This window comes from Centroberyx affinis, unplaced genomic scaffold (genome assembly GCF_046629955.1).
Source record: "Centroberyx affinis isolate AG114_WGS23_722 - 3 ecotype Tasmania unplaced genomic scaffold, CSIRO-AGI_Caff_v1 ptg007379l_1, whole genome shotgun sequence".
NCBI classification, from domain to species: domain Eukaryota; kingdom Metazoa; phylum Chordata; class Actinopteri; order Beryciformes; family Berycidae; genus Centroberyx; species Centroberyx affinis.
The window spans coordinates 302,344-363,291 of record NW_027283722.1 but is presented as its reverse complement, the minus strand read 5'-3'; the positions used below and the strand labels follow the sequence as shown (position 1 = coordinate 363,291).

The following is a 60,948-nucleotide window of genomic DNA, read 5'->3' as shown; positions in this document are numbered from 1 at the left end:
AATAACTAATATTGTACTATCCTTTTTATTCAACATTATGATCCTCGTACATAACACCCAAGTACTGCCTATCATTTTCATTTACTCGTATCAGCACATTTGTGTGTATGTGTGTGTGTGTGTGTGTGTGTGTGTGTGTGTGTGTGTGTGTGTGTGTGTGTGTGTGTGTGTGTGTGTGTGTGTGTGTGTGTGTCTGTTCATCCATCTGTGTATGTCTGGTTATTGTGTACTGTTACAGAGTTTTGGATTTAGAGAGCAGCTCTAAACTTTGGCCCTTTGAGGCCATTTCAGTGACAACCTACACAGTAGCTTCATCCTTAGTATTTGGAAGGGGAATACAGGTGGCGTATGCACTTCATGTCAAGCTATGATTCTCATCAAAAAGTTCAGGCAAGTAAAACAACAAAAACAGAAGAAAAATAAATCAATCCAAAATTCCTATTGGCAAACCACACAATGGAACATCTGGAGAATCTTGAAATCCCTTTTCTTTCCCACTGGTAATCACTCCCACCTTTCAGCTCTGGGATTCCCACAGCCTGCCTCCAAACCTCCAAACCTAGGTTCACACAGCACTAAAAGTGCTCTCCTCTCAGCTCCCACACTAGTTAAAGCAGTGCCAATCTCAACAAATCTGTACCCAAGAAACATCTCTGTTCTTTAACTTTGATTTTGTTCACAAATTCACAATTCTTTATTCTTTTCCTGCTCTTCTCTCCCCTCTATCTGTAAACGGGGAGGCGGATGTGTGCATGCTGGTGGTCTAACAGACGTGGCACAGACACAGTCTCGTAGCCTTTGCCCAGCATCTGCTCCTTGATGCAGGGAGGGTGGATGTCATTGATCAGGTACTCCAGAGACTGCAAGCTGCTGCTCAGCACAGAGGTGTTGCACAAGCTCTTGCTGGGCAGGCTGCAGCACAGGCCTCCGCCGCTGTCTATAGCAGGGTGGTGATGATGGTGGTGGTAATGGTGGTGGTGGTGGGGGTAGCCCATCTCTCTGTGCCCTATGGCCGGCCCTCCTGCGGAGGTCCCCAAAAGCTCCTGGGGGTTGTAGCAGTCACTGTCAGGCGTCACCAGCACACTGTTCCAAGGAGGGGCAAAGTATTGACCGACTGAGAAATTTCCATGCATGCCCACACAGTTCAAAGGGGAAGAGCTAACTTTGTCCATACCACCTCCTCCACTGGCACTTGCTGTCAGGTGGTACGGTCTGGAGGAAGAGGAGGACACTTGGGCAGCCATGATCCCGCCCCCTGGAACACAGGTTTCGGGGGACTTGCTGATCGCCCCTCCTCCTCCACTGCCTCCGCTGTACATGCGGAGCACAGCCTGTTGCTGTTGCTGCTGCTGCTGCTGTTGCTGTTGTTGTTTCTGCCAGAGGATGTAGTCCATGCTGTCTGGGTACACCCCAGTCTTCATTGCCTCTGCACTCTGAACTGGCAGCCCCGCACCTGTATATACCACATTAGCCTGGGGAGCCATCCCTACCACATAGCCTCCACCTGAGGAGCTGGAGGAGACCCCCATGACAGTTGCGCCCTGCTTGGAGGGGCTGGGATTCGACGGTGCAGTGGCAGCCCCTTGGCACACCTGCTGCAGAGCTTGGGCCTGGCAATGCTGGTTGATCTGGTAGATGATGCTCTGGATGGAGGGGAGGTTGGACTGTGCGGGCAGGGGCAGGCCTCGGCCCCCTGTGACGGGAATCACTGAGCCAGCTACAGTGACATTCGGCGGGACCGACAGTCCGGGGCCTTCTGGAGGCTTTGAGGGCCCGGTGTGGTATACCATTTGGCCATGGCCATTGGCTAAAGTGCTACTACTAGGGGGCGGGTACGGGGCTACGGCTATGTGAGCTGGAGAAAGCTTAGTCCGTCTGCCTTCGGAGTTCTTGAGAACACCTTTTGAGGGGATAAAGGATGATGATGACGACGATGAGGAAGAGGCCTTGACAATGGCCAGCAGGCCCTGGTAGCCCCCGGTGTGGAGGTGTGGGTAGGGACTGTAGCGCTGGCCTGTAGTGTCATATCCATTCACAGTCCGGTTAAGGTGCTTGTGCTGTGGAACCCTGATGTTAGTGGGGAAGATCTTGATGGACAAAGGGTTGTTGGCTGTCTTCTGAGCATAAGCATCAAGTTCTGCCACAGTGGGGTAACGGGGGGAATGCATGGGAACCACCAGCTCACCTGCAAGAAAAAAAAGGGAGAGTAGTATGGGTGAGGTGAATAATTCAGATAAAACATAGTTGGCTACATGTGTAGATGAACATACACCAGACCAGAGGGTTTATTACCAGAAATAGCTAAGGGGCTGACAGCACTGGCAGCCACCAAGTCAAATCAATCAATCATAATAACCACTCAATCTGCTGCAACAGTAAACGCTGTTAGCACAACTGTGACTACCTCTAAAGCAGACTGAAACATGTCAGTGTTTTACCTAGATCCTTTAGAATTGAGTATACAACAACTGCATGCGAATAAAACAAGATGTAAACAGCACACACACTGCAGAATGCCATGACCCAAACAGAGGGGCAAATTGTAAATCAGGACTGACATTCATTTATGTTCCCTCGCTCCCCTCCTCCATTTGAGCTTTCTTTCCATCTCATTTTCACACCCTCCTGTGGAAGTTCATCCCTAGACAAATGGATCTTTTTAAAAACTCATTCTGTCAAAGCCTGGTACCTTAGGCGCTGTTAAATCAGTGCGTTGTGAAATTAATTCGGACTCTCTTTAGCATTGAATTGGGTTAGCCTTGGATACCAGGCAAGGAGGGACGAAGGGGAGGGGATAAAAGCTTGTTTAATTGCAGTGGCACATTTGAGATTTATAAGTGGTATCACTTACTGGGTCTTACCCTTGGCCACAGAATTTCCACATTTATTCAATCCAGGAGTGCATGGAGAGACCCTCACAAAAAACCCAATTAACCATCTATAGGGAATTACTAGCCTGGTTAGGGTGAACTATATAGGAACAGAGCCTAGTCAAGAATGCTAGAGTGCTATTATGAACAAACTTGGCCAAAAATATAACTGATAATTGGTTCAGATATGCCACATGCTGCCAAGCACTTGAGCAGACACAAAACATTGCTATCAAGATAGGGCAAATCAACCCCCCCTCTTCTCCCTCCTCGCCCTAAAACATGCCAACCCACAGTAGTACTTCACCCTTGTGTGGCTATAAAACAAATCAATGATGAACATACAAGAAGAATACCAAAAAGGTGGCTTTAATGTGCACAGAGTACATATCACATGTCTTTCTTCAGTACAGAGTTAATGAGCGATTTAGCAACACATGTACAGAATAATACATGATGGCACAAACGAAAGCCAGGTACAGCCCCCCATCACAAACCAGACCTGGCGAAGATGCGGTTTCATATGGAAATGGTTATCTACTGTAAGGAGGCAGGCTCGCAATCTGAAACCACCCCATTCCCAAAATTCAATTCAACAGCGCAAGAGGCAAGTCAGACTAGCAATGGGCCTCGTTCAATGAGCCAAGGCTTGGCCATTGTGAATTGAGGTGGCAAACAGGAAAATGGCAATTTCTAAAAAGCCCACCATGTGTCATTGTTTGGGGGTAGGGCACGGAGGTGAGGGGCCTCAGCGAGATTGGATTTAAACGACATTATTCAGGCAATTTCATGGCTACTTAGCTCAGTGCAACAAAAAGGTGGGGGGTTGGGGAAATAACTCAATTTACAAGCAATATATCAACTGCCACAAATGACTTGCACCCCTTCAAAAATGACATTTTTATGCAAAAGCTAACAAAACGCACAAAAATTAAGTGCCATAACCATGCCGTCAGCAAATGTCCTGGCGACCTAAGGAGTCTGCAGGGTGCAGGCTGTGACTAGGACTCACTCCATTTCCTTTCCGATTGCAAAGTCATTTTAAAGAGACTCCACAGCCAAGCAGTCACAATTCTCATTTCTTTGCTCCCATTACAGATAGCATGGGGAGTTCATTTCTACAATCCTATGGGTCTCCAACTGTGAAAATGATTAAATCTACAAGATCCATATCATAAAAGAAATAAATTGGGAATTTAAAAGCTGAGGGGAGAGACATCGCATCTATGTCTGTGAATTTCCCCGAGTCAAATTTAGTGCAAGACCTTTTCCAAGCACCGTCTATTTGGTTCATCCTGCAGACAACATGCTCTCCAAATCAGAAACACTATATTTCAAATTATAATTAAACTCTGTCAATCCCTTTTATGTAAAAATAGGCTTGCTTTAATGAGTTGGTTTTAATCAGAGTGAATGAACCTGGTGCCATCCTAATGGGCTAGGCTGAGAGTGCCAGGCCGGGCTATCTAAGATCTAACCAACCTTACTGAGGCAAAGCTCTGCTTCCCTGGTGACAGCAGTGCCATTTGCTTTGATGTTCTGACTTGCAGTGGAAAACTGACAGAAGACTTATTTCATTTGCTCAGAAGAGAAAAACATGCTCATTTCAAAGCACATTGCTGGTCCACATGCAAATGGAACGGCAGCATTTTTTCTGATCTCCTTTACATGAGGGCAAAAAAACATCTTTGATCATCACATGGTCTAAATGAGGAAAGATACTTGGCTTTCAGGCATATCAAGGGCCTGTGCCCTGCCACCCCTACAAGCCCCCAGCTGCAATATGCCCATCATTCCACCTAATTACTGCCACATGAGAAAAAAAACTATAAAAACAGCCAGGAAATTCATTAAAGGGTGGCTAATTCTATTCCTTCTCACTGACTGAGTCCATATTTTCCACGCCTGAGCCTGCATTTCTTCTGTAGAGGAGAAAGCCCTCTCCCTCCGTCTTTTCCCAGCTTGGCCCTTGTTTGTCAATAGGCAGAGCCTTTGGCACACCAACCTGGCATCAAAGGGTTTCACACTTCACAGGCCACAGGGATTAGAGGCCTTTCAGGCCTACAAAACCCATCTCAGCTCCACAAAGGCTTCCGGTTATTAGAACCCACAGGCATAAAGGAAGAAGAAGAGGAGGAGGAGGCAAATGAGCATCTGGATGCTTCTGATTCTGGCTTCCTCTTTAAAAAGTTCCACGGTATAAATTTTATAGCAAAGTTGATTACAGTAAGTATGACCACAAACTGGGGCGTAATTTCACTCTCATACACACACTGTAATACAGACTACTGTGTGTTTGATGTGCAGGGTCTCCTCATCTCTCTCCACCAGAGCAGTAAGTCCGTAAGTAAGGACATGGAGGTTAAAGGAGAGAGTCTCTTTTTAGGCTAGCGCTGTGTGACGTATTGGTTCAGGCTGCAGTAGATCACAGCTATGAGCAGCAGCATACAGATGGTGCTTGCTGATAAACACCTCTGAGGCAGCCAGCACTGCCTCCTCTGTGTGATCCTTCACCTCCTCATCAGGTAGGGGGCTTCCTGCACCTATACACACACTCCAACGTGGTCATGCATGCAAACACATACATAACAACAGAAAATGGCACCAGCCTGTGCATGTACACACACACACAGTGACACACACAAAGACCTGCATCTGCAGTTGTGTGTTTCACTTGCCATCAGTGGAGCATGTTGTTATCCTCTGCTCAGTGCTCTCATGAAATGTAGGGCAGGGACAACAACAGGTGCCTGTGCGGGCGACAGCCTGCAATGCCTCCTGGGCTAAATGCTTCACACTCGCTTCATTTCGACATGCGACAGCCTTGTAAGGATTAATTATTTCCCCTGGGGATGGAAGAATATGCTTTTTCCCTTCCTGAGAGCAGGAGGCTATGTGCACTCACGTGCACACATGAAACAGCTTAAATGAACAGGGAAACCTGCTAGTACAGTTGTATAACACCAAGTAAAAAAAACTTAACTTCCACATGAAAGGAATGTAAACAAACCAAGAAAGCATATGATTGAATTGCATAGGAGATGAGATAAAAGCTCAGGCAAACACATGCATTAGTTCTGAGAGATCACGCGCCAGGGAGCGGAGATGGCAGGGAGGCAATTAATGGGCTGACCTTCGTCCTTAATCACCCAGTGCCTGGCACACAATGCCCATGTGTCAGAGCGGCACATCTCTAAATGCCACCCCTCATTAGCACGATGCGCGTTGTGAGAGAGGGTATCTGTGCAGTGTTACACTCTCCAGCGGTCAGAGAGAGATAGTAAGGCTGGGATAGGATAACATGGCAGCACAGAGCTGGACTGAGCTGCAGAGGGCCACGATATGATCTAGAAATCCCATTTCACTTGGAGGATGGGCACTCTCCTTTCTCTCAATTTTTGATTGGCATGAAACTCCCCAAGCGCAACGTCCTTGGTGTACCCTGTGCCGTCATTGTGACCGCGTTGTGTGTGTGTGTGTGTGCGTATGTGTGCATGTGTGTGTATCTGTGTGTGTGTTTGGGGAAGGGGGTACCCAATTCTGAACACTCAATTAACACTCCTTTAATTAGGCAGCAGTACATTTTGAATTCTGATGAACTAATTTTCTTGGTGTGAGGGTGGAAGAGGTGGGGGAGGAGGCCTGGTAAAGATGAGGTCCACTGGGTACAAAACAGCAATAAAGAGGGAACTGGTTAGATTAGACTGTAAAAAATCCATTAAATTCTGTGCACTTCTTCCAAGTGAGAGGTCAAATTGTGTTGATCACAAGAAGCAAAGGCAGACAGAGTGAGTATGAGAGCAGGGAGTTAGGTAGGTGGAAGGAGGGGGGTAGCGAGGGTGTGGAGAAAAAGAGAGAGAGGAGATAGGGAGTCAGAGGCTGTGAGAGCGCAGCACCAAATCCAGAGGACCATGAGAATGCTTTGCATTTTAATTAGAGGTTTAAATGAATAAGCAGAGGAAAAAGTCAGAGAGAACTGCCTGAAATGCCCTTGCTCCCATTTATTAGCACTCCAAGTGTTCTAAAATTATGAGCAGGTTGGAGAATTTTCATCTTATTAGTGAAGCCAGTGCTCCAACACATCAAAAAGCCCTCAGCATTTTCTCACTCACTGCTGCAACCCTGTATCCCTACTTACCACATGCTTTGATCCTCTCGGACCATCTACAGTGGTGAGCAAAGTACTTGTTTAAGAGAGAGAGAGAGAGAGGCCATTTGGTTGAATTGCAATTAAGTTTTCACAGAACAATGAGCGCATAACACACATTAACTTTGGCCAAACAAACAGCGCTGTCTGTGATGAGGTTAGGGCAAACAACAGGAGCAGAGATTACCAAAGAGTTGAAAGAAAACAGGTCAGCTTCAGTGCAACATCGGCCTTGTTCACTGGGAGCCTTTCCCCCAGAGACGGTCCCTGTTAAATGTGCATGAGCTGTCAGCAGTCAACAAGCCCACAGAGGACATTAGCCGCTGCACAGACCCCAGAACCCACCATGTGTCCTTTCAACCTACAGGGTGCTAAGAACACCGGGTTTCTAGGCCAAGCGCTGCTAATCTCTCTATTTTTTCCACAGTCTTGTTGCATATTCACTCTATCCACCACTGATGGACGCTTTGCCCTCTCTGCCTCATTGTTATGAAGTTATTAAAATTAATAATTAATGACTAAAACAGTCTACAAATCCTTCATGTCTGCATGGAAGTTTGACTTGTGTTTGACAGTGTAGAATGGGCAGATTTGAAGGCATTGTTCCATGGAGGAACCCTTGACCTGTGCCTATTGTTTAGCTCTTTGCAGATAGGATCAGGGTCTATGACATCCTCTCCCCACCTCGGTTAGCATGCCGGACAAAAGCGGGGCTGTAAAAGGACGGGCAGGCGGGGGGAAGCCAGAGGCAGCTTCGCGTCCTGAACAATACCTGCCTTGTGCTAATGGAGGTGTCATCTGGCACAGGGCTGATTAGTCAGCGATTACAGCCAGGCCTCAATTGCCGTGACAACTGCTGCAAACACAATGGGCCCTGATAGAGCCAGCTGTTTGGTCCTCTGCAATTAACCCTGCATCCCACTCGTCTCCGGCGGTGCGCTGCCTCTAATTGACTATTGGGCACACAAAGCAGGGGCTGTCGGCCAGACCCCCTGGACATTGCCCCCCGCCCCTCTGCCGAGGTAGAGATGATAATAATAGAGGTGTCCTGTGGACTCGGCCGCCAGTCAATCAAAGCCTCAGCGCCCCACAGGAGCTTCCTGAGGAGAGAGAGAGAGCAGGGAGAGCAGAGGAAGCACATGTATGAGCCAGTGATCAACAGGGTAGAGCAGCCTCACAGGGGGCAGACATGTTGAATATGCCCTCAGCCAGAGTACTAATCAATTCAAGTGCATGTGGGGGGAAAGAGAACCCTGCTGCTTGCTTGATATCAGAAAAGCCATTTTTAGGAACACTCATCTCCCTCAGTTCATCTCAAGGTTGATTTTCTAAGCAACAACACGGAAAAAATGGAGGCAATTATTTGTCAGGCCTATGCTATCTATAATTGCAAAGATAAAAATCAAACTGCAATGATTTCTCAGAGGATACGCCTGTCTGAATTCACTGCTGCTTGTGTCATCATAATCATCAAACAAATGCGTATTTGTAAGACAATGGAAATGTATTCTTCATCTAACCTTTCTCCGTCTCTCCAAAGGCATCTGAATTGTTCACATCTATTATTGAACAGGCTGACTTGTGGACTGAATTTTTTTTTTACTTTTTTAACCCATCATTACTCAAAATACATGTTTGTGTATTTTACACAAACATTCCAACTGTAAACAAACCTCTTACATGCTCATATTTAGCTATCAAATATTGTTAATAGTTGAATCAGCAGGTCAGACACTAAATTTCAGATGAAAAATAAAGCATTTAATCAAATGAATTACTATGCAAATAAAGCCAGTTGTTGGGTGACAGCATTTCGACAGGGGGCGCCATACTGCAATCACATATTGGGCTTTTAAGCCGCCAACATGTTTCGCAAATAGCAAAGAGGATAATGAGAATGTTAAAGCAATCTGCACACTGATCCTTCACAGCCACACAGACATGGCATGATGTCAAAAATGGATTTAGTCATTAAAAGAGATAAAAAAAAAAAAAACTTGGACATGACTCCCAAATCTAATCTTTTATTTCATTAAAGCCAATCTCATCTAAGATTTAATCAATCTATTTCCTGCACAAGCAGATGGAAGAAATACAAAATTGAGAGCCTAATTTGGGCTTCCTCCTCACAGTCTGCAGCATGAGGTCATTTAGCTAACCTGCAGTGTGCGGTTAACACAGTATGTTGAGACATAGATAAGGTCCACAGTTACAGATAAGGATTAAGATGTAGCAGAAAAAACAAGATCAGTTTCCACTGATGTTTGGCTATTAATGGTTTGATTTAATTCTCATGCACTTTCACATATGTGTACCACACAATAGTGGACAATGTATGTGATCAAAAAGGCTAATTAGATTTCTATTATAAAGGTTTCTACCCAAGAAATATGAAATATTATACAACTAGGCTACTGCCGTGTTTACATTTTCTCGTTAGAATTTATCTCTAAAGCCAGATGTTACTGAATCAGCCATGAAAATTAATTAGCTGGTTTGATGTGGCAACCTCATGCTCCTTCCAGAGAGACCTGGCTTTTATGGGATGTAGGGGAAATTACTGAGAATTGATTGATCCTGAAGGACTCCTCTGTACACATGGCCTGGCAGACAGAACACACACAGACACAGACACACATGCAGACACAGACATAGACGCACACACACACACACACAGACACACAGAGATCCTGCTCACAACAGCTGATCCAAACATTCTGCCTTCCAGCTGAATCTGACATCCTTTTTCTTTCGTAGCTACTACATTTTTAACCATTAAAATGTAAATAAGCTTTATATTTATTATTTATTATTATGTTTCACAACTGAATACCAATCATGAGGAAAAACAGTAATAATGAAAACAATTATCTAGTTTCACCTTATATTCTATTTTAGTGATTTTGGATGCCAAGGAAGGTGGTACCTCTGTCCGGTTCAAGCTCTTCATTTCGCGAGATTCCCTTTTCCACCTTCTTGTTTGAATAGATGTGGTATACTATGGAAACCAGGTGGAGTCAAAGGGAGAAATCTCAACCTTTGCAATGATGAGTTCTTCGCCTAATAAAACCGATCCCTCTGTGCAACAACAATGCATTACTACGCACAGTAGCCACATCCTCTGATTCAAAAAGCATTGAAATAACCAACTTGTGAATCTCATATTGATCCTGAGCTGATTTTCTCTTTACGGGTCTCTTGATCTTCTTGCTGCTTTCCCTCTCTTACACCCTCATCTGTCTCTTTACCTCCTTTCTATATTTTCACTTTCTCTGTGCTCTTCTCTTCGCTTCATCCCCCTCTCTGTCTCCTCCGTCTCCCTCTCCGAGTAAGTGAGTTTCATCTGGGGTGCTTGCTGGGCGAAATCACCTCAGGGCGAACACTTTATTATCTGTAGTCAAAGCGTCACCACAAATACCATTCTACACACACAAGTGTCACTTTCCATTTGTCTGCACTCTGGCTGCATTAGCCGAGCCTAGCCAGCCCAGAGCCTCGTCTCAAACACGGCCAGCAGAAGAAAACTAACAGCGTGGGAAAGCACACGTCCTGCATTCCTGCCCCATTAACACCACTGGCACCACCGCAGCCGACCTGCTGCTCCTCTGGGGCATTAAAAGCATTATTATCAGCACTAGCATTAGAATAAGTAGTAGGAATAGCTTTAATAATAGTAAACAAAAAAAACACAACAGCACAGCAACATGTAACAGACATTATTTTTATCAGGCAGCATATAAATAACCATTATACATATCGCGGCATTTGTCATTACACATGTCTTTGTCTTGGTCATTTAACTCAGTGTTATGCTGCAGTGCATAGCATGTGTGGAGGAGAGCCAAACAGAAGAACCCCCATGGATTCAAAGGAGATCAGTGTACATGTTAATTACCGATGATTTAGCTGACCGTCCCTGCTTGGCTAGCTAGAGCACCAGCAGCGGGTAGTTAAGCAGGAGCCTGTTTGAGCCATGAAGGAATGCAGGCCGGCAGCAGCCATGTCAGGCCTTTTGTGGGACACCCGTGCACCAAACAAATACAGAAACTGGGGCAACATGTTTACCCCACACTACACACAACGCTTCACAAACAAAACAGTCAAACAAAAAGAGCTGGCTCCATGTTTGTTCCCATGACAGCCAAAAAATGGTATTTCAATGGAAAAAATAACAACCCTGAAAATTTCACACTGTGAACGGAGCCCATAGCCACGACCTCATTTCAAGCATGAGTTTCACCAGGCTCTTTCCATTTGCAATAATTTATGGGGCTGGATGGGCAACATAATAGATTAGAAATGGAAAAAAATGACTATATTCATCACAAAACTGTTCTCTGTTTAATAATCAAGTCTGGCCAAAGGGCGTTGTGGAAGTACAGAGCGTGGTTCTCTACAGATGGGGGGGGACACGGCCCCCGGCCTGCGGACTGCCTGTGATGAGCCAGCCCTCGGGCCTGCCTGGGCCACCCTCATTGTGCATACAGCATGGTCTAGAAAGCAGAGCTTTATCAGCAAATACCCCAAGTCAGCACAAGCAGCGGGGCGGTTATGCGTTGCGACTGGCACACCAGCCGATATTGTCATGTGCGATTAGGCCTGTGCTCATGAGCCTGTGAACTCATTCCTATGGCATCAAAGTCAACCCCACCCCCTACTCTCCTCCATTTATATCCCTTCCTCTCTCCTGCCCTCTTCCCCTTCTCCACATCACAATATACCCCCATTGGCCGTTGTGAAAAGCTGTGCTCCAGTGCAAAGAGATATAGAGTCAAAACACTGCACTAAGTCAGACTGGTTTGAGTTCCAAAACAAAAAGTCTTTGGAGCCTAATTAGCCTTGTCCTCGTCCAGAAGGGCCATCCACAGGTCAGAGCTCGCCAATACACCAACAAGCAGCGCTGCGCCAGTTGTTTTGTCTCAACACACCTCTCCAGATGACAAGGCTGAAGAGAGGAACAAAGGGAGGCACGCTGAAGAAAGACACACAAACTGTGAGGCCAACTATGGGGAGACTTCAGGAAGAGGAAACCGAGAGATTAAACCATTCAGAGATGAGCGAGAGAGAGAGAGAGAGTGAGAGAAAGAGAGAGAGCAGCACAGAACATAGAGCCAAGAAAACACATGGCAGCAGAAATCCAACAAGCTGAAATCCTGACCTGAAAGATTTATGTCAGGCCTTCTCTGTCCTGACTGTCTTAAGAGAATATGGCACACTGTGACACTATTTCCTCAAAGGGCTACATGTAGAGCCAAGAGCCAGCGGCATTCACATTCAAACAGACACAGTAACAACACACACACACACACACACACACAGGTTTTGAGTAAAGGACCCGAGAGGTAGAGATTGTAGGAGCATACAGAGATAAGAGAGGAACCAGAGCAGTGAGCAGAGGAGAAGGAAAGAGGGAGGGAGGGAGAGAGAGAGGAGGGGAGGCTGGGGGCGCCTGGGCAGGCCTGTCAGACTGGAGGAAGCGCTGGTGCGCAGGCCTGCAGGTAAATGGAAGAAGAAAGGCGCCTGCAGGCTGCCTGAGGCAAGCCTGGGCCCTTCTGTTCTATCATTTAGGAGACAAGTCCTCCACTGATTCCCAATTAATATTTAACACTGCACAGACAACAAGGCACTCCGCTGCAGTACACATGCCGAGGAGAGGAGAGGAGAGGAGAGGAGAGGAGAGGAGAGGAGAGGAGAGGAGAGGAGAGAGTAACACCAACTGATTAGCTGTAAGGAGTCAGATAAAACATGGTTCAATTTTCAATAAGATGAAAAAAAAATTCAAATGATTTAACAACTTGTCAGGTAGGAAACAGCAGCAGCACATGTTTTGCTATAAGAATTGTTTGTTAAGATTTTGGTTTGGGCTTGCAGATAATAGTCTAATTAGTGACAATTTGTATTTTGTATTTTGAAAATCTGTTCAAAGACTTAGACGCCCAGTGGAAATAAGGGTTCACTGAGTTAGACCTGGCAGCTGGGGTCAGCAAAAAACACACCAGCAATGCCACTCATCTGCCATTCTGAAACCTAAGATGGCAATCCATCCAACGCACATGAAGATGGACCTTATCAGAAGAGCCAACCACACTAATTGTAGTTAAACATCCCGCAGGAGCCATGATTTAAACATTGTGCTGTGGTCAGTTTGCACTCACATGCTTTCCCAGTCCAACCTTCTACACTATTAGAATGGATTGAAAAACCACAACCAGGGTTGGGAATCAAGAACCGGTGATGAATTAGGTACCGGTTCCTGATTGGTTAGAACCAAACACCAATAAGCTCCTGGACAAACAAGCTTCTTAAGTATCTAATTTATTTTAATTTGTTCACACATAACTTCTCAGGCAGTTTCCAAGCTTAATGACACTTTCTAGCCCCTAGCAATGACACAGCAATCGACGTTTACCTTCTGTGCATTTCAATCATGGTGGAGAGGTTAAAACGTTCCAAAATGTGGGCCAACTTTACTGAACCAGACAGAAATACAGCTAGATGCAATTTAAAAGATGTTGTGCGTAAAGGAGGCAATACCATCAATCTCATGAAACACTTGCAACTCCAGCATGGTGTTATTTTGAAGCAGTGCAGTATTTTGACTGCTTTAGTAAAGTTTCTGCTGCTGATGTGTTTCCTCGAAATACCGGCTCGGCCGCATCCAGTCAAGGTAACATGCCTCATAAAAATGAACAAGTCCAATAGTGTGAACTTAAACAAATGAAACAGCAAGGCCACTTCTTGCCCAGCGGCAATTTTTAAATCAGTCTCAATTTCCATAGATACTAGTCAAACTGCAGCAGGTTTGCTTGAGTGGTAGTGAGTTGTATCCAACTCCCAATCCCTTCACAAAGTGCAGAGTTTCATTCTAAAACTCTATAAACTATGAGCCTATCCGTTTTGGGAAACAATGTTACCTCATGCTCACTGCTCAATATTTAAAAATACAACTTATTATACCATCAAATATGTTACTTTTTTACTTTTTTTTTTGTTCCGAAGCAGAGTACAGGACGGAAAGTGAGTTCTGAAATCTCAGCACCTGGCCATGTAATGGTTGAGTCATTGCTATTGATCAACAACCCTATCAACCCCAGCAGATATGTCATTTTGTGCTACGGGGCAGTAAAAATCTTACTTATTGCACTGTTAATGTTTTTCTGCTGTAGGGAGATGACCGTGGCCCTCAACTCCAATTACCAACCCTCTTCCAGGGACACATTAGCACACACCCTTATACCTGCTTTGTACGAGGTTGAAAAAAACATCATACCTGAAATCACAAATGTATCAAAGATAGCAATAACTTGTGATGGGGAGGCAAGGATTACACAGGATCACTACCTTACAGTCACACCTAACCCTACAAAATCCCAACAGTACCTGACCTTAACCAACCATAACATGTTTTAAAACCAAGAAAAGTAGTGAAAAAAGCAGTCAAAGTGTACACTGAATGTGATCAAAAATATATCAAGTTCTCTAAATCACCAAACAAGATTGTGGTGTTTTTGCACACCTATAAGACAACAAAAGATTTGGGTTTTTTTTGTTTTGTGGATATACATCTAATCAAATTTAGAATTATTGATTTAAAGAAGTTGAAATGTGTTCTTGCGATAGATGGACTGAACAGCCAGCAATTGTCTAGTTGAAAATTTTATAAGTAAGATATTTAGGTATTTCTTCCTAAATATCCAACATTTGCTGAGTTCAAATGCTGAATCATAACAAGATTTTTATTATATTATTTGTAATGAAGACACCACTCAACTGTAAGGCTAACAATCGTGCCAGGAAGGTGCGGCACCTCCTGAATGCCTCTCACTGTGAGCCCGCTGTGGGCTCAGCTCAGAGATGGCACAGGCATTGTGTCATTTCCTGTGGGACAGCAAGGGACTGTGGACACTCCCTGCCACCCCCTCCACCCCCTCCGCCCCTCCCACCCCACAGCCCACCCCCACTCTCTGGCAGCCTAGGAGCGAGGGTGTTGCTGCCTTGCACCTGGGACGCCCAAATGCCAGCTCAGAGGCTTTGGAAGCAGGAACCTGTATTTCAACCCAAGTCCCACTGTGACCAAAACTAAAGCAGAGCCCCTCTTCCTAGAGCTCACCTCCCAAGGCAATAAGATTGCTGCGCCCCCCGTGTTCAAAGCAGAAGGCACAGGGCAGAGGGAAGGCATGACTCTGTGGGACGCCACCAGCCGGAAATGATCCTCTGTGTGCCAGCGCTGAGACACCAGCATGACAGAATAGGCTGTGACTGGTACGCATGAGGTAAGACTAATAAAACATTATTCCAGGGCTGTCTCTATAAAAAAAAGAAAAGAAAAAAAAGCTGATATTAACAAACTATTAATACACTGTATTTTGCAATACACCGGTGTGACGAAAGTGTGGCTGTACAAAACCTGGGCGATTCTCACACAACTGCGGGTGCATAAGGAGGTGTCCAGGAGGAGGCAGGGCATGGATGGCTGTCAATCACCTTTCACCATAAAAAATATCCCGTGACCTCTGCTTCCCTTCCACAGAGTGTGGAATAATGACAGCCTCAGTGGGCGCTCTGTGGAATTCCAAATGGGAGTTAGAAATGAGGTAGTTCAATCAGTGGGAAAAGGTCAAGTGCATGCAGATCCTTCCCCTCTCTCCCTCTCTCTCCCTCTCCCTCTCTCCCTTCCCTCTCCCTCCATTCCTTTTCCCTCAGTTCCACTTTACCCCCCCACCTCCCTCCAGGGCTCCCAGGCAATCAGGGTAAAGGTTGTTATTTCTGCTGCTACTCGTGACCACATTTAAATATTCTACAGAAAACGCTCCCCTTTTTCTCCACATTACAGCCGTCGGAGCGCTGTGCTGCAATTTGATATGGACGGCTAATTCCATTGTTATGTCTTGCACCGGCTCAGACAACAGCGGAGGAGAAGTAGCTAGAGGTCATTACCTGAGCATATTCCCTCTCACTGGCTGTGCAGCTTAGGAAGAGAAGCTCCTAAAAGCAAAGCAAACTAATGGCTCCGGCAGCTCTGTCTGCAGAGGCACAGGGCTATTAGGAAAACTACAATCCCCAGGTGAACCCCATGTCATGTCCGGAGGCGGTGTGTGACAAGGCCAGGTTGTCTCTGTCGATCAGGCTGGAAGGGGGCAGAACTTAGCCTGACATAGCGTGAACCCGGGATATCAGGCCTTCTGGGACCATCTCATCTACACCTGCCTGATTGGCACCTCAGGCCTGCTGGATGGTGTCGCAGAGGCTTATGGTTGCGTGCGTGCGTGTGTGTGTGTGTTGGAGCCAGGCACAAGGCATGAGGGAACACCCAGATTGGGCCCAAAGTCTGATCCAATCTCATGGCAAATATGGGAGTGGCAGTGAAATGTGTGGTTAACGAGGGCAGACCCTACACTGGATAAAGAACAACACAAATGTGCACACCTGATGTGACACCGCCATTCCCACTCTTAAAGAATATGCCAAATGTAACTGGCGAGTAATGAATAAACAAATGAAATCCTGCTGAAATCTGAAAATATATTATTCTGGAAATAGCCAGACAGAAATAACCCCTCAACCAGTCAGTTGAGCGGCTCTGGACCTGTTATTCTTTAGTTGACATGTGGCAGAGTAATTGCTGTCTGGGCCAGGGAGGAGGTAGTGCAGCAGTGGGGGCTGCTGGGCCTCCTGTCCAGCCGTCTCAGTGTTACTCTTCACTGCTGCACCTCCCTCTCCCCCCCAGAGGAGGAGGGCTGTTACTCTCACCCCTGCTCCCTAGAACTTCAGCCCCTCGCTGGAGGAGGAGATCAAGGGGAGGGATGGGTAGAGAGGGAGGTCGCGGTGGCTGAGGGTGGCCGGGGTCAGTGGCATCCATTCACCCCTGTCCCCCTGCAGGGCCTTTCTCTCTCATCTGTCTGGATGGGTGCCCTCTCTCTGGGGCACTACACGATGAGAGGCCCTGGCTCCGCTGCCGTCTCTGCTTTTCATGTCTCCATCTAGGGCAGCGGTAGAGAGACGTGGAGGGGAGGACGAAGGAGGGGGCAAGCTACAAATGTCACCCATAAGGGGGGATTTAATTAAAAATGACAGGAGCTGGCGCTGGAGAGTGCAGCCACATACGCAGAGAATTTGGGCGCAGTGAAAGCAAGTGCCTATGATTTATAATTCAAGTAATGCTCTGCACTCCTTTTAATTCCACGGCCAAAGAAAAAAATATCAAAAGGCCGCCCCTGTGAGGCTAATCCAATATGATATTTTTAAGGGCAGGCGGTCAATGGCTTTTTGAAAAGCCAGCTTCTCCGTCTCCCTTTCTCCCTCTCTCTCTCTTCTCCACTTGTCTGTCTTTCCCCATCTCCCTCTGCCGCTCCCTCGTTTCTCTTCCCTACACACCCCGCTCTACCTCACCCCGCCCCCCAGCCCAGCCAGAGAGCGGGCTGTGATAATGGAAACATCCCGCTCTCCGCCTCCCGTTTCTCCCGCTAAGCTCTGTGCGCTTGGGGGAAATTGATTGTCTGGCGAGCCGATCTGAACGCTTCCAGCTGATGGTAGAGCCAGTTAAGTCCTTTTTTATTGAGGGTATGAGGGATTTTTAATGGGAGTCGCATCAATGAACTGTGCAGCCTCTCGGCATCTGCATGCAGGGGCTTTTTCTAATACCCTCCTCCCCCTCCTCACCCTCTCATCCCCACCGCTCTGCCACTTCCCAGCCCCCCACCCCCAACTACTTTTGTGCAAAGGACAGCAGATGCAAATGACACAGCTCACCTCTACTGCACTGCCAGGTAATCCCCCTCCCATGCTCTCTCTCTCTCACTCTGTCTCTTTGAGGAGTGTATTCTGGTAGTCAGCCTCCTGTTGAGAACCCAGGTCACCTTACCCACAATCCCCCTTCCATCTTGGCACAAACTGGGCCACGAATGATCAATCATGGGGACCTGCTCAGCATGGTGACCTGAGTTTGCCCACTTCCAGCAGCCAAACCCAATGTCTGCCTTTCCGCACCCCTTCTGGGCCCGGACGAACAATTGCCTTATTGAGGCCAAGAGCGGCACAGTGATGGAAATCCAACACTTGCGCCTCTCCAAGGACAGAAAGGAGGCTATTACGTTCAAACATACTCATTATGAACCGCAAGTCAGTCGCAGTGGTAATCTTTCAATCAAAGGGTTTAACAGGTGGAGAGGGGGAGAGAGAGAGAGAGAGAGAGAGAGAGCGCGAGCGAGAGAGACAGAGCCAGAGAGAGAGAGAGAAAGTGAGAGAGAGACAGAGGGGGTCAGTAAGGGGGAGGGCAAGGGGAGACTGGAGACTGTTCTTTTTCTCTATTGATTTGAGTCCTGACTCCCACTGGCTGCTCCTCAATAAAGGACCCTGAGAGGAAGTGGGCTAATCCTGTAGAAATTGGAAGGAGGGAATCGATTAAGACGGCTATTGAGGACTCCCTCCATTTCTCTCTCCCTCTCCATCTTTACCTTCTGTAATTCTATTTCGCACAGTTCCTCTTCGTCCTCTCTTTCACTTCACCTCTGTCTGAAACCTCATTAGTGAGCCTGGCTGGACCCCACTCAGCTCTAGAGCTGCCCCTTCCAATCTCTCTCTCTCTCTCTCTCTCTCTCTCTCTCTCTCTCACACACAGTTCCATATGAAGCATCCACACAGACTAGCAAAAACAAAAGCAGATCTGGAGACAGAGGTAACCTACTGTAAGTCGTGCCAGGACCCGGTAACCTTGTTCTCTATGTGACTCTCATCTCCTCTGTAGGAGCCTATGGGAGCGTGATGTTGAGCTGAGAAGTAGCTAATTCGCCAGTAAGCTACTGAGAAGAAAGACCACAGTCGGTGCCTCATTTCCTCCCCCAGAGCCAATCAGAGCCTCTTTACTCTAGCCTTTTGCTGTGCTGGTTACAGACCTGATACAATGTCCCACTGATGAAGAAGTACAGAGCCTGCTATTCCCACTAAGCCTGTCTAAGCTGAGGTAGAAACTGCTAGGTTAGTGCTCTCCTGCTCTCCATACGCCATTCCTTTTAATCGGCTTGAGGTAGCTAGTAGGCCTGCCATGTAAACAAAGGCCACTAAAGACTCCAGGAGCGTTCTATAAGGAGAAAAGACCTCTCTCCCCCTCGTGAGAAAACAGACTCTCACTGTTAAAGGCTAATCCAAAAACTTCAAGGAAATTAGGGAGAAATTCACCTTCCAGATGCCTGACTGCTCCAGCTCTCTTTAATCCCAGGCTGGTTAGAACTAGTTTTGCCAGCTCCGTAGCAGTTTTCAACCCTGGCTCATCTCTGTCCCTTTACACCATTTTGTGAGTGGACAGAGGGTTGTGCTCTGGGAGCAAACAGAGCAGCTGTCATGCTTTACAGGCGGCCGGCGTGGCCAGGGCCAGACACTGTAAATGTTTACAGACCCTCAGGGTCACCCAGGGCCAGTGAGGCACGTTAAACACTGTCTGTTCAGCCCTGTTGCCACGACTGCACAATCAGCACAGCTAAACAGCCCCCTTCACAATGAGTAGCCAAACAACATGGCAATCCAAGGTCTAAGTGCAGAGCGAATGAAACTGTTTAGAATTCCTCAGAGTAGCGAGGGAACACAGTGACAAACAACAGAAACCGGAAAGTCCATTTTCCCTCACTTATTCACAGTCAGGGTTAACTATCCGTTTCCATCATTCACCATGACTGATAGATTAAATACAACTGACAAACACAAGCCTCTCTCATTCCTTAACTTTCAGCGAGTCAAACTCCTGACCTCCATCGCTCCCTGTCACTTTGTTAACTCACATTTTCGTCCAAGGGCTTGCGGCGGCTCCAGGGTCTTGCTGGCACACACCGGGTGCTGGGGTGGAGGGTTTTGCCTCCTCTGCAGACAGGCCAGCATGGCGAGGTGGGCACAGTACTACAGCCGGGGGAGCGCTGCGGCCAACCTGCCCGAGAAAAAGAGTAGGAGAGAAGGAAAAGAAAAAGAAAGAACGTGAGTGAGTTAAGCTGGATGATTCGAGGTCAAAGCTCCAAGGCCGTGTCCGGTAAGCCGGCAGGAGCTGGCTCTGGGCTGGATGAGCTAGGTTTCTCACCCAGGATTTAATTGGGGAAGCATGCCTACAGCTGCCTGCCTCCCAGCTCTGTGTGCTGAATGATAAACACACACCTGCACTGGGGCAGCACAGTGGAGACCGGTTCAGAGCACAGTCCAGGCCACTCACTCTGCAGCTTCAAACAGCACATCCACACAGCCATTCAACCCCATCTGCTGTCTATGAGACCGTCTTAAAAACAAACACACACACACGCACACACAGAAACCACCAGCACTCAGGCACATTCCTTCCAGGCTAGTGTGTATGTGGTGATTGATGGCGTTATCTATGGACAGCAAAAAAATGGTAATGCTGAGAAAACAGCAGTCTGTCTGCTACAACTTAACATGCAACAGCTCTGGGGGACTGTCAGGAAGGGCCTGGGGGACCGAGCGGTGTCTGGATATATGTGTAGCTGTGTGCTGTACCGTATGGCACGTGTGTCTGTGTGCGAGTGTGTGTGTGTGTGCATGTGTGCGCACATCGGTGTGTGAGCAAATGCTGATGGGTTGGGAGGGGGAGAGTGCCAACCGTACATCAGGGCTAGTGACGGCACTAATCAATCTCCCTCTAGGCCATAAATCTCCAGCTCTACACCCTCTCCCTTTCCTCCTCTTTTCCCCACAGCCACCTTCACTCAGGAACAGCGATGGAGTTGCTGCCAGTTTCCTCTCAAAAAGCCCATCAGAGCCTGAGTGGAGACACAGGACACAGTTATATTAAAAAAAAAAAAAAAAACTCACTAAGACCCGTGAACATTGTCTTGCAGAAGTCTATCAAGAATCACGCTTTCAAGGCAAAGTCATGTGTCGCAATTCAATTACAGCGGGTATGATGGAAGATATCATTCATCAGCAACATACCAGTGTCACATAGCACAATGATGACTGATTACAAAGTCTTCTGGTTGAATTACCAGCCATGGCAAGATGAGAGCAGCTAAAGCAAACCATTTAGCCACAGAATGTGTTTTTATGCGATAAGGATCGAGATTCACTCTTCTATAGTTCACTCAGCTCACTTAGCAGATACTGTTTGGTTTCCAGGAAAAAAAATGCACTTACTGTACTGTATATAACAGTGCATCAGAAGCCCACTCTCATGTAAAAAGCATTGCTGTCTCTGTATAAAGCATTGCTGCCTTAATCCTAGCTCTGTGTGAGTTTGAGTCTCTTGTCCAGAATGCATCGATATGAAACACTATCATTTCCATCTGGGCCAGTCTCCTCCCATATTAAAACAAAGAACAGAGGCGAATATTTCATCTGTGCTGTCAGCGCCAGCGTCTCCTGCCATGATGCGTGGCAGATTATTGAAAAATGATTTCTCATGCGCCTGTCAGAGGCTTGTCCCCTGTTATTTATTTTCTCGGTGAATCACTAAATGAACATTTAGCCACCTGCCATCAGTCCATTACTTAGTTTTATAGATTATCATTTTAATATGAAAGAAAGCAATTACAATGATTAGGAGTTAAATGAATGGCAGTCCATAAAGCACCAGCTCCTATTCTCACTCATTTAGGATGGAATACAGCAAAGCATAGATTACAAGTGAGAAATAATCAAAATTGTAAACCACTAATAAAAGCATTCAATCAAACCAGCCATTACAAATGTCACAATGTTCCAGCAACACTTTAAACGACCAAGGTGGAAAACATTAAAGGCTTAATAAGGAGATTTAAACATTAAAGCTGCATGGTACATTTTTTTGTTATCTATGCAGTTTTAGGGGAGTAGTGACGTTTTTAACAGGATCAAAGATTTTACCTCCTACAAAAGTAATGTGTTGCAACTACAATAGTTTTGTAAATGTGAATGGTCTCTAATGTTACTCATTCAAGTAGTTAGTCAATTTAGTTCCACAAATCAACTTGAATAACCTGACTTTGAACAACATCTTCTGCAAAAAGAAAAAGAAAACCTTTTCAGCAAAAAAGCGAGATCCTGCTAGGATATGGTGCTTTGTTTTTTTGTTTTTTTTTCACTTTCTTTTGTGTTTGCTTGTTTGGGAAAAAAAGGTTAAATTGTTGATGATGTCCTTGCCATGAGTTTTTATATTCTGCACCTGGCATAGCCCACTAAATGCTTGACTTAAGTAAATAAGTAAATCAGCAAATGATTACACTATAATTTCAATTAAAACAAGTTTCAAGTTTGAATTCTTTTCTATTTGTTTGTCATAAAGTGGATCCCAGTTTTTCAAAAAAACAAAAAGCCTAGAGCGGGCAATATAATATGGTCAAATTTCACTGCCATTCTTTTAGTTGCACTGTATGACTGGTGCAAAATATGACTAAAATACATAGTCCTGTACGGAATGACTGAAATGGAAGAAAGGAAGCTGATAGAAAGGAAGTTGATTGTGCTGCCCATAATAAAGGTTTAATGGCTTTCCTAGATTAAATAGTTCAAAAGTTACTGAAAGATCAAACAAAGGTTTTATGCACCATGCATTACCCCGACTAATAATTTAATCTTTTGTTCATTTAAAATATTTTCATAAAACTGTTTGGCCATAATGTGAAATTTGACTGCAAACCCAAAGGCATGTATCAAACACTTAGCACTCCAAATCAAATATATAATTTTTTTCAGGCTTGTTAGAAGTACCATGAAATAATATTTTTAGGACAAACCTGAGAGTGTGAAAATATTACATTTGCAGCTGTCTAAGAGATTCTCCCTAATAAAAATAGAGTAAATTAAACCTTTCTATTCAGAATTTCTTGTTAATTCCACAATTCTCTCTCTCTCTCTCACACACACACCACAGATGGAAAGAGAGGGGCACTCTATTTCTCGCCAGGTGCTTGAGAAAAAAAGGTCGCTTGCAGTGCCATTTCCTCTCACACACAGGCAGGCCTGGCCCAAACACACTGGCACTTTGAGCTCATTACTGGCTATTCACATAATCCTTTCTCTGTGTCCTCTCTGTGAGGATACTAATTTCACAACAAGCCCTCCCTCACAGCCCATTTGTTAAAAGATAGTGGTTGAGGGAGAGGAAGGGGACACAGGGCGTAGATAGAGACTAAAAACTAGGCTTATGGGGGATGCTTCCACAGTTTTCCCCTCTCTGAAATGAAAGACAATCGTGTAACTACCCTCCATTTTTCTCCATTTGCTGCTCACCAAATGTATTCTGAGGCATTATACTTCACTGAAAGAGACCACTTTTTTCAATTCAATTTCGAGAACCAATTTTCTCCTATTATTGCCTTTAAGAGAGAGGGAGAAGGAGCAAGTCTTTGGCTTGTTTGTCATGTCCCCCACTCCTCTCCTCTCCTCCTGTCGGGTTATTGTGGTCTTTGGCAGATGTCCATCAGTGGCAGGAAATTATCTCCCCGCTAAAACCCTGTGCTCCCTCAGTGACCCATCATCCAGCTGCCCCAAAAACAGCCTGTCTGCTGAGATCATGCCTAGGTCAATCCCCATCAAGGTGCTGGAGAATGCGTGTGAGTGCGTACACACACTCGCCACCCTCCGCGCTGCTCTAAAAACCACCTGCACAGCACTCACTCATCAAATCCACTCACAGGTCTCCTATTACACCAATGCGAGGGATATCTCCAAAGCCAGGATGTCTATCGGCTCTTTCCCGTTCTGCTAACTCTGCTGCAGGGTTTGGAACGGGGGCGGAAGATCAGTCCCAGGAGATGAGGGAATAAGCTGGAATCAAGAGGCGGTGGGCTTGGCAGAGGGGTATTTCTTAGTTAAAAGGTTCTTAAACTGCAGAGGAGATCAGAGGAGATGGCTCCCTGCACCCAAAGCTGTCTGCCCAGATAAGCATCCCGCCAACTGCGGGGCGTAAGGGGGTGGTCATGGGTGAATAAATGGAGAGTGTGTGTGTGTGTGTTTTGCACTGCACATGTTCAGGTGCAGGCATTTGTGCATTTGTGTGCGAAAGGAAAAGAGTGACGCGGCCGATAGTGTCCCTCAGAGGTTTTCATAGTAGCCCCGTCATCAAGCTTCGACTGAGGCTTGACTATCTTGGTTAAAGTGTCTCCAGTGAAACTCCCAGCGCCCCCCCCCCCCACACACACACTGTAGGAACAGCCATGGTCTGGGAGCCTGGCAGACAGCCTGCACAATGAACTGGGGCGGGGCTTCAACCTAATTGAATGGTGACCCTGCCGTCTCACTGTGGGACGCCCCATGCAGCGCTTTTAACAAGCTGCTGTGTCTCCCCTCTTAATAAGCCCAAACAAGTTAATCCAATCGACACACTCAAACCCTTTCTTTTTCTTTAACAAGGCACTGCCTCTACCCCCTTAATCCCCAGCTCCCCCTTCTCCGTCACCATACCGTCACATGAATGGAGGGAGAGTGAAAGGCCCCATTAGGAAGGACTGGCAGTAAACCCCTTCGGCTCGGCACTTTCCACACATCCTCACTAAATAATTTGCACTCATACTGTATATATATATATATATAGTTATACACACACACACACACACACACACACACACGATAGAAAGTGGTGTATGTCGGACAGGGAGCACAATGAGAGGGTTATGTACACAGGCCTTAATCCAGACGCACACAAAAACGACAGAGGCTCCCACAAACACGAACACACAGCAACACACAAACAAAAATTCTGAGGGGACATTTGCTGACAGGCACGCACTCTGGGACATAAAAAAGGCATTGTTAACAAACCCTCCCAGCTCCACAAACAAGAGCCACTGATTCCCTAACAATACAAGCCCCTGGACGCACTCACCCAACAGCTCCACACAACCTCACACCAGCACAATAAATAACCTGCACAACAAAAGGCCATTGTGTGTAAAAGCCCACAGTTTAAGCATTACGGCCATGATATACAGTGTTGAAATAACATATTGGCAGCAGAGTTTTATACCTACTGTGCAGTGTGTCACTGTTATTGGGGCTTATACAGCCTAGCATGTTCACTACACTCGTATTCATAAGAGCTTTCTCCGCAGATGAAGGACATCTTGGCAAAAACACTCAGCTGTTAGGTTTCCATATTCCAGTCAGCTTCAATAGCTTCACCCATGGGATGAAGGGTGAGGAATGTCTGGCAGTCCAATAGCACTGAGTAGTCTGTCATCTCTAATCAAAACACGCCTGCCTAGACTAATGTCAACCCTGTAATAGCAATGAGGACTAATTGACTTCACGGCCAACTGCTGCATCTTCGTGCTAGGCTAGGTTTCATTAATGGTAAATAAAGGGCACAGAAAGCAGTGAACCATTATGGATGTGAAGCAACCACATTCAATATGTAGAAAAAACGCTATCAAGCAACTAAAGTCCAGCAAATGTCATTTAGCTTAAAATAACGTACAACTCAGAATTTGAATCTGCAAAAACAAACTCAATTTTGGTGGATGTATTAGAAATACTGGGACGACGACTATTCAAAGTCCTGAGAATAATTGAGAATATATAACCAAGGAGCACTTACAGTGTGACTGAGCCCCAGCGGTCCTGCTCATGTCCAGTGATGGGCTTTGAGCAATGAGAGCATGAGTTAAGATTGTCAGAGAGACCACAGGGGAAACGCACACTCTTTCTCCTCTTATTGCTGTGGCCTTTGTTGTATTGTTTTGCCAGGTAGTGGCAGCAGTTGTAATCTCACTCTCAGCGGAACGCGGTAATATGTGGCTTTCCTGTGGCACAGAGCATATTTCCTCCTCTTGACATCACAGATGCACTGCAAAAATGTCCATCTGAATAAGTCATTAGTTAGTTTTCTAAAAAACAAAAAAATTATGATCCTAAGACGAGCAACAATATCTTAAAATACTGCAGATCACATTTTGAAGACAATGTCAACTGATTCAGGATAATTCTTGAAACAAATTGGACTGTATTAAAAAACAAGGCAAATTATATCACCCTCAAAGCAGATTCTTTCACATATTTTAAGAAACTAAGATGTCTAGACTGAATAACAATGATCTTAACTGCATGTTAAGATCAGTGTTTTTCATTTTTTGAGGAATTGCTCCATAGACAAACCTTCCAAGTAGGACTTAAGACTTACAAACATAAACACACAACCACCACACCAACTTCAGCCACATCCGTAAAATGAGCTGTGCTTTCTTGGTTTTCCTGAAGGGATTTATATACTCTCAGTAAACCTTATTACACACCGTTTGTAAAGCATTGTCTACATTTTTTGAGAAAGGCGTGATATAGCAAAATTTCTTATCCCAATGTGACGCAATCCTTTATTGTCACAGACAGGTCCATTCATGGCTTACCACAGCAACAATAAAACAAGGGTTCTTTTTACCTCTAACCATCCTATCGTGGCTGACTTGAATATTCAAACAGCGTTCATTGTCTTTTACTGTTTTGTTCATTGTTTGTTTGTGCCGTCATTCCTCAGCTTGGCTCCTGAACTTCAAAGAAAGGCTTATGTCAATTTATGACGAAACAGAGCAAGAGCGAGAGAGAGTGAGAGTAAGGGAGAGCGAGAGAGGCCTTCACGCAAAATGCCTTGGCCTCAAAATGCATGGTTATTAATGGGTGTTCAATAAATCAATGGAATATAATTAAATTCAAACAATGTGATTTCTTCTCCTCACTTGCTGAAGCCCGACTCTAAACATCACTCTCTGCAGGGCCTAAGGTGACCCCAATTCCCATGGTCCAAAGGACAACTCAAGCGTCTTTCACCGGAGGGTGTCACAGATCCAATATTCAGTCATGCATAACATTAGTGTGTTGTGGAGCCCACAAGGCAATCAAACAGTGCACACTCAAAATGTTGACACTGATCTCATTTGATATATTTGAAGTGTGACAAAGCCATTTTTGCTCTGTTGGATATTAAGGACTATAAAAGAGAGGACGACACAACTGCTCGCAGCTAAACAGCACAGGCTAGTTGGGAGGGAAGCAGGCATTTCTCCCCACACATTTTTCTACAGACTGTAGTTTCCGTCAGTGAGACTCAGCAGCCTTCCTTTTACTTCATGATGCCTGCTATCCAGCTGTTGTCATCCTGCTCCTTCTCAAAGCTGGCCCTGACCATGCCAGCAGAGGGAATCCAATTGGACAGAGTGGGAGGTGAGACTCCGGTAGGTAATCACCTGCTGGCGAAAGACACAGATGGCACAAACACCACCAAGCTGTTCGTGCAGCAGCGATCCAAGGAGGTCTTTCTGACAGGCCCGCTGACAAACAGGGAAACCTGAGAAACCCACAGTAAGCTGAGGAATTATTGTATGCAGATGTGATGTAGGAACCTGGCAGACTGAAACGGCAGCGAGTGGCTGCTACTGAACTTGTGAAGTGTGAAGAGTTAATGCATTGATCCCTTATATATCTCCTGTTTTTACAGGCAAGGTCTTGGTGTCACTGCTCAATGATTGGGGAAAGTGAAAAAGTGGCCAGGTTGTAATGATTTAAAACGGTAGGCGCTTTCCATGACAAAAGCAACCTGATAAGGGCTCCTGTTATCAGTGAGTTTGACCAGCCGAGGAGGGAATTGAGAAGGGAGGTCATCACGAAGATAACGGCGTATGTGCAGACTGATTATCTCTTCTTTCTCAAGGATTTTTGATACATTTTGTTCCTCCCTTGATTTATTTGGTCGGACATCAGATTTAGAGAGACATTCCCCTGCTACGTCTGAGCGGCTGCTCTCTCTCAGGTCTTGTTTCGGGTTTCAGAACTACGCTTCAAGGAGAACAAGGATGGCGTACACCTGTTAAGATTTATTCTCGTGTTGCCATGACTCTAAATCTCCTGAGACGCTGGACTGAACGAGCTGGGGGCAGAGTCAAGTTAAGGTTCCACTAGGATTAACAGGAGGCCAAGAAAGAAGACGCATGCTAAACCATGGGCGAGTCCGCCACAATGCGGACTTTAAAGCCGGTTACACTCCAGACTTTAATGTGACCCTGCCGACTGCCACTCCAACAGCCCCGACAGTTCAAGCGAACATGAAAACCTCGCTGAAATCAGGTGCAAAGCCTGTTAGCTTTTCTCTGAGTGAGAGATGAAGGAAGTTGGATAAAGTCGTTTAGTTTATTGATGTTGCTAGCAAGAGTTTATGGTAGTCAGTGCTCCCAACACATCAAAAATATCAGAGTAAAAATGCCCCGGAGACATCTCTCTTCCTGAAGTCTCTCCAGCAGATGAGCTCCTTCTGCTCTGTGTGTTACTGCTCGGTGCCTAGGTTTGTCCTTCACAAGAGACAGGTAACACTGCCAAGACCCAGTAATTAGTGCAGATGGAGACTGTAATACTCTCTTCCCCTCCCTGCAGAAATGCCAAGGGAGGCAATCTATAAATTCCTGCATATTAATGCAATTTAAAACCACTCCAGACACCTTGCTGGAGGCAGGTGATAAAAAGGTGAGAGGCAGACTATCTGGCACACAGCTTCTGATATGCCAGTGACATCAGTCCCCTCTCAGCAACTCCCTGACCCCAACACACACACACACACAAAAATAACTTGATAATCTATCTCCTTTCTCAGAAAATACTCTCCAAATCCTGACCTTAGGCCTTACAACTGGGTCTCCATCAATAATTAAATGGTAATCTAAAAACCCATTTTAGCTGGGTCATCTTTCTGCGCCATTGTCCCTGCTTCTCTTCTTCCTCCATCTATTTTTTCCTCTTTCTGTAAGATCTAGTTAGAGATTCCATTAGCATGAGAAAGCAGGCTGGTAATTGTCTTCACCCTACTGAGTGATCCCTGGATAGAGGATTAGGTAGAGAGAAAGCCCTATTTCAACTCTGAGCACAGATGCTGCCCATAACCACCCACTCCAGATTAGATTAGACTGCAGAGGGATGAAACCTACTGGTAACTTCAAACAACATTAAATATTAAGCATGGACAGGAGGTTAAAACCAATAAACTTTTAGTCACCTTTCTCCACCGTGCTCCTATTCACGTTGTGACCCCCTTGTTTTTTTTTGGGAAATTTACTTTTTTTTAATCTACTAATATGCTTTTCTGTTGAAAATAGGGATTGGGGTAGGCAGCTTACACTTTTTTTTCTCTCTCCCTGATATACATGGTGCATTTAGAGCTGAATCTCCCTAAATCATCCCCCTGGGCCACCCTGTCCGTCACTAATCTGCCTGCCGCCGCCCACTCATATGGAGGTGTCACATTTCTGGCACTCCTCCATGGGATAAGCACTTCAAACACCAGTGCCTCTCCTCTTGACCTTTCCATGGAGATGATCGATTAAGCCCATTGGATTTATTCCATAAACAGGCAACCATTACATCAAAAAGGCAAGGAATTTACCTCAGAGGCAGAACTTAAAATCCATATAAGCTTCATGAGGGTTTCGGTTTTTATTGGCTTTTGCTGCACATTAATAGGTATGGAGTCTTTTCACAGGCTGTTTAGGTATCTGAATCACTACGCAGTCCTGATCTGTATCTGTAATCATTCATGCAAATCACAATAACAAAAAAAGAGGTTCAATTGCTATCTGAAGTCCATAAATGCTGTGGTGCAGAAAAATTGTTTACCTCACCCCACTGCCAAAGCAGGCAAAGAGAAAAACGTAGAAATAGCTGAAAAGTTTAAAAGTGACATCAGTGTAAATATGGTTGCTTTGCTAACAAAGACTGCAGAATGTCAGTGGCTTCTTTACTCTACTTTTCACCTGTCCAGGAAGCTATGTGAGGTAAACCAAGGAGTTCTGAGGCCACTAAAAGGTCTGCCGCTCGCTTGCTGCATGAGCCATTAAGTTACAGCACTGCAGGCTTCCTGTTTTCATGCTTGAACACCTTCTACATGCTTTCAGCAAGGACAAGACTAAACAATCTGCAGTGAAACACCAGGGAGGAGAAACCAAAGAAGTTAAAAGACAAAGGAAGTCGGCAGGCGGAGAATTTCGACGACAGAATGCCTAAACCTTAACAAATCACACATCACTTGAAATCCCATTTGTCAAGGTTAAAACAAGAAACATAAAACCCTGTTTCATTTCAAGTCATCATACCGGAAAAAGGGAGAGTTTCCTCTGAAGATCTCCCCAAACTAGAATTCTCTTCTTCCCGATCAGAGTGGCCTGCTCCTACTCTGAGGGACTCCTGCTCTATGGTAATCATATCCTATTTGAATAATGAGCCGATACCACCACTCCTGCTGCCCATTCCCCCTGCATCCTTGACTGGAGTCTTTGATAGACACTAATTCTAGTTCCATCTATAAAGCTCCTCTCATGCATTTTTAATAGAATCTATTACTTTAGGATTAAATTATAAAAGACTGTCCTCCTTAAATTTTTAATAGTTTGCATAATTGGTATCAGGGCCTGAATGCGAACCATAAAAACCCAGTTTGTACAGGACTGAGCTGCGGAACGAGCCAGACAAAACCACACAGCACCATCTGTACAAAAACGACACACATGGAATGACACTATCGCAGACACACACACGTTTGCACACTCGCACGCGCGCGCACACAAACGCACACCAACAAAGGCCATTATAGTTCTAGGTTCATTGCCACAGAGAATAAGGTGGTATGAGCTCAGCACTCTGAATGAAGGGGACAATAAGGTCAGGGACCATGAGAGCTGCTTTTGGCTGCTGAGCTGCTGAAGGAGCCTGGGGCAGGAGGAGTCACCTGATGGAAACAGGAGACTAAACCAGGTGTCCTAAGACACCTGCTGCCACTGATGTCAGCTCAGACCACAGGCCTCACCGAGGCAAACAGCAAAATCTACTTAGCAGGTTTACAGCCTCTCTTTGTCCCCACAGTCACAGATAACGGTGTTCAGTCAGCTTAAATGGAAATGTATTTCTTCACTCTGTTCCCTGTTCCAGGCAGATCAACCAGGAGTTAAATGTCATCTGCACAGTTCCTCCCTCTCTCCCCTCTGCATCCTCTGCTCACCTCTCCCCAATAACAGACAGTGAATACAGGAGAGCAAATGTGTCTGAGGCATCTCCTCTAAACTAGAGCCCCCTTTAGAAATCTATGCACGTCACCATCCCCCAAATTAGCACCGCAGGGACACCCCCCTCACCGCCCCCGCCTGCTGGCGGCAGCTCTTTGGCATATCTGAACCGGAGAAAATATTTCACACTGTATGAATTATTAAGTGCGGGGCCAGTGCTAAGCAGTGTGGAGATAGACCAGTTATTCACAGCTCTATTGGGACGAATGCGTCGGAAACCCGGGCCGCTCGCCTATCAGATCGTTTGTCACAAGCGATAGACAATTTACAACGAGAGAATTTTTCAATTTATTCATTCTGCTGTCACTGCAGTTTTCTACCTCCACTCCTTCCACTCAACAACCCCTCCTCCCTTAACTCTGTCTCAGCCCTCTTGTCTGGAAAGGGGGCTCCATTCCTGAACCAACCGCCTGCTTGTCTGCCTGCTACTGCTCAACATTCCTCACTTTTTTTGGAGGAGGGCGGAGGTGAGACACAGCAAACATGTGCAGAGGGCATGAGGGGAACTGACTACTGACCTGCTACTTAAATCATCTTAACGGAGGTACAGGTGTGTCAGAGGCGTCCTATGCCGGCCCCTGGTCCGGCCCCAGTGGTGAAACTGCGGCTGACTGTGACTCTGTGATAAAGGGAAGGGGCAGAAAAGCGAGGGGGCTGAGAGAGCCTGGCTGTGCCTCATCAGGACTGAGCTCCTGGCAAGAGGAGATAGGCCAGGAGGACCCCCATTAGATCCAAACAAAAGAGAGAGAACTGAATTAGGCTGCAGTTGACTTACTTACACTGTCAAATGCTGTTAAGGCACAGGGAGAGAGAGAAAGGCTTATAATAGCCTGGACATGAATAATATGTAAACTAAAAAAATACTTTGACCTGTATTAAAAAAGGAAGAATGCAATTCCAAAAAACATTATAATAATCCCAAACAGAGGTTCCACTGTTCGCGGATGGGAATATCATTCAGGAGAAAGAAAAGGATAGGAATGCAGGATCCTGTTTATTTTCACTTAAGAGGACAATGCCAAATAACAACCCCCACGCAGGCAGAGGACCTCAGCACAAAGGTCTGGCCGACTGTCATTTCAACATTAATTACTCAAGGTGAACCGGCTGTCAAAACACTCAAGGCTTTCGTTTTTGTTCACAAACATCCCCCCTGTTAAAGAGAACAAACTAAAGAACAGACCAGCCTCAAAAGCCCAAAGGCTCTACCAGAATTTCAAGAGAAGGGATGGCAAATCATGAAAGAACAAAACAAGAATACAAAACAAGGATAATGATTTCAAAAGGTTTTCTTTTTCCAGCGGAAAACACAAGAAAAAAATAGAAAATGACATCAGCAGCTTTGTTAGTCTAAATGCTCACTGAGAGCAGTTTGACCTGTAAAGCAGCCTAGAGTGTTTCTCTATCTCCGATGTCCTTTGAAAGCCTGATCCAGACGGGTTGCACTGAATAGGGCTTGATGTGAAAGGCAGAGATGTTAGATAAATGTCCTCACAGCCAAGGCCTCTGCCCCCTTCCTGATGGCGCATTCTTATACTCAAATACCCACTCCCCCCTTTATACACACACACATACACACACATACACACACACACACACACTCGGACACATAGACACGCAGTGCCAACAATCCCACCGAGGGCAGCATTTGTTTGGGGACAAGGTGACCCTGTCGCCTAGGGGCCTGTGAACAGGCACAATGAAGGCCTCTCATCCTCCACACACCCAGCCGGCTGTGTTGGGCTGATGACGGGGGAGCGGGGAGGGGAGGGAGGGGCACCACAACACCCTACCACTGCAGTTTTAAAACCCTATTCAGGAAGCCCCCCGGGATGGTTCCTTTCACACCCCGCACAGACGGAGCAAAATCCCCGCTTGTAACCCAGAGTCATGCAGCCAACAGATGGAGCAGCTATTGAGTGAAGGATCGCGCCGGCAGAGGCGGCTCCCCATCCATCCCCGGTGGAAACAATGGGGCAGCAGGTCAAGAGTGCTGTCTCCGAGAGGAGGGGTCAGGGAGGAGGGGCGTGCTTCGACACAGTTGAGCTATGCGAGCGCTTTGAAACCGAAGGAACTGAGAGAATCTTTTTGGATGATGGGAGGAAGGGAGGAGACTGAAGTATTTGGGCTGGTTTCTGAGGATCAGACTGAGATGGAGGGGGCTTGAGTGAACACCGAATCTGGGACGGCAGTGTTTGTGTTTAACCTGCAAACAAGAACAAAAAGACGTTCCTGCACGCAAAACGTTGCAAGTTCAAGGGAAACACACTCAGAGTTAAACGTACGAAGGACTAACTGTTACACTCACTCGCACTTATTCACAATGAGCAGGGTTTGCACTTAAAGCACAGATTACTTTATTGTTGATAAAAGGCACTGCAGTGAGGTTATATAAACATAAATGAAAGAAAACCTCTTCTATTGCAAAATGGTTGCAGTGCCATAAGGAATTTTTTTTCATAAGATACAGTGGTGGATAAACTTAAACAGGGTGTCAAATATTACAGCACTACTGGGCCGCATTTCTTTCTAGAAATTATAGTACGTAATTAAAAAACAAATTCTACACTTCAGCGATTACTTATTATTCAAACTCTCAATACTCTCTCAGCAGCATCATGTGAGATTACAGCACAGTGCCAGACTAAAGCCTATATAAACAGTGGGGTTATATTGTTCTGAACTCTCTGTGTGTTTCATTATTAATGGATTGATTTCCAGTGTTTTTGAAGAGGAGGGGCAACCATGGGCCATACAGGATGAATAGCTATGAATAGCTACACGCTCATACGCTCATGCATGCACACACACACACACACACACACACGTGCACAGACGTATGGGTGCATGATCACACAGATAATCACGAAGCAGTAGTGGCTGACTGTAGGGGGAAAGTATATCCAGTTCCATTGACCAGCAGTCTGGCTATCATGTGGCTCTGCCCTGGGTGTCAATTAGATCAGCCTGGTCATCTGGGTTGGCCCTGCCTCGCTGGGTTTCCATGGCCAGACAGCGCTTCACCTCAATTGGTATGAAGGGGACAAGGACATGAGGATGCCATATAGTGATTCCATAACTTGAATATATTTTAATGGCACCGACACCCTAAGTACTGACATAGCAAACACTGCTCCACTGCTAGGAAGAACTACTACCACATGTTCCTCATCTTCGAATGGTTTGGTTTATGGGACTATTTTGCACAGGAAGGCATCCATTACCTAGCAGAAGGTGTCAGGAACATAGTCCCCATCTTGCATTAACAACCACTTGACAGGAAAGTACATACTCTAAAAAAAAAAGTAAAAAAAAAAAGGACTTCCTACCACTTGGGAAATGTTCACAAATCACACTTAATTAAGCACAAACACCTAGTCCATGAAATCAGAGTGCAGAAAGCTTTTTCGAGAAAGAGGCTTTCATTCAGCGGTAAACAATGGCAGATGTTTTTCACAGTTTCTCTTGGTTATAAAGAAACATTGTTTTGCAAGGACACTGTTCTTTCATTCACGTTTTCTTCTAACAAATTATCATCTAAGTACAGATTGACAAAGGGTGGAGCTGTTATTCTTCTTTCCCAGGGTCACATCACAATGCATCAATGATTTGCCATTTCAAATATGCTGCTGTTATGCTGTTTGAGCCCAGTATTGAAAAAATAAATTCTATTCCAACCTTGCTGAAAGGGATCAATAAGTGCATACACAAAGAAAATGGCCATAAACACAGAGGCTTTCATTCAGACTGCCACGATGCAGATGAAAGCACAGACTGCACCTGGAGAGCATGGCTGAGAGCATGAAAAGACAGGGAGAGAGCCCACAGAGTTATCAGGTGGGGCCAGAGAGCTCTGGCTACATTCAGACCTCAGCACCATCTATCTCCACGGCAGCTATTAGATTTCTAATATTGTTGGTTTTAAGGAGGCTCAGCTTTCCTCCCACAATGAGGCTGATTCAGCCCCAGTTGCCCCCTTTTCCTTTTCAGTGTGGTCTCACAAGGTCCTCTCGGTTTTCTGCAAACAATACTGCTGGGCTCCGGCCCTTATTTAAAAGATTAATAGGATGCTGTCTTGGCAGAGAAGCAATCAGTGAGGTTTCTGTGACAGCAGAAAAAGTGTGAAAACAAGGCAAAGAGGAGAGACCATTGTCACGGTTACCAACTGGCTGCCGCAGCTCAATTGAGATAGCTCTGGCTTTCAAGCCCAGCTGCCAATCACAGCAGTAAGCATCAATGGGGGAAATTTGAATGATAAAACGATAAGTCATGAGCGGGCGATTTCCCTGTCATCGGGGCAGAGGCTGTTTGAGTGTAAACTCACGATGGGTGGAGAGATTTCACTGCAGCCATATGGAATTTGGTTTTTGCCTTGAGATGCTGGCTTCACCCCTCAATCATGACAGAATGTGTAATCACCAAATGTCTTCCTCTCAATCCCTGTTACAATTGGCAGCACAGTGCTGTCACTAGAGATGGGGAACAAAATGGAAATCTGCCTAAAAGACAAGCCTTAAGTGACACTTAATTTGAGATACCCAGGCATTCTCTCGGCTCCAGTAAACAGGATCCGTCAAACTTTACCCAGAGCCTGTATGAGTGTGCAGCTGTCTGTGGGGAGAGGCACAGTATGCCTGAGAGGCCCTCACTTATCAAGAGGAGTGATGAAGAAATCAAGTCCTTTAATAGGTCCTAAAAACATCCGAGAACAGCCACAGGAACGATTATGACATTTACAAAGTACAAATTTTCAGCTATGTCTCATCCATGTCTACACCGAGACTCAATGAGTTTCCTCTTTTGAATATACCATCCTAGTAAAAAAAAAAAAAAAAAGGACAGAAACCAATGACAGCCTGAGAGGAGGAGAAGAAGAGAGAGAGGAAAAAAAACACAACAACAACAACAACAACAACAAGTGAGCTGGTGAAGAAGAGACTGAAAAACACTGAACAGCTGCTTTCTCCCTTCTTCCCTTTTGCTCATCCCAGGAGAAAGTCCCATGCGATCTCCCTGATCCTAGTTTGTGGCTGACAGAGGGGACTGGAGCTCTGTTCATCTCCCCGCTCACATGGCTCTGTGGCCCCCCCGCCCGCCTCGCCGTCGCTCTGCTGCCAGGAGGATGAGAATGTGGGAGGGGAGAGGGGGGCTACATCAAGGAGAGACTCTCCCAGTGGGTTCTCGTCAGTTCCAGGCCATTACACCTTGCTCGCTGGGATTTTGTTTACACACACACACACACACACACACACACACACAATATCCATGCAGAGGCTGACAACTGTTAATGCATACTATTATGTGGAGTGTCTTTTGGTTTTTAAGGACTGTTACGCTATTCTGCAATTTAATTTCTTCACTCATTTGTGCTGAGATACATCACTATATGCTTTGTGACAGAAAAAAGTTTGACGCCTTGCTTATTTTAGCAGCCAAGGAGCAGATAACATTCAATCAAGCCCAGTGATACGGTTGATGTGGTCAGTGGTAATGCGCAGTCAAAAGGCCTGACATACTTCTGTGGTCTTTGGGGACGAGCAGAGAACGGCAGGCTGCCCTTGTGCGTTCAGTCTCTACAGATGTTGCCTTGGAGAGCGGCTGACTGGCTGGCTGTGGTGACAGCTGGACAGCTGTTCCTATAGACGCAGCCAGAGAAGCATGCCACAGTGATGGGGGTGGGGGGGGGTAGCACTGTATGTTTAGTTTGCCTGTACCAAGTTCCCAGGACGAGCAAAGCTGTCAGTTTTAGCAATGGTGCATGAGTCTGGATAAAGAAAGATGGCATTGAGCAGAAAATACACGGAGAACACAGATGGGTAAATATCAGACACGGCTGATACTGTTTAAAGTAGCTCCGCTACCAAAAAAAAAAAGGGTAATTGTCTATCGAAAAGTGAACTGTATAATGCAACACCAACTGGCTACACTGGCATAAGTCAAAACATTTAATTTGATCCCAGAGTATTCAGTCTGTTTGAGCAACCATGACTTTTATCATCATAAACAAGTAAAAGTTTAATTTGAACTTCAGAGGGAATTTCAAATTAATTTTTTACCTCTTCATAAAAGGGGGAAGGAAAAAATCTATTTTCAAAAGCAGACAGGATAATTGGCTGGGCATTAAAACGACGCTGGACTTTGGGCCAACATCAATGGCTGCTGGTGATGAAAGGCAGTTTAAATTGAGGTCATGTTCAGATATTATACCTTCATCCGGCAATTTAAAAACACAGTTACCTAACATTATAGGGAGAACAGGAACAACTAGAGAAAACCTATATATTAATGTACCGACTGATGGAAACCTGAGATTAGCAAAACCGGTGGATGAAGTATTGAAATGTTAGAAAACACATAACTGTAATAACTGATGTCACCTGCTGAATAAACACAAATCCTGGCTTAAACAGCTTGGATTGGTGCCAGTCATTTCTGCCAAATTCTCATTTTTCCTAAGCAGACCAGGCAATTCATTATGCCACAAAAGGTCAGCAATTTGTTCAACTCAATAAAAATGTTAATAAAACTAAGAGCTCACAAGAAGGAGCACTCATCGCCTCCGGTCACTTATCAAAATGTGAATGTGAGTGTGTGTGGTTGTGTGTTCGCATCTATTTGAATATAACGTTTCCACTCACACTATACAGTAGGTCAAAGGTTGTGCACCGCCAGCTATCTAGCAGGGAATATGGCTTTTGCCCAGTTGTAATCCTGGTCAAACTCCAACTGCTCACCAAAAAGTAGTTCATGCCACAGTGAATATGCGACAGCATGTAGTTTTGCCTTACATACAAACACAAAAAAAAATACACACATACGCACATTAGCATGCACGCGTGCACACACACACACACACACACACACACACACACACACACACATAATTCCACAATCTACGAAAGCCAAGAGTTCATAAACCCCCACACCAAAATCTCCAATTCCAGATCCACTCCCACCATCAACCCACTCTGCTAAATAAATGAAAAGGCCCATTAGGCAGATTTCAAAGGATGGCAGTGGGCTTATAATTATACATGACATCTTTTAGAGGAAAAAAGTGATTACTCTGGATGCAAGTCTGGGAGGGGGTGGGGGTGGGATATTGCTAAGCAACCAGTCATTATCCTCCAGAGTGGAGCGAGGTGACCGGCCATCCGTCTAACTCCGGTGGCTTGCCTGGCTCCTGTGCAAACCCCCTCTCCCCTCCCTCCTTTCCTCCTCCACTCTCTCTCTGCCGTCTCCCCGCCCGAATACAAACAGAGATAAAGAACGCTGCAATCGCTCTTGACACACAAATAGGTTAACACAATAAAGCCGGCTTTGCCTGGCTCACTCGAGGGAGGAAAGCAATTCCAGCAGCAGGCAGGAGGTAATAAAACAGGGCTAGGAGTGTGTGTGTGCGTGTGTGTGTGTGTGTGTGTGTGTGTGTGTGTCCATACATGTCCTCATGTCAGTGTTCCTATGTTTCTGTATGTGAGTGGAGGCAGGCACACAGAGGCTCCTTGGCCTGAGGGCCTAATATCGTACGGATTTTCAACCCTTTCTTGACACAAGTAATAACACGGGAGAAAATGACGGAAATTCCGGGCTACTCCTCTGCTCAGATTAAGGAAATAGTGGCTTTATATTAGCAATATGGCTGGCCTGCACTCGCCTTATACAAACATAAACTTTTCCCTATGGGTCATATGCCTGCTCTCTTGTAAATGGTCTCCAGCTTGGTTAAAATTCAACAAGTAAATTGAATGAGTTTTATCTGTGCAAGCCTCAGCTTCCTCTCCCTGTTGCCGCTGCCAGGCCTGGCAATAAACGATAAAAATCTCCAGAGTTTTATTAAATCGTGTTGCATTCACGCTGAACTCAGGAAAATGGTGAGGTGGCTTCTGCAATTACAATCCAGACCAGACAACATTGTTTTCTCCAGTCAGTGGAAATTTCATTACCTTACAGCAACCGCCTTAGAATCGGGTAATAGCCTCTTTTTGTCACACCACAAACTGTCTGTGGGTGGTGTGTCACCCCATAAGTGTTATCCATTTGCAACAATATGCATCTAGCCAGTCACAGCCCAGATGCTGGTCAGCACAATGTACACCATTTCAGTGATATGGCGGAATTGAATGAAGAAAACAGCAGCCAATAGCTAATTCCTGAATTGACTGTAGTGTAATCAAACAAATTGAACTGTGATACATCCATACAGCTGACTTATCTTTCCTCAGGCTATTATAGACAGATGACGCAGGTCACACATGGCCCCGTCTCTCATGCAAGAATGTCAATAAATAGAGATAGGGCTAGCACGTTTCTCATGGAAGGACTGAATTGGTAAGAAAAACCCAATTAAAGCTTCTGGAAAAGTTTCACACATTTAGGTCATACAGCATAGCCATTTGTTAAGTGTCAATCAATTCCCCTGCTTTTACTCGCTGTTCCTTCAACCAGGTAATCAAACAGCAGAGATGTAAAGTGGTGGCTATTGTCAACAGGGAATAAATTACCAAAGCATGAAGAGAAAACATCTTATCTGTCTGATGTATTTCCTGCTATTGCAGAAAGCTACAAAGCCCGAGGGAGAGCAGTCAACCAAAATGCAGGGAGATGGAGATTAGGATGATGTGCAGTTCCTTGTTCCATTAAAGTTTGATCTTCCTCAATAGCCGAGGAGAATCAGATATCTCCCATTCAAGATTAAAGTACACCAGCATAGAGGGAGAGATTAATCAGAGGCCTGCATGAGATAAAAACAGCCTTGCTTCTGGCATGGAAAACAGTGGCAATAAAGAGTTCAGCAGATAATGTGAAACATGGCAAAGCACAATAGCAAATAAAACAGCATGTACAAGCCTCCAAAACAAATCAAAGCACTGACTATGATACAGTGGCTGAAGAACTACAGCAGGAGCTGATCTGATAGTATCCAAGGCCTTCATTTTATTACTGGTTAAGGCTGAAGAGGTCACTGTGAGGTTTTTCCCATGTTGCTCACTGTCGCCAAGCTCTCATTCCCTCTCCTCCTCCTCTCCTTGAGATCAATGGCGCTGGGGTGATTTCACAGCAGCCTGCACTGTCACCCAGAACAAATCAATGTGACCATGAGGAAGGCAAGAGCGGCATTGTTTTTAAGGAGAGCAAATTCGCTGTTGGAGAGCTTGTCAGATTTGCTTTATTCTCTTTCTTCCCCCAAGAACACTTTGGAAGGAGCATGCCTTTCCTACTTTTCTGACTGGGTTATAGAGCCAACTACAAACTGTACTGCACCCACAGCACTCAGGCTAACCCACACCAGTATATTCATTAACCAGATATAAACGGCATAGCTCCTGTTGGCTACATTTCACATGCGCAAGTACATTTACAAGCAAAAAAAATGGACTGGCTGCCCCAACCATTTAAAAATAAAGACTATACATTAACCTCGGGCCCATTTAGACCTGACTTCTATTCAGCCTGACAGGGGATGAGAAGGGATGAGAGGGGAGGGGATGGAGGATCATCGCTGTCCTTCATGCACTTAATGACTGCAGATACCACTGATGAAGACCAACCACTATCTCCCATCACAGCAGATCAGAGGAGGTGAGCAGAGCAGCGGTCAGGCAAACCTTTACAGCAGCCCACATGCAGGTAATCATGGGTGCCGATGATTACACTGAAACATAACAATATGTTTCTAATACAACACCATCCAGCTAAAATATAACACTCACCAGTGGCGCTGCAGGGGAGCGTGTATGCAATCACTTTCTAGTGTACTCCAAGTCCAACACAAATATTGCTTGAATTGAATGTTCAGCCTCATGTTTATGAAGAAAACATGCCTGCACTATATTTGAAAGGCAGTTGCTGACAATTACTGACACATCTGCCAATTTAATGTTAAATCTTAGTCAACTAAGATTTCTGCATTCATTTCTGATTATTTCCCATGCTGCATGAATTGTTTATACAACACAGAACTGTAAATCACATTTTGGCACAATACATATGCACTTGCCTTTCATAAAACTAGATCTTAAAGCAGTATGATTTCTTTCATTTGCAGGAGGGCAGCAATGTGGGGAAAGCAATTTTACAGATACAGTATATCATTTAAAGCTGACAAAATGTTATGCCCCGAGTACCAGCCCTCGCCAGGAACGGCCCTCAACCAATTAAGTAAGTTCAGTGTTTGAGTGCTTGACCCTGGCATTGTGGGAACATCGACAGACCAGAGAGAAAAGGAGAGCTGGTGGCCCGACTCAGTACAGCCGAACACTAAAACTGATGGTCAATCATCCAGTTCTAAAAAAGACAGTGTAGAGTTTGATGTATTGTATTAGCTAACTATATAACAAGAGTAATATAGAAATCAAGTAGTCCTGTCTAGTGCCATTAGCTCAGCAGAAAAGACCTAGAGTATGCAAACACTAAAGCCAAATAAGCAAACACAGAAACAATGCTGGTTACCCTACCTGTGCTGCTAATGTCAAATCCCATCAACACCATCCTCTACACAGAAGCTTGCTTTCAGCTATTTTCATTTATGTGGACTAGTCGAAGGATATGTTTTTTTGATTTTTGTTTAATCTTGCTGTTTTCATGTTCTGTTTATATGTCCTGTGTACTGCTGCTGTCATGTGCAACACAAATCTCCCCGCAGGGACAATACAGTTTATCTTATCTTCAATAATGTAATATTGTACAGCACACAAAAAATGCTAAAAGGGCACATCTCTTTTGTTTGTATGCATATGAAAACTGTTATAACAAGGAATGTAGCATAGATGTATACAGCAACTTCCCCGGAAATGAAACACTTTGATCAAGTATCTAATGAGCTGCTGTTGACGTGGCTTTGAGAGGAAACGCTCATGCGTTGTTCCTTAAAGCCCATGTGTCCGATGATATTTCCAGATCAGATGCTGTACGCTTTTCTAGGATACATCAGTTTATCTAGGGACAGTTGTCTGTTCTCTGGGCTTCAACAGGAGAAGATAGTTATTTTTTGTCATGACTATTTACATTTATATTACTCTATAAATACAATGTCTGGACAGTAAATCTGGTATTAAATTGTTATTCCATTTGTGGAAAGAAAAACAAATATGCTTTCAGAAATGGAGTCTGCACAAGACTGGACATGATTCGCCTACAACCTTTTCAGGAGTGGGTAGGTTTTCAATAACATGCAAACACATAAACATGAACACATTTACCCCCCTACTGCCCCCCACCCCACCCCACCCCACCCCACCCCCCCACACACACACCTCTGTATCTACTATTTTAGTAATCTTAAGTGCCAAAATGAGTTTTGCTGCCTCTGGGTAGGTGTTGAGACAATCAAACCATGCAGGGATTAAAAAAGATTAATACACAGTGCAGGAAATTAAACTTCAGCTACTATAACGATATTCATGAGCGAAGCTCACTTATTCACTTCAGGCAGGCACTTTAATAAGCAAAGAATACAGTGCGCTCACCCAAATGCTATCAATCAATCAAATTGATATACAATTTTAGAGTTGCATATTGATAAAACGTCAGGCTTGCTTAGTGTATTACTTTTGTTAATACCTCCCTAAAACTGCATATGTTCTCAAATACTAGCCTACTATACTGTCAGTAGCATAAAGAAGGATGTGGGCTTGACATTTAACGTAGATCAGGATTTACTTCACTACTTTAAGTCTCTAATTTTAAGGCTATAATATATAATTTCATCAACAAGTATAGTTAGAATAAACTGCCAGTGTGATCAGCATTTAGGCATAACTCTGCAATGCATATCTTCAACACAAAGGTCCAGTGATACAGAAAAAAGAGCTACAGTATGCCATAAAATAAATAGGCACAACAAGAACTACAAACTCCAAAAGGTGATTCAGTGACCTACATATTAAGGCTTTTCTGCCATCCCATTCTCCCCTGCCTTGTCCAACCATCATGTTGAGTTAAGGCAAGCATTATGCTGGGAAGACTATTTGTTTAGGTGAGGAGCAGCCGCAGAGCTAATATGAGCACAATTTGCTCAGCAGGTCATAGGCGCAGAGTGGAGGAAGTAAATGAGGCAGTTCTGCCCCCTCGGGTGCAGCCCCTGCCTCATACATCACTGGATGTTTTATTCAATACAGCCAGGAAGGCTGTACGGCAGGTGCCCCGACTGTGGGGGCGCCCAGCCTGCTGTAGGGGCCCATATTACATCCAGCGAGATGGCTGTCTGAGAGTGACTGAAACAAGTGAGGAAGATAGATTCTGAGAATCCTTGTAGTCTAATGATAAAACATACAGTGTGCAGTTTTTTTCTTCCAATGCACTGTCAGCATAATGTGCAGGCTCATTTATGTGCAGTGTGAGCTATGACTCTAAATATTACAAAGCAACCTCAGCAACCCTTGCAGCTCAAAGTTCAGGACTCGAAACACATTATCCTTTAACAATTATCACGTTTCATATTCAAATAACTTCCAGGTAACATCCCCAGATAACCTCCTGCAGACAAGGACTAGATTGCAGAGACGAACAATTAATTTGTAAAATTCATAGAGACAGAGCACAGCACAGACCATCTTGTGTGAAAACTTTTACAGTGTTACGCACACATCTCCATTAATTTTACGAGCTCCTTGACAAAACCTCTCACAATATGCGCTTCTACTATAAAAAGACAGTGTAGCTGCCATTAACACTCGAGGGTGAAAATCACTAATTGCAGCAGGAACTATTCAGCTCCCGCACGTTGTGACGCACGGGGGCGTACAGATGAGAATTTCGCACCTTTTGCTCTGAGCCGCAACTCCTCTAGTGCCACATATTCTTGCCTGTGGTGCCTGCGGTGCAATACCCTCGACAATAGACTTAATTGCTACCCATAGTTGAAAAGACCAATATTACACATCAAAGCAGTTCCTAAAGCCATTCGGGAGCAGCTCTCTGACACGTCGATTTTACAACACTTCCTTTATTGTGGGTCACGCATGGAAACAAAGGGTTTAAATCTCAGAGAGCATTATGTCAGCAGCATCCTGTCTACGGGAGCATTTCCAAACATTCAATATTTTCTGCTATTCGTCTATTTTCCATCCCAAAAGGATGCAGCGAGGCTGTAACAGTAACTGGATGGTTGCGGAGAGTGACCTTAACCATTATGAAATAACAAGACTTAGATTTTAAAAAAAAAAAGAGTCTATATTTACCATAAATTGCTTCGTAGTGCAGACTAGAACTCCATGCAGATTGTAGCAATCACTGAGCAATCTGCCTCATACTTCTGTGGTCCAAATTAAAAAGGTTTCATTCTGCTCTCCAAAATCCAGCAACGGCTTTATCGATGTCAAATGCTGATTAAGTTTGTCCTCCTCTTTCGATGGTATGCAAATATACTGTGAACCCAGCGAATTAGATTCCACACTATAGCCTCTAGCATGCAAAGTTAATAAGCTTTGCTCTTTTCTCGATTCGGTTGCCAATTTTTGTTGAGGGCAAAAGCGCAGGTCGGCAATTTTAGGAACGTCCTCGGATGAATTGCGCACCAAGCGCGCTTCGGTTTTTCACCGTTTAGCCTCCGGAACAAAGTATAAGGTCCTGGTTGCTCTTCTTTTCTCTTGCAATATATCTCCAAAATAGCGCTTTTCTAAAATTGTAATTGTCAATCGAAAGACTGGATGGCTGAATTGCTACGCAGTATTCCAAAATCCTCCGCTGTTACGCATGGGTTTAAAGTGTTCCGCCTGTTCAGTAGCCTATAGACGACCTTATTGTGTGGAAATTATCATGCAATTGTTAGTATATTATCTAGGCAATATTGTGTCGAGGTACCCCGAAAAAAATCAAGGTTGGGCCAAAGCAGCTGCCAGAAATATCCTAAACTGATAGGCGATGCGATGTAAAATCCCAGTGATTATGCTCCGTCCGTCCGTCCGTCACTTTCTCCGGTGGTGTCGGCAGCCTCTTCGAGACGTCTTGCCTCCCGATCCAGACTCAGGTTTCCAATTGAGGCTGTAGAGTAACCTCGCGAAACAATGCTCCGAGATCCTCTTTTTTGGTGTATTAACCAAAGAACAAACGGGTGAAGTCTGAATAAAGAGCTAGCTGCTGTAGGCAGCTCCGGGATGCGGTCCTGCCCTTGTGCCGAGCTGCCGAGACTGACAATAACCCGGAACGCTGCAGACTGTCAGGCAGCACAGACCGCCCACCGACCAATCACTGTACTGAGGGAATAGAAACATTCCCACGGGTTGGCCAATCATCGGTAATTGAGGACTGTTACCATAGAGATGCTCGGCGTCCAAACGTCTGAAACCACGTTGTTTATTCGCGGAAAAGACGTCTGATATAAATTGCCGTGGCATAATGCAGATTGAGATCTTTAATCACTCTTTTACCTTTTACAGTGTTTCAGTCTCTCACGTTTTGTTTTGTTTTTCACCCTTTTTCATTCAGGGTGGCCTAGTGGTTAAAGAGGCCATCTCTCAACTTGACAACCCGAGTTCAAACCTGCTGGCTGCCCTGCTGAAGTGTCCTTGAGCAAGACACTGAATAAAAAAAGTTAAAAATAAATTATGATGATTATTCTTCTTATGCATCCATGATAAGGATTACAATTAAATTTGATTGGGATTCAGAATAGATCTAGTCATGAATGTATGGGTGATTTCAAGATGTGCTTTAACTTGTTAACCTAATTGGTTTGACACTCCTATAGGCCAAATATTTCGATAGAGATTATAAATTCTTGTCATAATCAATCCTTAACATCAACAGTTTGGCTGCTCTATGATTATAAGGACCACATAGTCTGAGTTCAAGCCTATACTTTGAAGTGTTTCACTGGTATAAGCCTGTGCTCTTTATTAATGATGGGTGCTATGGTCCTGAATTGAAATAAAACGTAATAATTCCTTGCATCGACCATTTGAAACTGCATGAATGAAATTAAACTCACCTATTTCACACACACATATAGGAACACTGACTTAACCTAAATATATTTCAGCAAGAATGGGACAATATTGAAAAGTTAGACATATCTGTCTACTTAAGTTTGCAGAATTCCATCATTGACAGCTACAGCTTATGAGTCACAGGAAATCTTTTTGCAAAACACCTATTTTTGCAAAATGTCATTACAACAGTGGGGAAGTGGAGGGTTCACGGTGACAGAGGACCTTGGCCTTCTTCTTCTTCGACTTGCCAACTCTGTCCAGTGCACACAGACCCGGGAACACACAAAGGCAGTACAAGCAATCACACATCATGGACTCTCATAATAAGCTGACGCTGGGAAGTGGGTGATGCAGCACTCAGCTTATGCCAGTGCTGATAAGAGCCTGAAAGTATTACCTCGGTCTGGCAGCCCGCTCCAAGAAATCCATCCTGAGCCAGGTCATCAATTCTGCCCTATCTGATTGCTCACCAATCCCTGGCAGCTCCATGTCGCTGTCCTGGCTTCTGCCTTTGAAATTCTCTCTATGACTTGCACTTTCATGCTAGTCTTTCACAGAAATACCTCTGGGGAAAATAGGAACATACAGTATGTGGTCTTTTATGAGGTCTGAAACCTACATGGGGAAAAAAACAGTGAACAAGTGCTTCCTAAGAATTTTAATACTCAAGAACAATGGCGTCCCGGACTTACTCACGTGTTTAAACGCACTTGCTTCAGTTTCCATGTCTCTCCCTTATCAGTGCAGTAGACCTATAGATATAGAGCATACAGTATAGCCTGTGGAATTTAATCATATCACCTACACTGTGTGGCTGAATAGTCAATCAAACAGATGAACTATTAATTGAAAAATACTCAACCAGCGCTCTGTTGTGCTCCAGCGAGGCAGGCAGGCAGGCAAATAAGCCATTTGATTAGCTGATAAGCAGATGACTCAACAAACATTCAAGGCATGTTTACTGTGGTTTGATTAGAGTACGCCCAATACGCAGAAGATTGGACACAAATACGTTGTGAAAACACTCAGCTGTTCCAATCCCCAAGGCAGCATGAGGGCACATAAAAACAATGAATTATTTATGCAGGAGACTAGCGAAATATCACAGTGGATAATTTTCTGTGGGCTATATTAAATGTAGTTTTCAAAATAATATGTCTGAGTCTGTGCACTTCCCAGAAATCATCCCCAGTGACAGTGTATCTGTATCTAGAGTCTGGAAATTGGATATAAAATCACATTAGATATTTCCCTGCCAAGAAACCTATGAGCACTGCACTAAAACACCAAATGGAGAGCAAAGCAAAGCAAGGGTTATTCACATGCTAAACATGCCTACATCTTTCTTGGTAAATATTATGAAAGGATATTTGCTCGGTGTCTGTCTTAGGTACAACCTCTAGTTCCCAATGAAAGACAGCAATGGCAGGGCGAGTCTGTGAGATGTGGCAAGCCGCATCTGACGGAAGGTTCAATTGCTACTAATACCAATAAATCCAGGTTCAGCCTCAGTTAAAACTACTGCAGTTTCCGTTTTAATGGGGCGTCTCATAAATAAAGCTCTTGTGCGTCTCATCTCAAGCTAACATGGGTGTCTGTCTCAGACCTGAAAGCCTTGCGCTGTTACAATTTGTTCCTAAGGCAAAGTGAACTCAGTTTAATTGAGCGAAGTTCAAGTCTCCACAAACAGCAAAGTAACAGAAAAAAATCAATGGCAGCAGAGGCATGGAAAAAAGAGATAGCATTGATTTATCTGCCATTGATTCGCCAGGATCGCTGCATCGTGCCCTCCGGGTGAAACGCACGCTGTCTGCCAACTGATGGGGATGAATCTGAAAAGGTGTCAAGTGGTTAGAGGACACAGAGGTGGAGGATGAGATGGGGGGGGGGGGGGCAGTGAGAGGTGGCAGGGGAGGAAGGGCAGATGGGAGTGGGAGCAAGGGCACCAAGTATCAAACAGAAGAGGAGGGAAGACAAAAGACTTGATAAGAGAGGATAATGTTCCCGGGATGACACCAGCACTACGCTGGGCTGAGTCTCCACAGTGTTGCATTAAACGTCTTTGACAGAGGCAAGATGGAAGCACAGAGCTAACTGAAAGAGCAACAGGCTTAAAGCTAACACCATGATATCAATCAAACCAAGGTTTCTATTTCCTACTGACCACATCAACAGTATTGGGCTTGAATTCAGGTGTGGGTGTACCTCACATGAAGCAAGTGACCCCTGTTCTAAATGTTAGAAGCGCACCAGTAGGCCAACTTCAATTCAAGTGAGTGTGGAAGGCTATTGGCTATGATAATGTAAGTATAGGCATATATCAAATCCTGCTGTTGCAAGTACCTGAAAAGATCAGTGTCTTTTTGCAATATTTTTACTCTCAGGAGTTGGCGAATAGATGTCTCAGGGGACATACTAGTGACAGCCGAGCTCCTGAACTTTCCTGTTCTGTTTTTGTGTTTTTGCTATTGACTGTGGAACAACCTTCTCCAAAGTGTTAGGTTAGCAGAAGGCTATCTTTAAAAACTGATCCCACTTTTTCACCTCTTTTTTGTTTTGTTGTTCTGTTTTGATTATGTCTCGTTCTGCTATCTTTTCTGTTAACCTTGTAACCTTTCTAACAGTGTGTTGTGTTTAAGGTGCAATCTAAATGAAGCTGACTTGACATGAAGCCTGTCAGTTTTTTGTGTTTAAATGGGCTGAACGGCGTTTCAGCTGAACTCTCGCCGCCGTCTGTGTTCCTGTGTGTGTCCAACCCAGCGGAAGTGTCACAGACGTCTCCGTGCTTTACTGCAGTGATGTGAGGGACACACCCAGGCCTCGACACCCGCCTGGAGACCAGACCTGTGTGGATAAACTGAGGTTGTAATGTGCCCATGTTTGGGATGGGTGGTGACTCCTCTAGCTATTCACTGGACCAAAGTTATTATATTTAACTAAAACACAAATTTAGGAATAAAAAAACAAAACAAAGTGAAATCCAAATGAAAGCTAAAATGTGTGAAAAAACAGAAACTAAACTGAAAATGAAATGTAAATTGTATGCAACAATGCTCATTCCACTTTTTTTTCGCATTTTTAATATAAAATAGATAAAGCGCTCGGATGACTAGAGACGCAACGCTGCTTGTCTCATGTGGTCAAGTCCTTACATGTCTCCACTAAACAGAAGCATGTGACTCCTAGATGGGAGCACACCAAAGAGGTGTGGGGAGGTCAGGCGCAGTGTGACTCCTCTCGCCTGGGGTGTGAAAGGTCACGGCGGCTTTTCCTACTCATAAAAGCAGAGGACAGTCACACAGGAGGTAATGTGAATTCTCAAACTATATGAGCTTGCTAAATCCAGTGGAAGTAGGAAGTTATGTTCCTCTAATTGAGATGCTTTGAAGCGCAAGCTGTTGTATGTCGCTGTCGCTGTCCTGTAAGAAAAGGAAAAATAATTCACACCTTTTTCTGGTGTTTGTCAGCACCTCTGCACCAGCAGCAGCTCCCAGTTGCATATTTCCGTAGTCAGAGTAAAGATTTCAGTAAAAGAGTAAAGACACCTTTTCCCACATGCTTTTATGTATAAGGAACTTGAACTGTAAAATAGTATTTATACTATTTTACACTGAGTAAAAGTGTTTGCAGCAGTAAAGTATAAATTATCGACATCCTAATACATGAAGTACACAATATTAACAAGTTCATTGACCCTCCCCTCGATCAAGGAAAAGTCTTGATGCGACTAGACACGCATTGTCTAGTTACACTGTTGTTTCCCCTCCTAAACCCAGCAGCTGGTTTGGGCAGGGCTGCCAAGAACACAGGCATTTCTCCTGTTGTCTGAGAGCTTTATATGGTGCATCGCCCCTCTCTCCATACAATGCGAGGCCAGCTACAGCACTGGTGTCTGTGACAGCTGACAGGCCACTACCGCACACTGAAAACACCAACACTTTGTTTCAGTTTCACTATTTTTCATGAAATGCCCCCGAGAGAACAGAGCAGACAGGCAAACGGATAAACTTGTGTTTGTAAAGCATATGTAAAATGTAACTCCTCATTATGACATATAGCTACAAATGTCAAAGCAAATGAAAGGCGTAATAAGTACGATTTTTATTGCCCTATAGCACAAAATCAGCATAATTTATCTGCAGGGGTTTGATAGGGTTGTTGATCAATACGATGACTCAACGATTACTTCGCCAGGTGCTGAGATTTCTGGCTTTCGGAACTCACTTTCCCGTCCGTACTCATTTTCTACTGCTCAGTGTTGGAGGACGGTGCTACTGAGCGATCGGCATCACAAGACATTTCGTTCTCCAGCCAAAAAAGCGAATGAAAAATCATTATTATTATTACAGTAATTTGTACTGCGATATATTACCTCTTCGTAGATGTTTCAGTTGGATCTCACTCTAATTAGCTAGCTTGCTTCTATTATGAAAATGTGACTTTGTGATTTCTGTCAGTTACAGGCCACCGTAAGCTGTGCCAGAGACCTGTGATGTTCTTGGTCACAGATATAGAGGTTGAGAAAAGTCAGATTACTTAATGCCCCTTTAAAAATCAATTAACACAACTTAAAAGAACTTAAAAATAGCAACTGTAAACTAGTAGAATTATTATTCATCTGTTGCTAGAAGCAATATCACTTAGTCTTTGTTGTAGTATCATTAAGTTGCATTAATGGGTAAAACAGAGAAGATTCAGAGGATTTTGTTGTGCCTACAGCCAATTACTGTATTCTGAAATCCTTGTGTTGTATTCTGAATTGCTTGGGCTTGTTCGTTTCAAGTTGTGAGGCAGCTGGTTGAACACTTTCTATGTCTCTCCATCTCAGTCAGTCAGGCTCCAGTGGACAGAGGGACCATCATCCTCTGCTTTGCGCAGTGCTCAACTCTGCCCAATTTTGCACCTCCGTTCACAAGTGATAGAGCACTATCAGTTCTGACAGCTCCCCAGAGCCACTGGGATTTGAGTGCTCCCTCCTTTCACCCACCCTGCACCCCCAAACACACACACACATACACACACAGAGACACACACCCACATACACACACTCACGCATTCACCTCCTTTCTACTGTCTGTCTCTTAAAAGGACGAGGGCTGGAAATGATAGGCGGAACAAAAGCTGTCAGAGTAAAGAAAGAAACAGAGAAGTGAGGATATCTGTAGGGATGCTAAGGACAATGGGATACTTTGTCCCTAGTTTCATTATTGGCTTGTGTTTCATTTGAAACAGACAGCTAATCACATTAGAGACAACCTCTCCACAACACTCAAGCTCTCTGCTGTCTCCTGGAAGCAATCACCATGCTGAAAGTGTCTCATTGGATTCTTGGTCCAATTACTTAACTCCTTACAAATTGTCCTAGATTTGAGTGAAACAATGAATTGCGAGCAAATATGATTTCAATGAGTTTAGGTTATAAATTGAAGGGTTTTAGTTACCATAAGTACAATGATGATGATAATTACAATGATGACTATGATGATGATGACGATGATGATGATGATGATGATGATGACAGCGATGAGGGTGATGATGATAATGATGATATCATGTCCTACTTAGCTTATTGGGGTTTTTTTTGCCTTTATACATGATGCTGCATTTTTTGAAATCACACCTGTATTTCATATATTGTCCTCACAGTTGCTCAGTGCTGATGTTGGAGCAAAGTATAGAAAACCATGTGCAAATTGTTATTGTTTGTTAAAGTAAAAAAAATCTTCACAAAGCAAATCTGTTGTGTTTGGGGCCTGCTCCACTCCCACGATGGGATCACACTGTGGGATCACAGACTGTTGTCAAAAATAACTTGACAAAAAAGACATGGCAGAAAGAAAAAAAAGGTTTTGGCATAATCATGGATGAGAAACTGTGTTAAAAGTCTGTGCTAGAAGCTGGTTAACAATCACAGCAGGGCATCTTAGCTCAAAGCACTAAGTATGAATGAGATCAGAGAAAAAGCTAAAACCAGGACCTGGGGGCAGAGAGCCAGAGAGCCAGAGCAAGAAAGAAACATGCAATCACCTCACAAGGGAGAAACCAGCTGAAATAAGCAGCATGCAATTAGTTGGAGTTAGAGGTTGGAGCTGTGTACAATTAAATAGTCCATTTCCCATTTCACCAGGACTTAATTGACTTTCGGAGTGATGTCGGTGATGATGACGGTGATGCTGCTGTTTAGTTATTCAGCTAAAATTGCTCTGTAAGAAACTGGATCCAAAGAAGCTTTCAATAACAAAAATCCAGGTGTTCATTTACATGTCTGTTTGCAGCTCCATGTCTGCACGTCAGCTGCTGGAAAGAGGTGCACAGAGATAGAGGTGGATGTTCTAGCTGGATGCCGGATCGGGACTGTAATAATGCCTTGACCTCTGTCCCGGGCTGCACACTCCTCTCCCTCCTCACGATGCTCCAGCTGTTCTGTCTCCACTACGCTTGAGTTCCTTCACAGATTTCTCCTCTACACCCACCTGACTCATTTCTATCTTCTTCCACAACTGCTTCTACCTTTGACTCCTTCCACCACCCTTAATCTTTTTTTTTTTTTTTTTCCCAAGAAAGGATCTGGACTGCATTATTCAATATTCATATTCCCATCTTCATCATTCCTCCTTGCTCAACTCTGACCTCAAAAAAAATCTGCCTTTCTTTTTCTGGTGAATTATTATCCCATCTTCTGTGAGACCTTGCCAATCTATTAATCTAACTTGCCATTTTACTGTCTTTTCTCTCCGGCTCTGTTAAAGGTTGGCTGCCTCTCCTCTCACTCTATCTGTCAGTCAGTCTTTGTGTGCAAATTCCACTTCTTTCTCCTGCAGACTGAATTATTCAATTTAGATGCCATTTGTTTCACAGTTGGCAATAGGGACTGTGTGCACTCTCCTCTGTATAAACTGTGGTTCTAATCGCCAACTGCACACACCCCTTCACCCCTTCTACTCCGTTAATATTCCCTCGCCATGCAACCCCATTTCTATTTCACATTCATTTTCTATCCCTTCCTCTGAATTAGCAGCATATATGTGTGAGGAGGGTTTTAGGTGTTGCCGTCTCAGGGGACAACTGTTTCACACCTGGAAATCAATTTGTTGAGACGAGCGTTTCACTGAAAGGTGCCATTATGATTCGCTAATATCCCTGGTGAAGAGGTCGTGGTGTCTGCGCCCACTTTTAAATGGGTTGCTCTGAAGGCACCACATCTCACACACTACATTTGTTAGATTTGTTTTAGACATGATTACCTGCATTAAGGTGAATATAACTCAATATGGAATAATGGCAACATACTGAAAGAAACATAATTGGATTATCCTGTCAGATTTTGAATAAATCTTCTGCAGAACTGCAAAGATTCATGCCATTTAAATTGAAAGATGTCCACATATGTAATCACACAAACAGAAATGGGCCTACTGATCTCTGCATGCCAAAATGGTCAACAGTTGACCTAATGCACCGCTAATGCTTCAAATATTCTTCCCTTCAAAGCGATATAGAAAATGTGAAACAGAATTCCAATGAAAGGGCGTCTTTTTGGTGAACGGTAATGCACTCCCCTGCCTTACTTCTGACAAACATGTACCCTTCGGGCCCATCTAATCTCTGATGCCATGGTTTCCAACTCCTCTAGTAACACCTCTGATCCAACTGCAAATGGAGGCAATCCGTTGCCTGGGCAACAAACTTCTCTCCTGGCTTCTGTCATGCAAATCCCTCTGAAGAAAGGGCAAAAAGTTAAGGAAGCCAATCCAGCCACTTTGCAGAGTCCAATGATAGAGACAGGATTTAGTTTGTTGGAGAGACTCTTGTCAATAGAGCTGCTGGGCTGTCTCATTCTTATTCTTATTCTTATTCTTATTCTTATTCTTATTCTCTTCTCCGCTGTTCTCCTCTCTTCTAGAAAGGTGGTCACTATAGGAGGGAAATTTAATAGTTCAATTCCTTAGTGGTTCACACACACACATGAACCCAAGCTACCTCCTGGAACATTTCACATTTTCCAAAACCAAAATGCATTGTTCTTTCATCTTGAAAATTACAAAGGAGGACTGAGGTAATAACATTCAAAGCTCTAAATAATACAGAGGGAAAAGAGAATGACTAGTCTGGCAAATTAAATCTAGGAGAGCCTCTGTGTACCCAGAGACCCTCACGGGGGCATTTTCTCCTCGGTGGCCTTAGAGCACCCTTCCTCCTAATGGAAGGGAAGCAGAACAGATGGGACACAAATTGCACTTTCATACACCTCGAGGTTCAAGGCAATTTCCCCTCTGCGCCTGTGAAGTTCTCGGATTGCCTCTCCATCCTTTGAGCCTTTCACTCTTCAAAGGGGTTTGGGTTTGTTCAGTGCCCCGACTCATACACACACTAACACATACTCTAACACTCAAATGTGAATGCACACATGCAGACAGAAGCGCGCGCACACACACACACACACACACACACACACACACACTGCACTAAAAGCACTTTTCACATTGGTCATCACGTAGTAATTTGGATGAGTAGCTGCCATTCGTATGAAGACATTATCAAAGACATAAAAGAAATAAAGAGAAAGATTGCCAATCTCAAAAATAATCCTTTGTTTGTGCTGTGATCACAGCTGGCAGACATGTACTGAGTGCACTCTGATGTCCTTTGTAAAGTAGTTTGCTTTTTCAAATCATTAAATGCGACGGGGTTTTTTTTCTGTCATAGCCACAAAATTGATAGCAAGCCTTAAGCTATTATTAAGCAATAAGAAATGATCTTCATGTTTGTTCTCTATATCAGTCACTGCTTCCTGGTTCATGACTGCTACTGTACAGTGTCTCACTAAGAATTGTAATCTATCTGAGAGAGTAGATTTCTCCTCTTTGATTTGATGTTTAGGTGTACAGTCTGCTGTTGAATGGCCCAGGTGCTAGCAGAGCCGCTGAGGAGGTAATAAAAGACTTCCAGCAGTATTGTTTACTGCTCCATTAACAAACAAACATCAGGGCCCATTTGACTAAATACTGCTGACAGAGAATATGGTGATCAATCACCATGGCAACCATCCCCATTAATTAATATTGTACTGGGGAGATTTAGGAATGCACAGAGGATGAGGACAGAGTGTGCACAGTTTCTGTCTATTGGGGCGGGGGTTCCATTGTACCATCTTTCATTTCTGGCCTTTGTCCGACGCAGGGAGGAGTAGCCTTGCTCTGCATACCAACCAAGGGGTTAACTGTGTCCCCAAAGCAATTACAAGCAATTGTGGAGCTAGTTAGCAATTAGTGGATTAAATGTAATGAGTCTGCCGTTGTCATGGTGACAGAATTTTTCGATGATACTTGTCAAAATGAAGAGCCCTTTAAAACAGGCAGTGGTTTTAACAGATGCAGGCAGAGATAGGTGCAGTCCATTTAGCGTGATCATCACTTTAGTTTGTGATTAAATGTAATTAGTTGTTTTCATGTGAACTTTTTAAAAACGCAAAAAAAAAAAAAAAGCAAAAAAACACTGCAATTAACCCCTAGAATCAATGTAACCAGCAAAGAAGGCTAAGCACAAGGTGAACCCTCATCTGTGGATTACAGCACCTGGTGTGGGCGGTATGAAAACAGCCGCAAAAGCATTTTCAAACTCTCCCACTGTTTTACTGTGTTTTGGAGCTTCTTTTTTATGATATACAAAATAAACTTCCATCAGGCTAATTTTGATGTATATATAGTGTGGGTGATACTAAAGCACCCTTGGATTTTGAACAAGACTGTGTGCACTCAGCTTCTATATCGTTCGCTCAGCTGTCTGCCAGAGTTATTAGAATGTTCAGTCATATGCATATTGCACATATACAGTACCATCTGTGCTTTTGTCCCTCCAGGGCCAGAGCTGACATATTACAGTGAAAAGACTCTTATTGAGTAGTATAATGGATTCCAAACTACAGCATTTCATATCCCGTGTAATTTGATTGCTATTTAGTCTGGATATCTGATGCCCGTTCCTCTCCCTTTATGAAACCGTCTGTGCAAACGGGGCCAGAATCCAAAAAATGATTTATGACAGATTCATGAAGAGAGGCCAAGGGGAGAGAAACAGATTAGGTAGAAATCTGGAGAGATAAAGATGAGACGTCTGCTGCTGAGGGCAGCGAGACAAGCCCTGTCTGTACCGAGCTCAAGGAAATGTGCTCAGGGCCCTGACAGACAGCATCGGACCATCTCAGAGCTGACACAGACATCATCTTTCTTTTCTTTTCCTAAGGCAAGGAGAGGACTGTGACATTGCCAATTATAGAGTCCTTAGGTGGCCGTCTTGTACTTTATTTAGCTGTTTCTGTGAATGTGTCTGTAACCCCCTGATGAAGGCTCTCGCAGACCTTTATTCCTCAATAAACGTGTCATCACATTTCCAACCAGGTAGTGACACAAGAGAATGGTATATCATGCCCAGAAGTATGTGCAGTTGAAGCATCTGATAGCAGCAGGAAAGGAGAGGTCTGATCCACTCAGCCAAGCTCATAAGGAGTGGACAGCATGATTTATCCAGTGCACTCCTCTGCTCTGCTCAGCTGCTATGCTGTGGCAGCCACAGGAATCAACAGCAACTGAGAGCATACAGATAGCATACAGATATCCCTGACAGGAATCTATGTTAAAACAGTCAAAAACCTACAGTCTGGCATTGTCAGAAGTGGCCAATAAAACCCTATCATTCAGGGAATGTCTGTTTCAAGTCGTCTCACCATTACATCACCCAGAGCACAGGGTCAGGGGGACTTTGACATCTGATCACACTGAAAGTTTTGATGTTTTCTTACTGTGTAAAACAGCATTTGTGCTGACAAATCAACAGTAAAACCAGGCTGATTCAGCCCATTTTTCCTGCTTTCAGCTTCCATCTCCTTTTCATTTCTCCCCTCCTCTCAGGTATGATGACTGTCAGCCATAATGCTGGTCAGCGTGAGCCCGGCTGCAGTTGAGCAGAGTGCTGGAAGGCCTGTGCGATTACCCCATCCCCCCTGCTGTGAGCACTGCAGCGGTGGAGGGACTGAGAGGGAGAGTGGTGAGCTTTTAATACCACGCACAATAGGGCACCTCAACCCCAGACAGGCACCATATTTACACTGAGCTAAGGCTCTCCCTGAGCCTTATGACAGAGCAGGCGGAATGATCGCCCCTCGCCTTGCAGCCAGGGATCCATAATTCATGAGAAGAGGTGGATGGGGGTGCAAACAGGGCATGCTTACAGAGGGGGGGCCGCCGCCTGAGGAGTGTGTCCTGAGCCCTGTGTGTCTAAGTAATTAAATGGGATTAGGTATGCGCTGAACCCATTTTCAGAGAGATTGGCTGGCAATGCCATTATTATTGGAAAGGATCAGAGGGGCTTATAGGCATTGGGGAGAAAGGTAACTGAAGAGAGAGGTTTGAGGAGATTTATTAAAAGAAAAAAACTACTCTCTCAAATGTGGGTGGCAGGCTGGAGACAATCATCTTTTACGTCTTTTTTCCCTCCTCAGGGAGAAAGAGGTGAGAGAGACGTGGTCCAGTGGTTGGGCTTCCTGTGGAGGTGTGGAGACAGCCACCACATCAAAGGAGGCAGGGCTAACTATGTCCACAGACTCTGCACCTCTGCTCTGCCCAAACAGCCGTTTCTAATTTGTGTGACAATGCCAGTGCGGATGGCACCTGATTTGCAAGAGGGTGCCCGGAGCAGATCTCATTTGAATAAGCACACATCCGAGTTATCTGGGATCAGGAGGAAGAGCTCACAGACAGACAGAGCGCTGCCTCTTTCCTCAGTAGCTCAACACCTAGACACACTCAGCTAACAATGTGTCTCTGCGTGCACCTGGACTGTAATCCTAACAATACAGCTAACAAAAAGGTCCATACACAATCATGTCATGTAACCCACGCATCTTATTCCCAATCTGAATGGATGGTAAATCCCAGCTAGTGTGCCCCACTGAAGGATGATTTCCTCCTCTTGTCAGAAGAGCTGAAGCAAGTTCTTGTTTGTGCCTCCTTTTTCCCTTACAGAGAGAACCTTTTGGCGACAGCAACCCTGGGAGAGATGCAGAAAGCACGTCCCCTGGGGAGAAAAGCTGCCTCAGGCTTCAGAAAGCCTATTTACAACAAGCTGTGCTTGTTACTTTCATCAAAATAGAGCACTGAGCTTTTCTTCTGCCTTGTTTTTTTGTGCTTTTGGCAGGAGGTTGTTATTGTAAAGCACTGACTCCATTGTGCTCAGCGGTGCGGTGAAAGTCTAGCTGTCCATAGCCATGGAGAAGACAAGAAGAGAGAAGAGGAGGTTGGATGGAAAGAAGATAATACCTTTTTTCCCTAAGACCCCAGTATGTTTTATAGACTTTGAAGGAGTGTCTTTCAGAGGAGTAGAGAAACCTGCTATGTCACCGAATTTTCCCAACCTTTGATCCTCAGCTGTACTCCATCAAGTTCAATTAGAGGATCGGTGGTCTCTGGCGGGCACGTTTGTCATAATCTATTGGGTATAGCGCATTCCAGATATTGAAGGAGAGGACAGAAAATCAATAAACTGGATTGGGCTGCCAGGCCCAGAGGGAGGTCTCCTTACCCCGGCTTGCGTGGCTCAGGCTTGACTCTCCTCCATCAAGGCTCTCTTTTTACTGCTGTTTGGGCCATCAAATTGAATTTCATCAAAAGGTCTTAGGAAAAAAGGAAAGATATATAGCATAAGGCTTTTGTTTTCCACAGACTCTCCGATTGCCCTCCAGACAAATATGCAATCACACACAGTCAATGTTCAGCCGGGGTTGCTGTTTGTTTTTGATTTTATAAAAAAAAGAATACCATCTTGAGTTATCACTCAGTCGCGCACCAGTAGATTTTACTCACCAGTAGATTTTAGAGGATACTCTCTAAAGGAAGTCCAGAGCCTCTGCCCTCATTTTTGTTTTTTTTTTACCATCAAACACAGATACACTTAGCATCATGTGAGAGAAATTCTAAAATATTTCAAATTTTGTATTCAAAAACAAACATGTAGAGAGCCAAAAGTGCTGAAATGGATGATCTTTTGATCCTGCATGTTTCTTGTTGGCTCCTATCAACCCGGAGCAGAGGGGAGAGAGGAACTGTGGGAGGAATCAAGGCCAATGACTCCTTGACAACCGTTCCATCTGCAAGGTATTATCATTTCATTACCTGCCCAGGTCAATAGCCACTGCTGTTTTATTTTTGACTCCATTTCCATAGTAACTATTGATTCATTGTTTGTAAGGGCCAATCATTCTTGCACAATTGCCTCTTAATGGTGCAATATCACTGGCAGCTTTCAGCTGTCTCTGTGTGTGTGTGTGTGTGTGTGTGTGTGTGTGTGTGTGTGTGTGTGTGTGTGTATCCATGAGTGCATGTGTGTGTGTGTCAGCGCAAGGCCAAACACACTACACCGTTCCTCATTGGCAAATGTCATTCAAACAGTATGCCATTCTCCCATAAGGTAGAGAGTCTCATATACATGCTGGTTGTGTAGTTGATCTAGTTATTATCAGTGCCACGGTCAACCCCTGTGCTCTCTCTCATGCTTAGATTTCCCCCACTCCGTCTCTCTCTTACCTACAGTTCCCCGCAAGTATGTAGAACAAAAGAGAAAAGAAATATCACCCAAAGGAGGTGGTCCACCTAAAAATCTATAAAGTCCTCCATCAAAATCAGCTCCCTCGCTTTATGAGGACATTAATCTGCTGGTGCAGTGCTCTGCTCTTCAAAGCACCTTGACAATGTGATTGTCCTTTTTTTTTTTTTTTTAGCTGCTGGTGTTTCTTGTGTGCTTTGTTATACCAAATCTCCAAAGTTTATCAAACAGAGGGAGGCTGAGACAAAGAGCAAGAAGGAGAGATACAGCCTCAGAGAGAAATAAAGGATGGAGATGAAGAGAGGAGAGAGATGGATAGAGAGGAAGAGAGGAGGGAGGAAAGAGAACCGCTTCTGAGTAACAGCCCTGCCAAAATAAATCCTCCATGGGAAAAACAAAACATCCTGTGAAATAAAACTCTAGCATCCCCTTCCAAAAATGCTGCAACCTTCATCTATTACTCTCAAGTGTCAGATAAATGTCTGGAAGAGATGGAGAAGTTGTCCTTGGAGTTGTGCTTTCTCTGTCTAAACTCTCTGCATAACCCCCCCCACTCCAACACATCCCGCCCCCCCCCCCCATCCTCCTCCTCACGCCCTCCTACACAGTCACACACTTTGACACACACCTCCATACTGTAGCTGGGTCAGTCAAGTGAAAGCTTACCATCTAGGATCCACTGCATACTGACTTAATTGGCTGTCTGTAGGTGGGGAATGAGTGATACCTGTCAAACTAGTGAGCAGGGCTGTACAACATATCACAGAACAGGAGCAGTGGGAGGAAACAAACTCTAAGATTCATCATTCCTCCCGGATAGCATTGTCCTCACATTGGTCATGATAAATGCAGCTCACGAAAGCGCCCCATCCACTATTACAATCAGATTCCTCCCTGGCTGTGCTCAGTGGCCCCAGTAAAGTCTGCTATGGAGATTATTTACGACACATGGAAGGCACCGCTCTATTCTTTAACAGCCCTGTCGGTGTGGAGAGCGCTACCGGGAACATGAGCAGAGCCGAGCCAGTGGCACTGCTCCGTTTAGTAAATAAATTAAGTGGGTAAATGAGGGCGGCGAGCGGCAGGAGTGGAACCCCACTCCTGTTAATTACGCCCTTGGCTGCAGCTCTGGGACTCCTGGGCTAACAGGTGGGGCCTGGGATACTGAAGGTTTTTGGGCGGGATTGCCAAAACAGGCCCCTCTGTCTGCCGGAGGAGCTGCTTGGGGACTTGTAGAGCAGGAACATCAGCGAGGGTCTGAGACATGAACTGTAAGATGCAGATGGAGAGGAGACAAATAAAAGCCTCGCAGAATCATCTCCACTAAGGAGGCTCCGCTCCAGTCGTTTCATTTAACAGCCTGTCCTTTTTTTAAGATTCACTTCGTAATCACAGATGAGAGATGTGCA

General features: G+C 44.6%; 1 protein-coding gene across 1 annotated transcript; it reads right to left on the bottom strand.

Moving 5' to 3' along the window:
- Positions 1–722: 722 nt before the first annotated feature.
- fam222aa (family with sequence similarity 222 member Aa) lies at positions 723–44,347 on the bottom strand. The gene is made up of 3 exons (XM_071513664.1): positions 44,195–44,347; positions 19,788–19,930; positions 723–2,185 (listed from the first exon to the last, which is right to left on the bottom strand). The coding sequence occupies exons 2-3, from the start codon at positions 19,882–19,884 to the stop codon at positions 723–725; spliced, it is 1,560 nt and encodes a 519-aa protein (XP_071369765.1). The 5' UTR covers positions 19,885–19,930; positions 44,195–44,347.
- Between the last annotated feature and the right edge of the window lie 16,601 nt (positions 44,348–60,948).

Coding starts and splice junctions, on each gene's coding strand:
- fam222aa (XM_071513664.1), bottom strand. CDS start 19,884: ATGCTGGCCTGTCTGCAGAGGAGGCAAAACCCTCCACCCCAGCACCCG. Junction 2,186..19,787: donor GCAAGCCCTTGGACGAAAAT/GTGAGTTAACAA, acceptor TTTTTCTTGCAG/GTGAGCTGGTGGTTCCCATG.